Below are 72,089 nucleotides of genomic sequence, written 5' to 3' on the forward strand. Positions count from 1 at the left end.
AAGTAAAAGAAAATAAAATAAAAAACTCCTCTCATTTATGCATATAAAGTACGTGACTGTTGCGACTTGCGATATAATTATAATGCATACACATAGTACAATATAGTGTTCATATAAGATGGCATCTTTTTAAGGCTTGGATGAGGCAGTTTTTTCTATCCACAAAATCTTTTCAAGGCTTGGCTTCTTCTGTAGTACAATATAGTCGTGCGATCTTTCCTGCTAATGGACCAAATCCTTGAATGAGGCAGTTTCACCTTTGTAGCTCAACATCATCTCTGCACTGAGAATAAATAGTTAGTATATTGGATCTTCGAAACAAAATTGTCCAATTTAGCTCAAACTACATTTTTTTAATACAAGTTTTTTTGCCCTTTCTTTTTAATTTTAATAAATAAACATCTCAAAAACTGCTAGTCACTGCCTGATTGCATATTGTTCGACAAAACCGTAAAATAAAAATAAATGAATTCATTATTGATATATATATAATCAAACTTAGAATTTTCCTCTGTTATTACAATGTATTTGTACTAATTTTTATTGAATTCAACAACCGACAAGAAAAGAGAAAGAGATAGCAGTTGCCACTCACAGTGGACTTCTTGTTCATACTTTGGGAGTATGGAGATGATTGTCATCCTTCCATTAAGAGTAAAATGGGCACATTATAAGTATTTGATGGATTTGCCTGTGTTTTGATTATATGTTTTATAGCACAAGTATGAGGATTAGTTGATCTAACTTTACAAAACACTGACCAACATATAAGGCCTGATCCTTATACATGCTGGATGTAGGCTTGTACAATCCTTTGTTTTTAATTTTTATAGTATACAAACCAACATCCAAAGTACTCTTTGTTTAAGTCGAAGCCAAAAATAATACCTAAGCTCTGACAATCCCTTGTTTATCTCATAACTCCTATTTATCAGAAAATTCATTTTAAGCATGCCTATATAAAATGGGGTACTGCATGCCTATATGAAATGCGGTACTTTTACTTTTCTTGACTATCTTCTTTTACGAATAAGTCAAGCACATATTGAAAACATTATATCGAGTTCCTAACCAGTTGGGCTCTAAAAGCAATCATGTGCTTATATAAATCAGGTCACAAATATATAATCTCTTACAGCAATCCTAACTACATAAATGAGTCAGGGACCCTGACCCTATCTCCCTCCCTTCTATCTTTATTCTTTCACTTTCTTTCCACCAAGAGTTTTGAAACTATTTACTGGTCATATGAGTAGGGGTAAGATAACATGTACCCACGTTTCTAGTGTCGTCCATAAGTAGTAGAAAAGAAACAATCAAATCTTTGGTGCACTAATCCAAAAGCTAAAGTGAAAATATTTATCTTACAGAATCTTGTTTCAAGTTAGCCTAAGTTAGACTCATGGTCATTTGTCCAAAATGACTTGCAGAATCTAGTTTCAAATTAGTCCAAGTTAGTCCCATGGTCATAAAGAAAGACATTTTAAAAATTACTTACAGAGTCTTGTTTCAGGTATATTTATGTTCCTTGCAGTCAGTAGCCCTCTTTTGAAGTTTATGTTTGTCATTCTGAAACCAAAGCGATCATAAGAATTCGAGGTAATTATAATGCAGAAAAATAAAACAGTAAACTTAAAGCTATTATTTAAAGGCCGATCTCAGGAGACCATGTAAAGGGATGCCATACATAAACTAATGCAAAAAAAAGCAATTACCAGCTTGTTTTACATAAAACTTCGCCTGAACCAACTTGCAAATTGTTCTCTCATTTTTTTTGATAGAATTTAGTAAATGCAATATAAACAATACCCAACTCGTCACTACAGTCAAAAAAGAATCCAAGTTTGTAGGAATAAACGAGGTGAACATAGAAAGAACCATTGAACGTTTAAAAAGATCTTCAGGTCTTATTATAATAGCTCTATGTTTCTAACATGTCTATATGTCTCAAAAAATACCACATTTGTGAAAATGCAACTAGTAGAAAAGTCTCAAAAAATACCTCATTTGTGAAAATTAAAGTCTCTACTCATACAACCTATTTTTTGATCAATGTCGAATTAGAAAAGGATCCATGTTGTTTTTATATTAAATACAATTAGTAGTTGCAATATTCTCATTTAAAGGTGCAAAGGGATACGTGAAGAGTGCCAAACTTGTCCAATAATTATCATTTTTAATAACCACCTCCCATAGGAAGCCAGTACGAGTATAAGTATAATACATACCAACCAGGTTGATGCTCAGTCAACTCACACGTATTTTCACCTAGTTGCCACCAAGGACCCCTACCAAGGTTTAAGTTTTTAGCTGATTTACTAATTGAAGCTTCATAGTCCGGAGGGATAATTTGAGATAAAATTAAAAGTATATTTCTATCACGGATTTAATCCAGACCCAATTAAAATTAAAGTGAACACGTAAAACACAAAAATAACAGTTAATATAGAACTTTTCCCAGGAATTATTAGTTATTCATGTTAAGCTCACAAATCATCAAAATAAATCCCTTACTTTGAATTTTTAAGGTGATTAAGCCTTACAGTTGTGTCAATACGCTCGCGCGCACACACAAAAAAAAGTGTAACATCAAAGCACAAGCATATATACTATTAAATGAAGCATTTTCTTAAACGTAAGCAGCAATTGAGTGTTCCACTGAGATATAACAATTCAGAGAAAGAACAAAGTGGTGACAAAGCACGTACCTGATATAAGCTCTAATTTATGGTAACAACAGGCGAGAGGAGCTGCAAGGAGGAGTCTGCAATAGAGATACAAAGAGGTGCAATATAACAAAAGTACCTACATGTATTAGCTATGCATCATTAAATTTTAATAACTATCGCACATGGCACCTACCTGGTATCTGTCGTGGATTTAATTGGCTCAACAAACCATGTGCTTCCGTGCTGGTGTATCCTATGATCTATTAGTCTCACCCTATGTTACTCAGACTCTTCATTTTACCTTCGAATACCCGTGTCGGACACTCGACACTTGGACATGGACACACGGAATTGGACAATTATTTTAGGCTAAAAACATGTATATTTTTCAAAATTTTGCCGAGTCCGATACATGGACAAGTATCCATGTCGGACACTTCTAGCCGAGTCTGAGTAACATAGGTCTCACCTGATGGTCTAAGTATACAAACATACAATCTTCAGTCTTCACAGTTTAGCAACAAACATCACTTAAAGAAACGAATTTACTAAAAGATAGACATTGTCCCGAAATTCAATCAAACCAAACAGTAAACAGATTTTTTATAAGTTGAGTAAAGTGGAAGAAGCCGAGAGGAAGAATACTGGCCCCATCAAAGGTAACATGTAATAAGTAATATATGGATTACATACCCACACCCCCATCGAAATGGTAAAATTTGATTAACAATAAATATATCTACTGTGTAGTAACCTGTCATTTTAGAAAATAGAACAGATGTAAAAGAATATGAAAAGATTGAGACTGATTGGATATATGATCCAATAGATAGATAAGTAAATAATATAAGAACTATATTACTACAAAATGGAGCATCATGTTGTTAAGCAGGGACAGTCATTCTATCGAATGGATAAGTTTTTCTGTAACCTACATGATATACCTGAAGCCAACTTGTTTTTGCTAATTTGCTTATGTTTTTGTATCAACGTCGAGAGAAGATTAGCAGTTCTCGAAGAACAGAGGAACATCGCAAGAAAGGAAATTGGGCTACACAATTTTGGAGTGATGGAAAGTAAAATAGTTAGAGGTCTAGAGGAGTAACGGAAGGGATACAGAGATGTTCCATGATTAAAATGTTTTCCCAAGAAGGTGTGTTGCAGTATTATAAATATCGGAAAAAAATAGAATGGATGGAAATGCAAAGACTGTTAAGTTATGTCACTTGCATATAGAATCTTTGAGGCTGCTCTTATTTAGGGAGGGATCCTTGAGCAACAAAAACTTCAGCAAGTTGAGACTATTAATAATTAATAGACTTCTTGGCATACATTATGACTTATGAGTCCAAGAAAAAAAAATTAACAATCATAGACAAGTAATAACCTAATCTACCTAAGATTATGAGAACACAAATTAAATGTAATTTGAGCAAATTTAGTTTTGATACCCGTGCGCTGTCAATTTATCCAAGAACCGATCATCATGCACTGTGCCCTTGTGAATGCGCTCCTGAGTATCCCTGCAAAAGATCGAACACATGGTGAGTACCCCTGCAACATCACACTGTGTCCACTGGAGTTCTTTCTAATTTAGACGCCCACGGATCTTATACGAGAGAGGTGACCACTGCTCATTTGGTTGTACATTTATATAACAATTTAGTAGTTACGTATTATAAATTTTAGAGGTAACCAGGCTTACTTCTTCCTTTTTTCCGGACAGGGGCACCACACCCTTCTTGCTGTGCCCAGGCAGTGTTGCAAAAGCTGCAGAAAATTAAAAAAAACAGTGACAAGTTCAGATAAGAAAGCACCACAACTGGCAATATAAAATCAATGATTAAAAAAAGGTTTCAATCCAATTAATATCAACGTCAATCCGAACAATACAAAAATGTGTCAACCCAATCAGTATATTTCATTACAAATTAGTGAAAGCATTCAGCATCTCATGATCAGATGATCATAAGAAGGTATTGAAAGCAGCACAATCATACCTAACAGAGGTTTGGGGCCTAGAGGAACTGCGAAGAGGAGCTACGGTATGGGAGAGATACAAAGAGACGATAATAATACGACACACGTCTCTCTTCCTAGGAGTATTATTCTGATTCATTGGTGATTGTGCGGTAATTAATATTCAGACTTGTGATGTTACATTTTTTCTATATCGGCATCGCCGTTTAGGTGTGTGCTAAATAGTGTTTGTGTGATGTCTGTGTGCACATCAATATATATCACTCGAGTTAACTGACATCCTCACTGGTAAGTTTCATGCAAAGATAATCATAGGCTCGGGTATTATATCGACCACTTTAAAATTATGCGATTAAATTTCTGTTTCTTCACAACTGCTACTTGGTTTTTATGACGTGTTGGTATTTTGTTGTTCCGCTACTTTTCACTTTTGGTGTAACGCACATATACACATCTATCACCCACTATTTTGTCTTGCACTAAGTCGGTGTCTTCACGAAAACAGTCTCCCTAAACAATTCAAAACAAAACTAAATGTATAGGAAAACACTAATCGTAACTATGCAGATACTCCCAAGTGATGGAAATTGATATGTTATGATGCCTCTTCTTTGTCAGTAGAAACAATAAAATTATTTTAGATATGCCAAATGTAGTTATTTGGTTCCCGTATAGAACTGTTTTTCTATCTTACTCAAATTTTGTGTAAATCTGCTTATAAACAGTGTGAACTTCTGTAATTTTAAGAACTTTACACAACTAGAACTTTGGGATTTCAAAAAATGAGTAGGAATAATTTAAGATGAATCTTTTTCGCCGAACAGAGAAAGTTACATGGAGTACTTAAAACAGCAATATCACATATATTTGAATATAAACAAGCATATCAGAAAGTAAGTAGCAAATGATCAAATTTAATATTCTATATCCTATAAAAAAGTTTGGACTAGTAAGATGCATATTAGCTTACAATGGAGAATGAAAAAACAGAAAGTGTAGTACTCTCTTCCTGAATCAGCAATATCTATAATTGACTTGAGCATGAGCTAAGCATTGCAATTACACTGCAACCAAGTCACTTGAACTAAAAAGTAAACCAAATATATAAAAGAATAATAGAACCCTGTACCTCAAACTGGGTTAAAATAACAACACAAGCTAATTAGCTAATACAAATGCACCCTTATCACCGCAATTAAAAGCATAAAAATCAACGAAGGAGAGAATCATTTGAAAAGGCAATTAGAACATATAGAAATAAGTTCTACAGTAAATTTTGTAAAACAGTTCATAAGAATCACAACTTATCTCAACTGAAGAAATGAACAACATATTACATACATACATCTAGATATAAAAATTGGATTACCTTTAGTATTGCAAAAACCCAGCTCAACTTCAGTTTGGTCCTCGATCCTCAACTTCAGCAAGCTATCCTTCGAGCTGAAACTCAATGGGGCCTTGATTCATGTTGTGGTTATAAGGCTATTGCTACCCTTTCATTGTGACTGTCTTCACCACAATTTTAGGGAGCTCTTAGGTACAGAGAAAAGTTTTAGCGGAAGAGTTGCAGTTAACTAAGGTAAAATAAAAACATCGCAATCAACGACACACAAAAAAATTTAAAGGCCAACAAAAATACCTAGAGAAGATGATGGACCAAAAAAGCACTTCACAGCTAACCACGATACTGAAACGGGCGAGTGCGGTCAATTTTATGGCTTTGTCAACTGCCTGATCCTCAGTAACACCGGAGATCTAGAGGAAGGACATGCCAATAAAGAGGAATCATAAATCGGAATTAAGAGAATAGTTCAAAAAAATGTTTGGCAGATTCTCTGGGTATCGTGCACCACAATAAAGAGTTGTTGAGGACTTGAGGTAATAGTTTTTTGGGTAAAGCATATATCCTAATCACGTACACTATGATCCACAAGACTCAAGCTTTACCAGTAAAACTGATGCGCAAACAATTCAGCAGAACGTTATCAGAAATGCAATACGAATTCAACAGAGTTAGAGAAACTAAAGAGCACAAAAGGAGGAGCAAACAAGGGCCACAACTCAGCCAAAGAAAAAGTAGCAATGGCAGTGAAATCATACACCTGTTGTGCAGTCCACGCATATAGATGGAGATTTTGTACATGTATAATCAGAGACCTGAAAAAGCCAAAGCAATAGAGCTGCGGCCACATACAGTATCATGATTATACATATGACTGAAATATAATACAGAGGAACAAACTTACACAAGATAATACCATTGCTTATATTTCCTTTCTGTTGCCTTCTTTTCCAGAAATGAATGTTTACAAACAAATTTCATTCAGTATAATAGCATAAAAAACATGAGAATCCAAAATATCCTTTTCAAATGCATACAAAATTTCTCAGCTAAAACTAAAAAAAACCATAATTAGCCTTCAGACAACCAATGCTGTTTCTTCTGGTCATGGCCGATGTTTAGTGATAATTCTGGAGAGCAAACTTGTATTGTACTCGAGATTCACCTTACATTGTTACGAGGTCTGCGCTGCCTTTCTTCCCCAAAGTAACTATCTGAGCCTCCTGCCGTAGCCCTGTTATCAATATTATTCCGACCTCGTTTGTCTTTACCAAAGCTCTCTCTCCTGGGGCTGTTAAAATTTCGCAAATCACCACCAGAACCCTTTCTACGATCATTGTAGTCATCCGGATCAAATCCTCTATCACTACCACGAGCCCCACGAGATGGTCTCTCAAACTTTTCCCTGGAAGGACGATTTCTGTCACCCATCATACTGCGAGATTTAAATCCAGATCTTTCAGATCCATCGAATCTAGCATGCCCGTCAGAGTCATCCCTGTTGAATCCTCTATCATTACCACGAGGTCCATGAGATGGTCTCTCAAACTTGTCTCTAGAAGATCGACTTCGGTCACCCATCATACTGCGGGACTTGAATCCAGATCTTCCAGATCCATCAAAACTTCCACGGCCCATTGACATGTTTTTCCTTCTATCAAAACTTTCTCTATTGCCTTTGTCTCTATGAGATTTTACATCTTCCTCATCAGACTCGAATCCAGAGAAATCTTCAGAGCTGTGACTAGCTCTCCTTCCGAAATCCCTTCTTTTAGGTTCCCGTTTATTTCCTTTTGCATTTCTAGATCGATGATTATTCTCATCTTCGGAGCCAGAACTGAGCCCAATGTCTTCATCTGAGTCGAAATTGTTCGTTGCTCTACCTCTAAGTCTTCGTTGCGAGTTAGCAGCATGACTGGATTTCCAGTTCGGGTGAACTGGAATATCTTGGTCTGAATCAAAATCTAATTCATCGCCTTCAGATCCTGAGAAAGCTGCATTTCGATGCATTGGCCTCGGTGCCTTAGCGTTTCTAGGAAAACCGGTTCTCCTTGTAGCACTCAACCTTTCATTAGGGGCCTCAGTCTCATCACTTTCAGAATCAGGCTCAATCTCGGAGAAGTCAACAGTACCAGTTCCCCGTCCTTGGTCCCTAGTCTGGTTATCTAACTCGTAACTCTCCAGATCGTCTTCTTCATCATCAAAATCGTCGAAACCTGTTCCAGGCTGCTTACGGCCGAGATCTGAGTATTCTCTTTCAGGTGCTCTTAGAGGCATGTTGCTTGTCTGAAACCCATCTTCAGATCTTCTACTATTATCTCTTTCATCCCATCTAGCTTCAGGGAAATCTTCATTAAGTTTATGAAAATCTGCATACTCGAAAGAAGCAACATCTGCTCCATCAGACTCGTTGTCATCAAAGTCAAAATTCCAAGAGTCCTTCCGTGCGGAAATCTTCTCGAGCCTTGTCTTAGAACCATGTTGCTTTTCTTGCATTTTGTTCTCCGTATATTCATCAGGTGGCCGCTTGCACTCACAGTGAAAACATACCACATTCCTCCTATAATTCAAGAAATTACACCTGCCAAGGAACGACAATGTTCAAAGTTATGACTATTTATCCGCACAGCAATAAAGTACTGAGCTTGTCAGGAAAATGGAAAAATTAAGACCAGCAGTTCTATCTGGAAAGGAAACGGCATGTTCAAAAACATAGTATAATAGCCAAACGAAAAGATTGATAAAAGAGCAAAACATACTCAGGACATTCCCATTCTCCTGGAAGAAGTTGTCTTTTTGGACGATTGGAATCACATTGCAGGCATATCGAATTCTTTGCAAAATTCATAAAATCGCACCTGAAATTTTAAGCTTTACATCATTAGAAAGTCATGCAAAAGCTCAAATCAATGATAATAATAATTCATGAAAATCTTTCCAAATGACTCCGAACTTCCTCTTAAGAAGTTTACCTAAAAAGTACTTCCATATGTAGTTAAAATTCTTTGGTCAAGAAAGTAAACCATGCCTACTATATATTTTATATATAATAACCAGACATCAATTTTCTTTGCACTCAGAATACTCAAGATAATAATCTCAAACTGATAATTGAGCAGCCAGTCAGAACCTCAATGCAAAATTCATTTGATAAACCACTTTCCCGGCAAAATGTAGGTAAACAAAGTCATACTGGAACATTATATCTCCACTTGGCTGGATACCTACTGGCTTTTACTTTGCTGCTACTAACTAAATTTAAAGTGATGCATGGAACATATGAAAGTACAGATATACTAACTGATACCTACTTTGGACAAAGCCAGTCTCCTTTTTTCATCTCAATATCATCACGTCCAACCCGTCTTCTTGGAGGGGGAGGTGGTTGCTTCACTTTTGGTGGAGGTCTCTTAATGACAGGTGGAGGAAGATTTGGGTCAATGGGAACTGCACTCAATCTTACGACATGATGAAGTAATTTACGAACTACAGTTTTGACAGATTTTATCTTCAGAATGGACTCATTCACAACTGATCCATTCACTGGATCAAAGCCATACGTCAACAGGACACGCATAATATCAATGGTTCTTGCCTCATCCTCCTTGTTTGTTAGCAGATATCCCCTTTCACAAGAACTCCTCAAACTACATGAGCTACAAACCTGACATTCACAGAAAGTCAATTACAATGTTATAGACACAGTTATAGTCATATAGCTTAGTACAAATAATTACAGTGACAATCTCTCAAACAGTCTTTACCTAGGTCCATTAAGGTACGCAACAACCTCTCTAGATAGATATCCAGGACTACAGCAGAAATTATCAAAAAATAAAATTGGCACTTTGGCAGCATAGGGCGAACAAGGAAAAACTATTTGAAAACACAAATAACTTGGTGCACTTTAAGGAAAAAACATGAAGCTATGGCCGAAGGACTGTATAACTTACGTCGCCCTCATCAAGATGGACATGCTTTCTCAACAATTTGGCAGAAAAAACAACCTTCTTGTCTGTGCTAGGACATCCATGACCAACCAACACTTGGATATCCTGTCTCGATAATGACCTGAAATCAATTAACACTTAAAGCACATCTCAAGCAAATTAAGACAATGTAATTCATTTATGCATAATAGAAATTATGTAAGCATACTAAAACTGTCTTGTACTGGATTTGTACCTAGATAAAAGGCACTATAGATACTCCCAGGTACTCCACGTATAATTTTGTTATCACATAACATATCACTTTTCTAGGGACAAAACCAAAAAATGGCATGACACAACTTCATGAACAAACCCGAATATGACTCCCTTATTATTATTGTTTTCCGTTCAAGTTTATAAATTCACTCTTATCAATATTAAGTAGCTTTAGAACAACACAAATTTGACAAGTTTACCAACATGAACTAACCTCAAACCTGAAACCATCACTCCTAATTTGAACCTATTATGAAACATCTATGAGAAAAAACCCTGAACTTGTCAAACTTGCGGTACATATCATCACCAACAATGATATCACATATACAATCCAATAAACAACACTAACAGCTCAAATAAGAAAACCAGAACACAAAATAAACCACACAAACCTAAAAATATCAAACCGATCCTTCCCGAAATTAAGACAAGCAGTCTGCACAGTCTTCCAATCTCTGGTAAAATCAAAACCCTGATCAACAACTTCCTCCATCTTAAACCCCAAATCCTGAATCATCTTATCCTCATCTTTCCTCTTATGATCAAAATAATTCTGCTGCACTAATCTCTCCATCAATTCGATCCACTCGGGCCACGGATGCACCAACTCCACTTCCTTAGTCATCAACCCCCCATTTTTCCTCTCCTCCACCTCACTAACCCCAATTACCCCATTTTCATTATTACCCACATTCCCATCACTATTTTGCTTATTTTTCGACTCACGCCAAGCGCGAATGCGCTGGAGGGTTTGGTCTTTGTGGGAGCGTTCTTTTTCGATGGCATCGATTTGATCGAATACAAAACTCATACGGGCGGAGAGGGAAGTGGGTTTGGGGGGAATGGGTGGGGGTGAATTGGGTATAATTAGGGTTTCAGTGGGAGAAAAAGAAGAGAAATTGGGTGTTTGAGAAGAGATGTAAGGAGAAAGAGTGTATATGTAAAGGTGTTTGTAATTGGAGGGCCTGCGAATTAAGAGTGAGAAAGACATGGTGAGTCAAGAATGAATGAAATGAATTCAAGGGTTTAAGCAAAACCCTATGCGAAGTAACAAAGTAGCTCAACCAAACTAGCAGAGGAGTAAACTATTTTTCTTTACCGTGTGATTACTGTGTCCTGGAGAAAACATCTTTGGAATTCGATTAGGGCTCAGCTTCTTTCATCAATTTTAGATCGGTCGGTATTAATCGGAGAATCGTGTTTAATACGCAGAATTAATTAAAAACATATCGAATATATTTTATACTTGAAATAATATTTAATTTTAATATCCTTATATATATGTTTATCAAATTTTATATTACATATGATAATTTATTTGCAATATACCCCTCAAAAAAATATATAATAATTAATCAAATTTTAAAAATCGGATCAGGTATGTGCCTTGAAATGGATTAATCAATAAAATTGGGGATCTTTAAAACCATGCTTTTGATATATAATTTTCAAATTGAAATTAGTAAGTTCAAAATTTACAAATTTTGTTAAAATCAAATTAATGTGAATAATTGGGCTTATATTTACATATTTGTTATTTGTATCAATTTTAGTTTCTGACTTTGTATTTAGCTTTTTGTTAGATAATTTATAAGATAAATAATTACAATTAGATTTGTATTAAATTGTTTCAGCCATATCTTAGTTTTTGTTATGATTCAGAGAACTTTTGCGATGTAGTTCACATTCTAAAACCAAGAAATTCCATGACCTGTGTAGTCTGTCATACATCTGTGATGCTCACAACCTTTCTTTTTTTTGCCAAATGGCTACAACCCTATTCTGAACTGAAAAGAAATGCAAACAGAACTTAACCAAAAAAGTGCAAAAAAAGCTTCCATTGAGTGACTGTCTGCACTCTGCACTTGAGAAGTGCATGTAAATACTCCCTCTTGCCAAATAAACATTGCCTATAAACCATAAACAAGCATTCCAAACAGCAATTTGATTATCAATAATTGCACAAATATTGGAAAATAAAGATGGTTGTTCCATAATTCTACATATTAATAACATCAGATATATGTTCCTGTGCTTGATCGCTAACTTCAATGCAATGGGAAAATTGAGCAGGATGACGAACTCTATCATGAAGCAGCATGCTTTTCATTAGGTTGCACAAATTGCACTGAGATGATCCAGCCACAATCTCACTCTAGTTTTTCCATCTGTTAAAATCATCAATTAAAGAACACTCTTAATCAGTTTGAAGGAGAAGGGGAAGACAAAAAGTCTTTTTTTATCCTTCTAGAAATAAAGCAATTTCCAAAATGCAGACATTTCTATCTGTGAAACCTTGTCATGAAAGGCATAAGCAGAAATAAAAGTTCGCGCACGGGCACCAGAACAGAAAGTTTGATATTCGGTGTACACAAATACAATGAACAAAGTTTAATATTCGGAACACATGATTAATATGCGAACTTCTTGTCAATATAGAATAAATTTAAGAAAGCTAAAATTTCTTTAGGTAAAATGAGAAAAAAAAATTGATTGTTACTTCTGCACAAAATCTAAAGTTCAATTCTATAAGAGCCCTCCTACAATTATAATAAAATAACAAAATTGTTAAGGTCAAGGCATGTATCCTTATCCCTCCTTGCTAAGAAAGAAGGTTTATCAACTTTCCAACACTAACCAACAACAGAACGAGAAACAGTTCTGAATGAATATACAAGCCTTACTTACAAAAGATAAAATGCCACAATTTTTTCATTACTTGGGAGGAAAGAAACAAAAGAGAAGTTATTCAAAAAAGGAAAGCAGCAAATGGGATAAATAGGGTTCAAAACATTTTAATTCACAACAAAAACCAATCCCTATTCTACTCATTAGTTTTCAGTTTCCACCTTGTTAAAAAATGAAATATGTCCCTGAAGAGATTCATTAATACCCTTCACAATTCCCTACATCTATCGCTTTCTCATATGTTACCTAGACTTGGGTTGGTGTGTCGGAGAGAAGTGCCGATCCAAAGGTCAGACTCTTAATTTTTAAGTTATTAGGATTTGTAAATAGAGATCCAAAATTGGACACGGGTGGGAAATTCGGCATATAACCTTCACATAAGAGCAAGTCCAATACAATATATGGTGCCATTTCTATAATTTGAAACCAAATGTCAAAAATTTCAACTCCAAAAGAGTTCTATACTTGGATGCAAATATGCATATATGCATCCTTGGTTCTAAATTTGAAACCAAGGATGCATTTATGCATCTAGCCACATCATCAAACTACTACAAACGAGATGAATGTTGTTGCGCTTTAAATGAAACTTAGGGGAAGGTGACAAAATTTAGGTAAATTAGGAAATATTTGGTTTCAAAATGCATCTAGCATTGGAGTTGAAGTTTTATTTTAGCATCAAAAGACACTTTTTGGTGCCAAATTATAGCAATAGCTATAGCTATTTTGCATCTTGCATTGGACTTGCTCCAAGTGAAATTATACCTACTTTTCATACATTTTACATTTCTAAATTAGTGTATTTTACCAATAAAAAAACATATCATTGTTGTTGTATAAAATTTATAGCATAAATCAAAAGGATAACATGGAAATAGTAATATATGGGCATCCTTTTTTAGAAACAAGTTGTTGCGAGGCCTTATAAATTATTTTGAAATAGATTGCTTGAAGTTGAAGTTTCTGGTATTCATAAGGTTTGCATATAAAGGATCCGACTCAGATCCCATCTCCATATCCATGTCACGGCCAGTCGACACAGGTAAGAGGGAAAAATTGAAGAGACCACGAAGATTTTCTCTCAACACAACAATAAAAGTAAAACTAGTAGGGCTGGGTAATCAGTTTTGGGTTCTTCCAAGAAACCAAGTCCGTGCACATGATGCAATCCTTTTAATTCTTTGCTCATATTAGAGGAATTGTCTGTCATTTATTCATTTTACTCATGTCTATAGATACACTATAAATCATTCTTGAGGAGAAAATATTAATTGACAACATCAAGAGAAATGAAAGCAAAATAGAAAAAAAGTACCTTCCAGAGACCGTCATTTAGATAATGCATGTTATCCACACCAATTCCTTTATTGATAGCCTTTCTGCATTCACCCCAAAGGAAAAGTAACTTCATTATGTATGAGAAATAATCATCACTATCTAAGAATAGACAATTGTACAATGTACATTCACACAATTATCTCCTACATATAAAATTTATTTCGAATGGCAGCTAACAAAGTTGCTATTTTTACTGAAAGACGTGCAACACTTTAGAATATATAGCCTTCCTAGTACTGATGTAAATAGGAAAAAAGGAGAGCCTATATATGTTTTTTTAATTGTTTTTACCTAATAACGCACTGTCATCTTATAGTAATGTTTAGTAGCCAAGTAGCTAGTAGCTACAACATTCAGGGTGACCAATTGCATGTGTACAGAAATTTGGACATAAATGCAGATACTTATCTTTTGTTGTATTACTACATAGAAACGCAATGCAATGTAAGGAATAACAATATAATGTAAATGTCACGTATGATATAATCATACAGAGAGCAGATATGATAGATGGATGTAGAATAAAGGGACCAGTTCCAGTTTCCAGCCAAGATGTTCATCACACACTAGAGTACAAACTACTTAAAAATTATTTTCTACAAAATAAAATTAGTTTTAAAAGGTCAGAAAATAAGAAAAAGTTACATCCAACTAAAGCAACTTACATGTCTTTTGCTGACATTTTAGTAAATCCAATAGCAAGAGCGTGTTGCTTTCCTTCAGCCATCAGGGCCTGAGAGTTTACATTACATCAGAATATTATGTGCATCTGAGTGGATCATGTTTCTTATTATTAAGTATCATTTAAAACTAAAAAAAATTACTGACTGTAACTTACTATGATACACAACTGAAATATCTAAATATAAGAATCATTGTGAGGGGGGCATAATTAATATTTATCATAATTTGTACCACAGGTCTTTCTGCAGCAACTTCTTCATCCAAATAACCCCCAGGAGATGTAAGCCCTGGACACATTATGTTAGCACCTGAAAGAACAAATTTGATTGCCCCCCTGTCTACTTGTAACTTCTTCATTATGTCTGGGTCTGCACAAAGTGAAGTATCTTTTGTGAATGTGAAAAGAACAGTCTAAAAAAATACCAAAATAATAATTATCTTGAAAACTTGTCATCGTTCTGGGTGATATTATAAACTGAATAAAATTAGAATTAAAAACTACAAAATCAAGAATTGGTGTGCCACAGAAATGACGATCAGGTGTTAAAAGTAAAGAGGAAGGTGTTGAGGGTGACACCTAGGAACTATACCTATTGACCCTAAGCTTTAAGTATAAGAAAATTAATCCATGCCGAATGTGGAAAAGCTAAACAAACACTGGATTTAAAAAGACAGTTCCATAGGTTCAAAGGAGTTTCATAGTTGAAGTTGTGTCATTTGATGTGGTTGCAGTAATTTCGAGTTGCCTAAATTGGTCAACAGCAACCAATTCTTCTATTGACAGCAAGTGAGATAGATGGAAAATAAAAGGAAATAAAAAGATGGAGAACGGGACCACAAAGCTAGATGAGCGAGGGAAGTTTCAAGGAAGTACAAATCAATTTTTAAAGACTATCTTTTTTTAAGGGAATTGGTTAGGTCAAAGTCAAGTCTCGAATAACCTAGATCACATATTACAGAGAAAGGACCATGTTTTCCAGACGTAAACTTTTATTAGCATTTCTAAGGAAAAAAACCACATAGAACCAGCACATTGTTGGGATATTTTGTATATGGTAGGTTAAAGTAATTTACACTGATGAAGAAGTCGCAGTGTCGGCATGTAAGGTCCATCACGCATGTTGAAAAACAATGGCACATTATTGACCACGACTAGATTCAGATGATTCTGGCTATACACAGGAATTCAAAAATGAAAATAAATGGGGAAAAAAAGATATCAGAAACAATTGGCAAACACTTTAACATAAAACCAGAAAAAACGAAAAAAAAACCACAAATGTCATACATGCTCTGTGCATATATATAGATAGTACGTGTAATTGTATATTTAGCAAAATTATATATCAAGAGAAAATACCATGGGTTTTTAGATATAAAAACTAATTGGCAGTGGAGTGATTTGGGTTGTCTGTCATTCACTGAAACATGAATAAGGGAAAAAAAATAGACGAAAATTTCCCTTCTGGTGAAGGCAAATCCTTCTGCCAGACAGATGAATGTAAATTTAAATAACCAACCAACCATTTCTTTCTCCTCTGCATCCCCCCCCCCTTCAAAATATAAAACATATAAAATCTCTTTGGCAAAGCCACCATCAGGTGCAGTGTCCTCCACCAGAGGGGAGACGTGCTTTGCTCAAAGTTTCATATACTGATCTAAATCATAATCATTTGAAGATTTCCCCAGCGCTTCCCCTCCCCCCACCACAGATACTACACAATGATTACCTGTATACATAAATAATAAAATAAAAAATTGTAGTAATAGAAGTACATGCTCATCTTTTTTTAATGTTCAGTAATAATTTCATAAACCCAAAAAGAAGTCAAGAACAAATACAGATGATGAGAGATGATCTCTGGCTTATATTTGTGTCAGCTTAATAACATGAAAGCATCAATAGACACCTTTTTGTTTTTTTTTAATTTCAGTTCTGTACCTCATTAGTTCATTACCCTGATATCATACTTTAATATCTTTCGTTTTCCCTGTTTATGTAACATTAAAGTTTGTAGATATACAATTAAAAAATTATGAAAATTTAGTAATTTAATGAGAAAATATTTTACAATTAAAAAGAGGCTGTCCACTTGAGACTCCATTGCTTGTATGTGCGCATACACCCCTGATGTTGCCATTCTCTCACCAGTTCCCCCCAATCAGAATATTTAGCATGCCTAATCCTAGAATAGGTAAATAGGTTTGGTTTCTTAAAACTCAATCATTCATAAAAGAACAACACAAGATGTTTACCCCTAAGCAGTACTGCAATGGACGTATGTAACACTTATATAAATATGTTTATTTTATGAGTGAAAAATATGCACATCTGAGACAATAGACAATGAACCACACATTTACATATTTAGACAGAAGCATAAAAAATGTAGCTGAAATTGCAGGTACTACCATTTCACAACAATGAGAGGGGACTTCTTAGGAAGTAAATCATCCATGACAGGTTCAAGCCCTGGATACTGTTACAGAATTTAGAATTAGTACTTGCACTAGCAATTCAGAAAAGAATCATTGACGCAATCTGACTATCTCCCTTCTTTACTAACAAAATTGAGATACATTTGGACTTTCAAGTTTCAATTTCGGACTAATAACTATGAAAAAAATGAAACTAAACATTATGTCCACTGTCATATCATACAATGCATAACTACAAACCTTAACATATTTCATCTCCATTTCAAAATTTACGATTTCTGTCAACTCATTCCAAATGGACATATAATACAATATAATCAAATTAAAAGAATTGGTATAATCAACCTCATCCGTAATACTTTGCCGGATTCTTCGCTGCACGGATGCCTTAACTTGATTTTGTCCAGATACCTCCTCAGATGAGAACCTGAAAAACAAAGTCATATTAAATCACACCCACAAATCACAGTGCAAAAAATTAGTATTTTGTAAACCCCGTCAATTCAAAAAGATTTCCAAGACACCCATTTAATTTTAAACATGTAAACAGACAAACATTAACAGCTAAATATATCAAGAATCATAAACTAATCCCAAATAATAAAAAAAGAGAATAAATTACCGTAAATAAACTAATGACAGTAAGCAAAGCAAGAATTTAGACACATTATATACAGATACATACAAATATATAAAAAGAGAATCAGAAACTTACTTTTTAAACATCGTTTGAGAATGAAAGAGGAGCTAGAGTGAGTCTTCTGACACTAGCCTAGACCAAAATCCTTTTGTTTTTCTTAATTGGACCGGATGGGTAAATTGAGTTAAAGCCCAGTTAACTAGAGACCAATGTTGTTTGGGCTAGGTTTGGTCTGTTTTGGGTTTTAAAAAGATTCGGGCGTATGTTTCCTACTTTCCTTTCGTCTATACTTTTAGTTTGGAATTTCTTTGAGAGTAAAATGCAAGATGTGTAGCTGAAGTTTACAAATTGTGTATCTTGTGTACCTCTAATTTGAAAATAACAAAATGTGTATCTAAAATTATCAGAAAGATGTAATTTGTGTACAATCGTTACCTTTTTTTAACACCGTTAGTGAAAACTTATTTTTTATTACAATATATGTACCGAGGATTTGAAATGATACAAATTGTGTACCTGAATTTTGAGAATAACAAAATGTGTACCCAAAGAAACTCGTGTAAAATGTTTCGTGTTGTATTTTTATGCAAAATTGAATATTTATATAAACTAAATTAAATAAACAAAAATATAATATAATATTTTTAGATTAATATTATTTATATATATATTACATTTATATAAAACAGCATAATATCAGGTATTATTTTAAAAATATCAAGTATAAATTTAAAAATAAATATGCATATATTTTTAATAAATATTCTTATATTTAGGAGAGCATGGGCATGTTTAGCAAAAAAAATCGAAAACTGCAATTGCAACTAAATTATTGGTTCAATTTCAATTTGAAAGAACTCGATTCAGTTTTTACTGAATCGGTTTTTATTTTAAAATCGAAAAAAATAAAAATAATTAAAATGTACAAGTTAAGTAAATTAAATTTAATAAAAAAATATTTTATTCTACAAATTATTGGGCATAATAAAATCAATACACTACTGCAATTTATACAAGTTCCCGAAATAGATGAATTTTTTTAAAAAAAATATGACTTAAAAGTGAGTCCGGTGATCATAGCTTATTTTATTACAGTTGTAAGCTACTTCTTTTAAACAATTTAAAAAAATATCGTTCTAAAATTTATTTAAGTTATAAATTATATTTTTATATATATTAATAGTTAGGTCGGTTCGGTTTTGACTGGTTTTTTACGGTTTCGGACGGGTTTTGATTTTAATTCGATTTTTTCCTCACCCCTACATATATTCATTACAAATATTAATATTTAATTAAAAATTTATATATATCGTAAGGCGTGTACTTATGTAGTTTCGTGTTCATCTACTTTCGTGTTGTGTAATCAAAATATAAATACAAATACTAATTTTTTGTGTTTTTCCGTGTCACGTATTTCGTGTTGTGTAATAAATTACGGATTTAATTTTATATATAATAGACAAAAGAGGAATTTTATCCGAATTTTGATAGTCATGGTACTTAATAATAAAGTTTGTTGTATATTAAAACAAATAGATGAAAAAATACATAATTTGAGACGACTTTTTTGTCCAGTTTCTAGATAATTTTAGTTTTACCATACCTTTTAAATCATCGCTGAATTAAATATTATTCAAGATATAGTGGAAATAAAATAATACTAAACCCATTAAATTTGTTTTTATTTTGTATTTCAATTTTAAATTGATTATTTTTTATATCATTTCAAATTAATAAACAATTTTAAAAGAATGCATTTCGAAGTTACAAATTTTTCACTTCTACTTCAAGGTACACAATTTGCCCCATTTCGAATCTTTAGGTACACATTTTGCATTTTAAAAATGGCTTCCACTAACAGTGTTAAATGAAGTTAACGGTTGTACACAAAATGCACGCCTTTTATTAACTTGAGTTACACAATTTGCTATTTCCCAAATTAGAGGTACACAAGTTACACAATTTGATAACTCCAGGTACACATCTTGCATTTTAATCTTTTTTTTAAACTATCTCGGCCCAGTTAATGGATCAGTCTATACTTTCGTGTGTGGAGAATTAACTGTATAACTTAAAAGTTGCTTATAAAGTCATTAAAATTAAAGAATTAAATAAAATTTATCAGTGTTCATGAAAATAATAATGTTAAATTTATTCAAATAATATTGTAGGATAAAAAATAAATTGTTGGTACTTGCTAATTTATGGCGTTGAACTAGTTTAAAAACACATTTTCAAATTAAAATAAAAAAGCATAAGAGCATCTCCAATGGTGTTGGCTAAAGTGGTTGGCTAAAATGACATAAAATAGTGATTATTTAAAATTTGCTGAACCTGTTAGCTGATTTAATCCGATGGAGTAGGCTATAATAAGTGTCTATATTTTAAAAATAGTATGTTTTTTATTATTTCAAGTTATTATAAATAGAATGCATTATTTAGATATGGTAAATAGATAATTTGTAATTTGAAGAAGTTATTATAAATAGAATGCATTATTTAGATATGGTAAATAGATATTGTGTAATTTAACTATATCTCTGTACATGTTCGACAAATATAATCAATATAGGGAGTGATAACTCTGATCTATACTCCGGGCTTTCCTCTACTTCTACCCGGACTCAAACTCCATTTTATACATGAAAGTGCGAGTGTGTGGTTAAGCTGTAGGTTGGGCTCCTGCAAAACAGAACTGGAGGGGGTGGCGTCCCTGCGGCACCTCCGATGTGAGAATGAGATTGGGTTTTGGAGAAGAAGGGTAATATAGAAATTATACAAATAAGAGTGGTGTGTGTATAAGTGTATATGTGTGTAAAAATCAGTAACTCCCAAAATACCATTAGGGTTTGGGGGTTTGTACCTTAAATCTGGACCATAGACATGTTCTAGATTGGGAAGCACGTGGACGTCTAAGACGGGACAACGTGGCTCTAGATTCGGGTCGTTGGAAGGTTCCAGATCCTGGAAATCTGGACGGTGGGGATGTTGCCACGTGTCCGGATGTCCTTCCTCTATTTGTCATTTGGGCCCTAGGCTCCTTTTACTGGGTCTAAACTAATATGGGCTATCATTTGCCTCCCACTCCCTTATGAGGGTTTCCCTGATGGGGGAGTAAATTTATTTTTCTTGAACTACTTAAATTTTTAAGGGGTTTTCTTTGATATTTTGCCCCTAACTCAGGGGGCTTATGAATATGAGGTGACGGGGTTGACTTGGTTAGTCTTTTTGATTCGTGTCCAAGGTCGGGTACCTTGAATTACTTAGAAGGAAAATTTTGGTTTTTCTTTGATTTATTGTCCCCTAACTCCCTTATGAATATGAGATGCCGGGGTTAACTTGGTTAGTCTTTTTAATTTGTGTTGAAGGTGGGATTCCTTGAACTATTTAAGAGAAAAATTTGGGGGTTTTCTTTGATTTGTTGCCCCCTAACTCCGGGGTCTTATGAATATGAGATTCCGGGGTTGACTTAGTTAGTCTTTTTGATTCATGTCCAAGGTGGGGTACCTTGAATTACTTAGAAGAAATTTTTTTGGTTTTTTCTTTGATTTGTTGCCCCTAACTCGGGGTCTTATGAATATGAAATTCTTGGGTTGACTTGGTTAGTCTTTTTGATTTGTGTCTGTTAGGGCGAAAATACGCGTTAATAACACACGCAAGTATACGCATTCGCAAGTAATATACAATACTTTCTAGTTCGTTCCCATAGAGACTCAGACTAATTAGGTTCAATTACACTCACTCACCAATGTATAATTACTTCTCAATGTTAAAACAATAACACTTAGATTTGATTAACTAATTATTAACTACAATTAACTACGAGAATTAAGCACTTAATTAACACTTGAATTAACAATATTAAAACACTCATGAGATCACAACTTCATTACTACTTTCTTCAATATTTATTGTTATTACCCTTAGCATGCAACAGTGATGATATTAATCGAACCACACGAAACTGATAAAAGCCAACTTTCATTGTACTAATACCATTCTACCAATTATCTACTATTAAGATAGAAGTTAAATAGGCATCAATTATGTTGAGTCCCTATATGTCTACAGAAATTGACAACATAACGATTTAAGCACAAGTTATTCCTTTTAATTACACGGGGCAAGTAAAACGGTTAGAGTTACCCACTAATCATGCATACTCGTACATGAACCTATGCTAGCATGGCAAGTTCTAAATCTCAAGATCCACCGTCGCTTCATAAGAGATTAACACCCTATCTTATATGTTCGCGACGCACATAAGACGAATAAGCACAACCAATACTAGATATCATACAATCATCACACACTAAGGTATTAAACAACTAACTAAAGAATTCCATAGTAAATCTGTTACGACCCCATGATCACGATTAGCCCATGATAACACTCATCGCCATCATGGGTTCATATGAAATCATGATAATAACACACGAGAATAATAACTAAAACTACTTATATTAAACCAGAGTACGTCACAAGAGTAAATAGGTTCAAAGTAAAAAAACTAGCATCCAACGTTACAACGAAACAAAGAATCACAAGAAAATATGCTTCCTCTTCGTTGCGGTGTGCTAAAACGGTCTTCTTCCTTATCTCCTCGCTCTTCGATTAATACTACGATCCAACCTTTGTGAAACGTCTCTGAAAACTACTTATATAGGAGTCCCATAATACCCAGCTAACTCAGAAGTTGGAAGTTAAACAGAATCAGGAGTCCAAAATAATTATTTTAATATTCCGTCCCTGAGCGGCCGCTCAGCATTCCTGAGCGGGCGTTCAGCTTCTTGAGCGGTCGCTCAGCAGAGCTGAGCGGGCGCTCAGACCCCTTCTGGAAAATGCTCTGTTTATCTCCCGTTTCTTCACTGCAATCTGCTCCCATCTTCCCGCTTGCAATGCCAAACACATGCCAAGGCTTATTCTTGATGAAATCTCTCCAGAAATGTAATTAATACCCTGAAATGCACAAACACTAGAAAAACACATCAAATACACAAAATACTTGATTTCAAGACACCAATTCAAGCCATTATAAGACATTCTAAGTGGTATAAAATGCCACTTATCACACTCCCAATTTTAAATCGATGATTGTCCTCAAGCGTCACAGACTTAAAAAAAACAAAAAAAACATGCATGAATGCAAGCTATATGCAATGCAGCGATCCCCCTTACTACGTCCGAACCAACCAACTTACGACATCTCAACAAATGCAATTAGGCGAATAAAGATCAATCAAATCATGCAACTAACATACAGCCAGAAACGTGGTGTGTGCGGATGCTTAACAGATATGCTTCGAAACTAGATCAATTATCATAACTCGACTATCCTCAAGGTAATCACATGATTATACAAAGAATAAAATTCTAGGCACAAAATGACTTATAACACTTCAAGATTACTGGAGCTTGTTACAGAATCATGTTTTTTATTTATCACACAAACAAATGCTTATTTGACCGTGCAATGACTGAGGTCCACAAAAGACTTATACAATGGCATTCATGTAGCGAGCGTTAGGTTAGCGGATCCCAGACTATAAAAGCCTTAGGTCACTAGGCACAAAGTCCCCTAAGAACTTAATAACTCGAATACCAAATAGCCCACTCGTGATCAATTATGCATTAACTCTCTATTTTTTCTTTTCTTTTCTTTTTTTCTATTTTTTTCTTTTTTTTTCCTATATTTTTTCACAATTTCTGAGCAAGTGCGTTTCGCTCCATCTTGCTCAACCTTAGACTACTCGCATAAAAATACGAGTCGGCTACTAGCCATTTGACGCCTAGCCACAATTAGCAATGAATTCCACTTTTTACTCCAATTTTTCTTTTCATGCCCTTTATCACTAAGAACCTATTATAAATTCTAAACATAATCAATAGATTAACCTCGAAAACCATCAAACCATAACAACAATCTAGTCCCTAAGCATTCTCTAAGACTTAGTGAAATTACAAGTGTTTCTAGCATGCATGTCAACCTACAAGACTCAACATCACTTTAACGCTATCACTACACTCGCATCAACATCACAAATCAATTGGCAAAGCAACGCAAAAGGGATCATGGTATATGCATGAGCTACATGATAAATAAAGCTATAAAATAAAAAAAAACAAAAAAAAAACTTTATGGCAAAAATATGAACTAAACTATCATGAATATGCAACTATATGACACACACACAAAATATTCCTTAACTACCACCCCCAAACTTAAAATCTTCACTGTCCCCAGTGAAGGTAGTAGAAAGGAACACAGGGTATACCTACTCGGAGAGATCATCATCATCATCATCATCCTCAGAGGGTGGTGTATCAGGAGACGGATATGCAGAGACCTCACCAAAAACTGGCCACTGGATGTCAGCTCCAAGGCCTCTAAAAGCAGTCCCAAGCGCAAGGGTGAGCTCCTGAGCAAACCTGCTCTGCGTCTCATACATAACATCCATCCTCCTTGACAGCCTCCTATACTGGGCATCAGCCATCCCAGCATCCTCCTGAGCTCTAGAAGAACCAGCCTCATCACGCCTTGGCCTCGCCATGGTAGCACCACGTGCCGGACGCCCTCCTGGAAGACGATAACCCAGCCCATGCTCCTCGGGCTCTCCACCAGTCCACTCCTGCATCGCATGCAGAGTCCCGGAGTCAATAGGAGCGGCCGACAGCTGCAACTGCTCGTGAGACGGCCACTGAACTCCCACTGCTCGGCAAAGCTTTGTAACCGTGGATGCATAAGGGATGTTCATGTGCTTAGCTCCCCTTAAAAACTTCAGAATTCCTTGGTAGATGAACTCACCAAGGTCCACATAGTACTCTTCATTCAAAATACCCCATAACAACTATGCACGCTCAACTGTAACCTCATGTGCATGTGAAGTAGGCAGAATATTAGCGCAAATAAAAACATTCCATGCACGGGCATACCTATTCATCGCAATTGCTGGAAAATGGTGATACTCGTTAGTCCCAGTCTTGAAGGTCCAAACTGTGCCCGGCCTACAGAGAGTAGCACAAATCAAATCCAAGTCAAAATCCTCAGCAGTCTTCTCGTTCCAATTCTCCTCCGTGGGCTTCCTCTGTCGCTGCCCAATCACACGGCGAATCGCCGCAGGGTGATAATCTACCGTCATCCCCCGCACAACAGAATACCCATTCTTTTCAGCCTTCGCGTTCGCATAGAACTCGCGAACAACGCTCATCGGAACTGCCTCTGGTGACTCACAAAAAGCAATCCAACCCTTCTCAGCAATCATTGACAACAACTCACCGTCCCTCCCCGATGGTAAGAATCCCCTCTCCTTCAAAATCGGCTTACCCAGACGCCTAATATACTCTTCCTCAGCAGCCCTATCAAAAAAACGAGGCCTCGCAGCAGTACCCCTCGAAGAATCAGCAGTAGGGACAGTACTGCTGCTATCAATAGTCCTGGATCTCTTTGGTGCCATCGAAACTGAGAAAAAGTGCTTAAGATTTGTGTTTTTGAATATGGGAGAGAGTTTAAGGTTTGAAAGTGTATGGGGAGTATATGGAATAGTTGTATGTATATATAGGGTAGAGATTAGGGTAAAATTTTATTAGGAGTGGGTTTGAGGGTTAAAAACGTGGGTAATGGGAAGATAATTCGTGGGTAATGGGGCTGTGTTTTATTTTTGGATTTTTCATATTTTTTTGGATTTTTATAAGACTAAAAAAATTTTCTTCCAGTCGGGCCCTGAGTGGTTGCTCAGCAAAGCTGAGCGGGCGCTTAGGGGTCTTCTGGAAAAAAATTTTCCTTGCCCTGTTTTTCTGATTTTTTTGTGGCTTTGGATAGGTTACTAACTTCTAAGGGTTCCTGTAACAACAAATCATGGGTTGCCTCCCAAGAAGCGCTTCTTTTTCGTCATTAGCTTGACGTATCGTACCTTAATCAAGTTGACAATAGAACGGCACTAACCACTTCCCGGTTTGTCATGTCCCCATAGTAATGCTTCAAACGCTGACCATTAACCTTGAATGCTTGGTCCGGATCATTCTCAAAAATCTCCACCGCTCCATGTGGAAACACAGTTTTGACAATAAAAGGTCCAGACCACCTTGATTTCAACTTTCCAGGAAAAAGTCGGAGACGAGAGTTGAATAAAAGAACTTGCTGCCCCGGCACAAATGACTTAGGATATAACTTCCTGTCGTGCCACCTTTTCTCTTTTTTCTTGTACATTATGTTGTTCTCGTACGCTTGGAGTCGAAATTCATCAAGTTCATTTAGCTGAAGCATTCGCTTCTTTCCAGCTGCATCTAGATCCAGGTTCAACTTCTTCAACGCCCAATAGGCCTTATGCTCAAGCTCCGCAGGTAAATGACATCCATTACCATACACAAGTTAAAACGGGGACATCCCAAGTGGAGTCTTATATATTATTCTGTAAGCCCAAACAACTTCATCGAGCTTTAAAGACCAATCCTTCCTTGACGGACAAACAACCTTCTCTAAAATGCGCTTGATTTCTCTATTAGACACTTCCACTTGACCATTCGTTTGCGGATGATAGGCAGTAGCAACATGATGATTCACATTATAGCGCTGCATCATAGAAGTGAACTTACGGTTGCAGAAATGCGACCCTTCATCACTTATGATTACTCGTGGCGTTCCAAACCTTGTAAAGATCTGCTTATGAAGAAAATTCAACACTACTGTTGCATCATTCGTCAGCAGAGGTTTGACGTCTACCCATTTTGAGACATAATCGACTGCCAGCAAGATGTATTGATTATTGCAGGACGAGACAAATGGCCCCATGAAATCGATTCCCCAAACATCAAAGACCTCGACTTCAAGCATCACATTTAATGGCATCTCATCCTTTCTCATAAGATTTCCTACTCTTTGGCAACGATCACACCTTATAACGAACTGATGAGCATCCTTAAACAGAGTAGGCCAGAAAAAACCTGCTTGCAGAATACGAGCTATCGTCTTCTCACCACCATAATATCCACCATAATCTGTGGAGTGGCAGTCTCGTAATATCCCCTCCGTCTCACAGAATGAGATACATCTCCTGATGATTTGGTCAGCTCCCTGTCTAAACAAATATGGTTCATCCCACATATACCACTTCACCTCATCTAAAAACTTCTTCTTTTGAGCTGTTTTTAAATTAGGAGGCATTATATTGCTGACAAGATAATTCACAATATCTGCGAACCATGGCTCTTTCTCCTGAGCTGTGAACAACTGCTCATCCGGAAAAGATTCGTTGATCAATGTCTTATCATATGAAGTAGACTCGGGATTCTCCAATCTAGCGAGATGGTCAGCTACTTGATTCTCAATACCTTTTCGATCCTTGATCTCTAACTCAAATTCCTGTAGCAATAGCACCCGATGAATGAGTCTAGGCTTCGAATCCTTCTTGGAAACCAAATAGTGAATAGCTGCATGATCAGTGAACACTGTCACCTTTGTCCCAAGCAAATAAGATCGAAATTTTTTGAAACCAAAGATTATAGCCAAGAGCTCCTTCTCAGTAGTGGTTTCATTTGAGCTCCATTTAAGGTCTTGCTAGCATAGTAGACCACATAAAAGAGATTATTCTTGCGCTGCCCAAGAACTGCGCCCACCGCATAATCACTCGCATCACGCATCATCTCAAAAGGCTATGTCCAATCAGGTGCGGTAATAACTGGTGCAGTTATCAAACTCTTCTTGAGAGTCTCGAATGTCGTCAAGCATTCATCATCAAATTTGAAAGGCACATCCTTCTCAAGCAAGTTGCACAACGGCTTAGATATCTTCGAAAAGTCCTTGATGAAACGCCGATAAAAACCTGCATGACCAAGAAAACTACGGATTCCTTTCACAGAAATAGGTGGTGGAAGATTTTCAATGACTCCCACCTTGGCTTTGTCCACCTCAAGACCTTTGCTAGAGACCTTATGCCCAAGAATAATGCCTTCACGCACCATAAAGTGACATTTTTCCCAATTGAGCACCAAATTAGTTTCCACACACCTTTTGAGCACCGCTCGAAGATTATTCAAACATTCATCATACGAATGTCCAAAGAAGGAGAAGTCGTCCATGAACACCTCGACATTATTTCCAATCATATAAGAGAATATAGCCATCATACATCTCTGAAAAGTGGTCGGTGCGCCATATAAGCCAAACGAAACTCTGCAAAAAGTAAACGTGCCAAATGGACAAGTGAAGGTAGTCTTTTCTTGATCCTCTGGTGCAATACATATCTAATTATACCCCGAATAACCATCCAGAAGACAATAATACTCGTGACCGGCCAACCTGTCAAGCATCTGAACAATAAATGGAAGAGGGAAGTGATCCTTCCTCGTGGCCTTGTTCAACTTTCTGTAGTCCATGCATACCCTCCATCATGTGACTGTTCGAGTGGGGATGAGCTCGTTCTTCTCATTTGCTACCACAGTTATACCTCCTTTCTTAGGTACACATTGCACGGGGCTCACCCAAGAACTGTCAGATATAGGATAAATGATTCCTGCATCCAGCCACTTCAGAATTTCTTTCTTCACCACTTCTTTCATGATAGGATTAAGTCTGCGTTGTTGCTCAACAGTCGGCTTACTACCCTCCTCTAGCAGAATCTTATGCATGCAGTATGAAGGGCTGATCCCCTTGATGTCTGCTATAGTCCATCCAATAGCCGATTTGAATTCTCTCAAGATCCTCAAGAGCTTGTCCTCCTCACTACCTGAAAGGTCAGATGCAATAATAATAGGTAAAGTAGATGCATCACCTAAAAAAGCATACCTCAAGTGTTCAGGCAATGGTTTAAGCTCCAAGATAGATGCTTCCTCAATAGATGGTTTGAGCTTTCGTTCAGCATTTTTGAGGTCAGAAGTACCAAGAGATTCAAATGGCATATCTAGCGTTTGCCTCCAAGGAGAAGCATTTAGATATTGTAGTTGCTCATTGCCATCCTCATCATCACTATCAAAATCCCCTACTAAGGCTTTCTCTAATGCATCATACATTAGCATATGATCAAGTTCTAAAATAACCGCAGAATCAATCAAATCATCTTTTAAGCACTCCTCATCTTCTGTAGGGAATTGCATCGCTTTGAATACATTGAATGTCACATCCTGATCCTGCACCCTCATAGTAAGTTCACCCTTCTGCACATCTATCAAGGTACGGCCTGTAGCCAAGAAAGGTCTCCCCAAGATTATGGGAATCTTCTTATCTTCCTCGAAATCCAGAATAACAAAGTCTGCAGGAAAGAAGAGCTTATCCACCTTTACTAGCACATCCTCCACTATGCCTCGTGGGTATGTAATAGAACGATCAGCCAATTGTAGAGACATGTAGGTGGGCTTTGGATCAGGCAAATTTAACTTTTTGAAGATCGACAACGACATCAGATTGATGCTTGCTCCCAAATCACAGAGGCACTTGTCAAAAGACAACTTGCCAATGGTGCAAGGAATGGTGAAGTTACCTGGATCTTTAAGCTTTGGAGGTAACTTTTGTTGTAACACAGCACTGTATTCTTCCGTTAAAGCAATGGTCTCAAGGTCATCCAGTTTCACCTTCCTTGAAAGAATACTCTTCATAAATTTCGCATAACTAGGAATTTGCTCCAGAGCCTCAGCGAAAGGTATATTAATGTGAAGTTTCTTGAACACCTCCAGAAACTTACCGAACTGCTTATCCAGCTTTTGTTGTTGCAATCTCTTAGGGAAAGGTGGTGGAGGATAGAGCTGTTTCTCCCCTGTATTACCCTCAGGAAGAGTGTGTTCAACAGTAGTCTTCCTTGGTTCCGCTGCTTCCCCCTTTTGCTTAGCTTCTTCATCACCAACTTCAACTTCTCCTTCTTTTGCTTTTTCAGCATCATCAACTTTTTCAGACCTTAAGGTAATAACCTTGACTTGCGCTTTAGCTTCCTTCCTGCCTGGCACCTCAGTATCACTGGGAAGTGTGCCAGGTTGACAATTGAGCACTGCATTGGCTATTTGACCGATTTAATTTTCCAAGAACTTGATAGAAACCGCCTGACTTTTGCACAACATCTTAAGTTCCTCAAAATCAGCACTAGAGGGTGGAGCTGCATCTACTTGTTGAGCATATGATTTCCTTTGAGCATAACGTTCTGGTTGCTGGAATCCAGGTGGATTGAACTGTTTACTTACGCCCTGCTGATATGGTTGCTGAATAGCATTCTGATTATTACTCCAGCTGAAATTTGGATGATTTTTGTTGTTAGGATGATAAGTAGCTGGCACAGGCTGCTGCGATCGCTGATAATTGTTCACATATTGAACAGATTCATTAACAAGAGAACACTGATTCGTAGCATGAGAACCTGCACAAAGCTCACAGACCATAGCTATCTGATTGACTCCATAGATGGCTAGAGAATCGACCTTCATAGACAGCGCTTGGAGCTGCGCTGTAATAGCTATAGCTGCATCAACTTCCAGAATGCCTACTACCTTCACATGCATCATCCTTTGAGTTGGGTTTTGATGCTCATTTGCAGCCATTGTCTCAATAATATTATAAGCCTCAATATAGCTTTTGGCCCACAAGGCACCTCCAGCTGCTGCATCGAGCATGGGTCGAGATTGGGCCCCCAAACCATTATAGAAACCAGTGATCACCATCCAATCAGGCATTCCATGATGTGGACACTTTCTCAACATTTCCTTGTAGCGCTTCCAAGCTTCACACATAGATTTTGAAGGTTGCTGCGCAAACTGAGTAAGAGCACTCCTCATAGCCGCAGTCTTCGCCATTGGATAAAACTTCACCAGAAACTTTTGCGCAACATCTTGCCAAGTAGTGATAGACCCAGCTGGTTCAGAATGTAACCAGTCCTTAGCTTTATCCCTCAGTGAGAATGGGAAAAGCCTCAGCTTGATAGCCTCATCAGTCACACCATTATATTTGAAAGTACTACAGATTTCGACAAAATTCCTTATGTGCATGTTGGGGTCTTCAGTCGCAGCACCTTCGAAAGAAACAGAATTCTGCACCATCTGAATAGTGCCCGGCTTGATTTCAAAGTTATTGGCTCAATAGCCGGGTGCATGATGCTAGACTGAATATCATCAATTTTAGGCCGAGAAAATTCCATAAGAGCTGGATCTGCCGGAACTATACCATCACCCATGATTACTGGCTCTTTCTGCTCACTTCCTGAATTCGAATCTTCAATATTAAAACACTCATGAGATCACAACTTCATTACTACTTCCTTCAATATTTATTGTTATTACCCTTAGCATGCAACAGTGATGATATTAATCGAACAACACGAAACTGATAAAAGCCAATTTTCATTGTACTAATACCATTCTACCAAATATCTACAATTAAGATAGAAGTTGAATATGCATCAATTATGTTGAGTCCCTATATGTCTACAGAAATTGACAACATAACGATTTAAGCACAAGTTATTCCTTTTGATTACACGGGGCAAGTAAAACGGTTAGAGTTACCCACTAATCATGCATACTCGTACATGAACCTATGCTAGCATGGCAAGTTCTAAATCTCAAGATCCACCATCGCTTCACAAGAGATTAACACCCTATCTTATATGTTCGCGATGCACATAAGACGAATAAGCACAACCAATACTAGATATCATACAATCATCACACACTAAGGTATTAAACAACTAACTAAAGAATTCCATAGTAAATCCGTTACGACCCCATGATAACGATTAGCCCATGATATCACTCATCGTCATCATGGGTTCATATGAAATCATGATAATAACACACGAGAATAATAACTAAAACTACTTATATTAAACCAGAGTACGTCACAAGAGTAAATAGGTTCAAAGTAAAGAAAACTAGCATCCAATGTTACAACGAAACAAAGAATCACAATAAAATATGCTTCCTCTTCGTTACGGTGTGCTAAAACGGTATTCTTCCTTATCTCCTCCCTCTTCGATTAATACTACGATCCAACCTTTGTGAAACGTCTCTGAAAACTACTTATATAGGAGTCCCATAATACCCAGCTAACTCAGAAGTTGGAAGTTAAACAGGACCAAAATAATTATTTTAATATTCCATCCCTGAGCGGCCACTCAGCATTCCTGAGCGGGCGCTCAGCTTCTTGAGCGGTCGCTCAGCAGAGCTGAGCGGGCGCTCAGACCCCTTCTGGAAAATGCTCTGTTTTTCTCCCGTTTCTTCGCTGCAATCTACTCCTATCTTCCTGCTTGCAATGCCAAACACATGCCAAGGCTTATTCTTGATGAAATCTCTCCAGAAATGCAATTAATACCCTGAAATGCACAAACACTAGAAAAACACATCAAATACACAAAATACTTGATTTCAAGACACCAATTCAAGCCATTATAAGACGTTCTAAGTGGTATAAAATGCCACTTATCAGTGTCCAAGGTGGGGTTCCTTGAACTACTTTGAAGAAATTTTTTTAGTTTTTTCTTTAATTTGTTGCCCCTAACTCCGGGGTCTTATGAATATGGAATGTTGGAGTTGACTTGGTTAGTCTTTTTGATTTGTGTCCAATGTGAGGTTCCTTGAACTATTTAGGAGAAAAATTTAGGGTTTTTCTTTGATTTGTGGCCCCTAACTCCGGGGGCTAATAAATATGAGGTGTCGGGGTTGACTTGGTTAGTCTTTTTGATTCGTGTCCAAGTTGGGGTACCTTGAATTACTTAGATGGAAAATTTTGGTTTTTTCTTTGATTTGTTGCCCCTAACTCCGGGGTCTTACGAATATGAGATGTTGGGATTGACTTGGTTAGTCTTTTTGATTTGGTGGGGTAAGTATTTCTTTGTACTTTTTTTTCTTGTGTGAACATCTTTCTCGTTATAACAACTGTTTCCTTGCAGGCTAACTCCTAGGTTGTTGTTTTGCTGGCGATTGTCCGGACGTTGAAGGCGAAGGCGGATGTTGGGGATACCTCGAAGACAGAGGCGGAGAACTTGGCACGAGAGTTAAAAGATTTGAAGGAGGCCAGTGCTAAGGAGAATGCGGCTCACAAGAAAATCGTCGATGAACTTTGGGCCAAGTAGGACCGGGTTGATGTTGCGGTCAGGGAGATGAGAGAGGAGAACAGAAAGCTGAAGGAGACTCTTGCTTCAAGGATGACTCCGGAGGAGGTTTTGGCTGTTTCCGGGGAACAATGTGAAGAAGCTTGGAGTTGAATAAATCTCTTTTGGGAAAAATATTCTAAGTCAAGAAATCTAAAAGTCACAGATTAAGTCTTATAGAGAAGTCATTCGAGAACTACTGAATGACTTATCGAGAAGTCAAGAAAAACTTATAGAGGAGTCTCAGAGATATCAACAAGCCAAATTGAAGACATGAAGATTGGAGATATCGACAAGTCATTTCTTCACTAGAGAACTTTGAGATATCGATAAGTCAAAATATCACTAGAGATCTCCGAGATATCGACAAATCATTTCTTCACTAGAGAACTCTGAGAGATCGATAAGTCAAAATATCACTAGAGATCTCTGAGATATCGATAAGTCAAAATATCAATAGAGATCTCTGAGATATCGACAAGTCATTTCTTCACTAGAGAACTCAGAGACTTCGATAAATTAAAACAACTATAGAGTAATAAGAGATCTTGATAAGCCATTATACTTATCAAGATGTCGAGTTATCTATATAACAAAATGGAGATCTCGATGTAAAACTCAAAGTACAGAATGCATATAAGTTAAATATCCAAGATTATCAATCAATAAACAAATCAATCACTGATTTGAAAAGTCTACAAAAAGCAGCTTGAAGAGTACAAGATCAAGGGCCAAGATTAACTGATAAAGTAAAGTCACAGACTTGCACGATTTGCAAAGATATGCTAAGGTAGAAATAGAAAGTTTTAGTTAACTTAAAGTAGGGTTTAGTACATGCTATTGCATGTTGTGTAAAACCTGTGTTTACTATTCTATAAAGAGAACACTGGATGCTTAATGTTCCGTGGTAACAAAATATATCTATAAATTCTTATAACTCTCAAAAGAGAAGTTGAGTTCTTAATCAATAAAGAACCCATAAATTTGTAGCAAGATATACTTGATTTTAATATAAAATTAAGTGAGTTTTGAAAGATAGTGTGTTCATGTGCATGTTTTATTATTTCTGTTAAAACATATGATCTCTATAGTTAGATTACTTTGTTCACCATCCATAACAGTTTGAAAAGCTTAAAAATAATCCAAAACACATTCACCCCCTGTGTTGTATTCATTACCTAACAAGTGGTATCAGAGCAAAATCTAAAAGCAAATAGATTAAAGATCTTGGAAGAATGAATACATAGAAGCTAAGCAGTATCAAAATTCCTACCTTTGACAGATCTAACTACACACTATGGAAAAAGAAAATGATGTTGTTCATCAGGATGGCCAATCTATTATACATTTAGATCCTCAAGAATGGGCCTTTCACCCCCATGGTAAGAGTTGAGGAATCTACAGATGGAGACATGGTCATTAGAGCACATTATGCTCCTAAAGATCCTTCAGAATATACTGAACCTAAAAAAGAAAAAGTCTCTCTGGACAATGGCTTGCAGTTGATCTTAATATAGTCACTTGACAATGTAATGTACAATAACATTGTCAACTGTGACACAACCAAATAGATCTGGGAGAAAATATAAATCTTGTGTAAAGGAACAGAGGAAGTTAGGTCAAACCGAAGGAGGATTCTGGTTTCTCAGTATGAGGGGTTTATGGCAAAACCAAAAGAAGAAATCACTGAAGTTTTTGAAAGGTTCAATAAATTGATAAATGACTTGCAGCTACATGATAAATACTATGAAGCTGAGGAGGTTAACCTAAAGTTCTTGCTAGCTCTTCCTGACCATCTTGAACAGAAAATATCAGCTATTAGAGAAGGAAGAGATTTAAGCAGAATGACTTTGGAAGTTCTATATGGAATCTTGAAAACTTATGAACTTGAAATGCTGCAAAGAAAGTCATTGAAAGCAGAATGACTTTGGAAGTTCTATATGGTTCAAGTGCTTTGATTGTGAATGATAGAGAAGAAAGTGAAGATGAGCAAGATGATCAAGTTCCTGTTGTTCAAGCTATGGAACAAAAGAACAAAGGACCTCAGAAGCAAGTTGTGTTAGAGCTGGAGGAAGATGAATATTACACCCTGAATGAGCTAGATGAATTGGATCAATATATGGCTTACTTGGATATGAAATTTTCTAACATAAGAGTCAAGAAGCCAAGATTTTTCAAAAGCAAAGGACAATCTTCAAATATCAACAATTGGAAACCAAAAGCTCAGTATAACTCAGCTAACAAAGATGGCTACAAAACATGATATATGGACATATCAAAGATAAGGTGCTTCAATTGTGATGAGTTGGGTCACTTTGCTACTGAATGCAGAAAGCCTAAAAAGGTGAAGAAGGATAAAGCTTACTTGGAACTGGAAGCAAAGTATGAAGCTCTCTTGAAGAAGCAGTCTGGAAAAACTTATATTACATAAGGAAAGAGTTGGGATGATACTGATGTTGATGATGAGGATGAAGAAGTTGGAAACTATGCACTTATGGTTTTTTGAGCATGAAGAAGCATCCACTTCAAAATACCAACTCTAACCACTATTGATTTAAATGCTAGTCAATATAAGGAGACTATGGAAAAGATGAGTGTGGAGATGTTTCATATACACACTAGCTTAGTAGCAGCTACTGAGGAAGTCAGTAGGCTAACAAAAACTAATGAGAAACTTGAGAGTGAGAAGCAAAAGATGGATATACTGCTTGTAGAGCTTGAGTCAGTCAAGCAAGAAAATGAATATCTGAAAAATAAGCTGAAGTGTGCAAGTGAGATTGAAGCTGTATTAAGAGAAAAGATTGAGAATAATGAGGTGAAACTGAAATCATTTAGGAATGCATCTGAGTTGGTTGGTCAGTACCATGAGAAGAACAAGCCATGTGCTAACATAGCTATTGGTCTTGCTTATGATGCTTTAAATAGCAACAAGAAAGTTGTAGGTGATAAAGGAAAAGCAACAAAAAATGAAAATATCCCAGCTATACTGAGAAAGGTTGGTTCACCTATGTTCACAGCATATGAAGTAGATTTCAGTGAAGGAAAGTTGATCATAAAGCAAGAAATTGCTGATGAAAACTATGAGAAGAAAAATACAGAAACAAATCCAACTTCCAAAGCTGAAAAGAAGCCCATGGTCAACCAAGATTCCAAGAAACCTGTCAAGAAAATAAAAATTGAAGATGTAAGAAAGAAGAAGAAGAAGAAGAATAGAAATGGAAAGATTGGGATAAACAAGAGAAATAATTTTGCTTATGTTGCAGATGCTCCAAGAAAACAATGTCAAAAATGTGGCTCTGTTAATCATCTAACTCACCTTTGCAAAAAGATTGTTAGTAAGCCAGGAGTGGGAGCATGCAAGTATAATGAAGCAAAAACTGAAGATCCCTACTCATTCTGTAATAAGTTTGATTGCATACCTTGCAACATGAAAGTAATGACAAGTTACCACAAGCTGAGAGTTGATCTTAAGGAAATCAATATTGAATCCTCAGCTAAAAAGGACAATGCACATCATTCAATGAACTCTATTCTTTCTGAATCATCAAACTCTACCTCTATCAAATATGTTAACAAGAAGAAAGTACCCAACACTGTTTGGGTTGCTAAACACACTTAAACTCATTGTGTGCAGGACAAAAAGAAGAAAGTCATATGGATCATAGACAGTGGATGCTCAAGATATATGATATGTGATATGGCCCTGCTATCACAGTTTGAGGAGAAGGCTGGCCCATTAGTGACTTTTGGAGACAACAACAAAGGCTTTACAATGGGATCTGGCAAATTGATTTCTGAAAATATTGTCATTGAAGATGTAGCACTGGTAGCTGATCTTGAAGTGAATCTTCTCAATGTCAGCCAATTTGCAGACAAGGGTTTCAAGGTTATATTTAACAAAGAAGAATGCACTTTTATCAGCAAAAAAACTGGTGAAGTTGTTCTGAAAGGAGCAAGGAAAGAAAGCTTATTTGTTGCAGACTTGGACTCAACAAATGAGAATGGAATTTTTTGCTTCTACATCAAGGCATCTGTAGAGCAAATCAAGCTATGGCATAAGAAGCTGTCTCACTTGAATTTCAAGGCAATCAATACTCTAGTAAAAAAGGAGTTAGTGAGAGACATTCCTAATCTGGAGTTTGCTCAAGATGAAGTATGTGATGCTTGTCAAAAAGGGAAAATAAAAAGATCAAGTCACAAGAGTAAAACTGTGGATTCTATAAGTGCATCTTTGCAACTTATTTTACTTAGATTTATTTGGACCAGTCAATGTCCAGTCAATTTCAAGATAAAGATATGCACTTGTGATGGTGGATGACTACTCAAGATATATATGGGTAGAATTTATGTACTCTAAAGATGAAACTCCACACATCATAATTGAGCACATCAAGAAGATTAAAAAATAGGTGGAAGACCAGAATTGTGTGAAAAGATTGAAAAGTGACAATGGAACAGAATTCAGGAATGCAATCTTAACTGAATTCTGCAAAGACAAAGGCATTGTTCAAGAATTCTCAGCGGCTAGAACACCTCATCAAAATGGGATAGTTGAGAGAAAGAATAGAACACTAGTAGAGGCTGCTAGAACAATGTCGCAAGATGCAAAGTTGCCAACTATTTTTTGGGAAGAAGCTGTGAACACTGCATGCTATACTCAAAACAAATATCTCATTAACAAGAATTTTGGAAAATCACCCTATTCAGTCTTGTCTAAAAGGAAGCCTAATGTGAAACATCTTCATGTATTTGGAAGCAAGTTCTATGTGTTGAAGGACAACTCTGAATATGTAGAAAAATTTGATTTTAAAGTTTTTGAGGCAATTTTTATGGGATATTCATTGGAGATAACTTCATACAAAGTCTATGTGATTGAACAAAAGAAAATCATGGAAAGCATAGATGTTACTTTTGATGATGACAGGTGCCCAGGCTTGGAATGCCTTGATGAAAATGAAGCTGAAGGCCTAAAGGTTGAAATTCTCAACATTGATAGTGATCCTGATGATGAAGTAGAAGTCAACACAAATCAAAGGATAGATGAAGAGTCAACTGAACAAGTGAATTATGAGAATGGAAGCTCATATTATGAACCTGAATTTGATAACACAAACTCAGGGGAGAAAGAGAGGAAGATTCTGCAAGTCTTGCCAATGGTGAATAACATACAGAAAACTCAAGTTAACAAACTCACACCAGAAAGTGGGATAGAAGTCACACTAGAGAAGCAATTATTGGTGATCCAACTGCTGGAGTGAGGACTAGAAGTGTAACTACTAATAAATGTCTTCATGCATGTTTTCTGTCACAAGTTGAGCCAAAAAAAACTGAGGAAGCCCTTCTTTATCCTAATTGGATATATGCTACGCAAGAAGAGTTAAATCAGTTTGAAAGAAACAAAATTCCTGTACCAAAGAACAGAAGTATAATTGGAACAAAGTGGGTGTTTAGGAATAAAATGGATGAAAATGGAATTGTCACCAGAAATAAAGCAAAGTTGGTTGCAAAAGGCTACTCACAGGAGGTAGGAATTGATTATGATGAAACCTTTGCTCCAGTTGTAAGGCTTGAAGCAATAAGGATCTTTCTTGAATTTGCTGCACATTCAAATTTCAAGGTATATCAAATGGATGTGAAGAGTGCATTCCTTAATGGTGAGTTGGAAGAAGAGGTTTATGTGCAACAACTACCTGGCTTTGAAGATCCAGAATTTCCAAATTTTGTACACAAGCTACTCAAGGCTCTCTATGGACTTAAACAAGCACCTAAAGCTTGGTATGACACACTGTCAGAATTTTTGATTAAGCATGGATTCACTAGAGATACTATTGACAAGACTCTTTTCTGCAAGAAGCATGGTGATGATATGATCCTAGTTCAAATATATGTGGATGATATTATCTTTGGTTCTACTAATGAAAAACGTTTCCAAAGATTCTCTAAACTTATGCAGAGTGAATATGAAATGAGTATGATGGGGGAATTAAGTTACTTTCTTGGACTTCAAGTCAGTCAAAGAAGTGATGGAATCTTCATCAGCCAAACTAAGTATGTCAAAAATTTATTAAATTTTTTTGGTATGGTTGCTTGTTCACCTGCATCTACACCGATGTCTACAGCTACAAAGCTGGATGAAGATAAAAAGGGCAAGAGTGTAGATATCTCAAGCTATTAAGGAATGATTGGATCTTTGTTGTACTTAACTGCAAGTAGACCAGACATCATGTTTGCAATATTTCTGTGTGTAAGAATTCAAGCCAATCCAAAAGAATCACATACGATGGCTGTGAAGAGGATTTTCAGATACTTGAAGGAGACTCCAAACTTGGGAATATGGTATCCTAATGGAACTGGTTTTGAAGCTATTGGATACACAGATGCAGATTTTGCTGGATACAGAGTTAACAGGAAGAGCACTAGTGGAAGCTGTCAGTTTCTTGGACAAAGACTAGTATCCCGGTATAGTAAGAAACAACAATTTGTGTCAACTTCCACAGGTGAGGCTGAATACATAACTGTTGGAAGTTGTTGTGCTCAAGTGCCTTGGATTAGAAATTAGCTAATGGATTATGGCATAGTGTTGCACAAAATCCCAATTATGTATGATAATACTAGTGCTATATCTATTGTGACTAATCCAGTTAATCATTCTAGAACAAAGCACATTGATGTAAGGTACCATTTTATTAGAGAATATGCTGCAAATGGTACCATTAAGTTCATTTTTGTTCCAACAGCTGACATTTTTACTAAACCTTTGGATGAAGCAACTTTCACTAGACTTGTAGGTGAAATTGGAATGTTAAATTCTTCATCCCAAGGCAAGAATCAGCTAATGTTTTGTAGCAGATTAATTTCTAGTAAATCAAAATTAATTTGATTCAATTGGAAATTAACTGGAATATGAATTATAAATATTTCATAAATCTCTGCATATTTATTTTTCAAAATTTGAATTTAACTTGGAATTTTTCAATTCTAAGAAAACTGTCTAAATGTTGATTTGTATTTTCAATATGCAAAATTAGCACAAGGCGGAATCAAAGTGATCAGAAGTATATAGAGAACTGAGTTCTCGATAAGTCAATTTTCTGACTTCTCGAGGGACTTCTCGATAAGCTTCATTATGACTTATCGATAAGTCATTGTAGAGTTCTCTATAAGTGTTGACTTATGGAGTTCCCTACAAGTACAATTTTAGACTTATAAATAACTCAGAACTGAGATAATTTAATTTAATAAATTATTTTAGTAAAATACTTTTGAAAAAAATCATTCTGATTTTATTTTGATTTATTCAAATAAAAATTAGAAACAAATCAGTCCATTTTGGACAAACTGGGTATTTATTTGACATCTCGACAAGTCAGTTTTAGTTCCCTAAAAGAGTAAATTAAAATGACTTCTCGATATGTAATTCTCTTTTCAAATTGACTTCTCGATAAGAAAATTTCAAATGTTTATTTTTTAGTTCTCGATAAGTCATTTGCTTTTACTATAGATACCAAGATATCTCGACATACAAATACTTACGCCTTCGAGAACTCTAAGTGGCCTAGTATTTTGAAATCAAAATCGATTTCTCTTTCATTTCGAACTCTTTCTCTTCAATTTTTCTTACCCACTAAACTTCATACTCTTCTCAATGGCACCAAACATTATTGTACCCTTTATCCCAAAAGAAACCAACTTTCTTGTATTTCTGGATGCAAATCAAGCTCCTAATGCTTTCAAAAGCTTTGTAAAATTTCTGTCTGAAACATACTTTGTGGGAACTCTTAATGCTAATATTGTACTCTACTTGGATGTGTTAGGAGATTTCTGGAATACATCAGTGACAAGAACAGTGGTGCATGAGAATCAGGCGCCATCAATAGTGATAAATTGTACAATCAAGGGCCAATAGGTGGAGATCTCCGAGAATGATGTTAATATGGCTTTGGGCATACCTACTGACAAGCTAGTGGAGGTTCCAACTCAGGATGAGCTTTATGAATTCATGGACTTTATTAATTATTCTGAAAAGATTAATCTGGAAAGCATGAATAAAAAGAACCTGAGAAGGGAATGGTCCTTTCTTTTTGATTCAGTAATAAGGGCTTTCACTTGCAGAAAGCCAGGGTTTGACAATATTTCTAGTGTTGTCCAGAAGTTGGTCTACTCAATGGCTCACAAAAAATAAATAAATGTAGGACACTACATTTTGGAGGAATTGAGCACCAGGCTAACAATGCCATTAGCATCAAGAGATAAGAAAAATTTTCTTCCTAGATTCATTATGTCTGCTTTAAACTATAAAGTCAATGACATACATATGATAGATTGGGTAGATAGATCATTAATAGGCAATTGTAAGCAAGTGTCCAAAATTCTATTTGAATCACTATCTATAAAGAATAAGGTTCATGTGGGTCTTAAATTAACTACATTCATGTTGGAGAAATTTAGGACTTATCCCTATCTTATGCCTGATATGAGGTCTAGTACAAGTCATTATATTTCAGTAATGGTCCCTGAACCTGTGGAAGTACAAAAACAGGAACACCAACAAGGACCTTCCAATGCTGAGACCCCTTCTTCTATACCATTAGCTGCCAGGAATCCAACCACTTCATCCTCTCAAAAGGGTGAATTGAATAAAAAGAAGAGAAAACATGCACCTTTACCAATTATAAATGAGAGTGGTGAGGAACAAAGAGAACCTGAGTCACCCTTGGTCAAAAGAAAACTAAAGAAGGCTAAAAACTTAGAGCTGACCACTCAAGCCACCTCTGCATCCTCCCAAAAGATGTAGTTGTAACACATGGACTTAAATAGACTCTAGGGGCATCCTCTCAACAGGGTGTCTCTATTGAAAAGAGCATTATCTTAAATGCACCTTGTACTGAGTCTGCAAAACCATCATTTGAACAAATTTAGGTGTATGGAAGGAGAAATAAGGATGACACACACAAGGAGAGCACATCCCTTGAAGCTCCCTTATGCAAGGGGAGTTGGCAACACTCACTTCTGAACAACAAATTCTTATCTCTAAAATTTCTTCTTCTTATGAACTCTGAGATATCGATAAGTCAAAATATCACTAGAGATCTCTGAGATATCGATAAGTCATTTCTTCACTAGAGAACTCTGAGATATCGATAAGTCAAAATATCACTAGAAATCTCTTAGATATCGATAAGTCAAAATATCACTAGATATCTCTGAGATATCGACAAGTCATTTCTTCACTAGAGAACTCAGAGACTTCGATAAGTCAAAACAACTATAGAGTAATAATAGATCTCGATAAGCCATTATACTTATTGAGATGTCGAGTACTCTATATAACAAACTGGAGATCTCGATGTAAAACTCAAAGTACAGAATGCAGATAAGTTAAATATCCAAGATTATCATTTAACAAACAAATCAGTCACTGATTTGAAAAGTCTACAAAAAGCAGCTTGAAGAGTAGAAGATCAAGGGAAAGATTAACTAATAAAGTAAAGTCACAGACTTGCATAATTTGCAAAGATATGCTAAGCCAAAAATAAAAGGTTTTAGTTAACTTAAAGTAGGGTTTAGTACATGCTATTACATGTTGTGTAAAACTTGTGTTTACTATTCTATAAAATAAACACTGGATGCTTAGTTTTCGGTGGTAACAAAATAGATCTAGAAAATCTTGTAACTCTCAAGAGAGAAGCTGAGTTCTTTATCAACAAAGAACCCAGAAATTTTTAGCAATACATACTTGATTTTAATATAAAATTAAGTGAGTTTTGAAAGATAGTGTGTTTATGTGCATGTTTTATTATTCCTGTTAAAACGTATTATCTCTACAGTTAGATTACTTTGTTCACCATCCATAACATTTTGAAAAGCTTAAAAATAATCCAAAACACATTCACCCTCCTGTTTTGTATTTATTACCTAACATGTTGTTGTGTATGACCACAAAACCTTTGGGAGTTCATCTGGCCATGTCTTTTTTGATTCTTCCAATATTTTTTCGAGACCCCGAAGTATGGTCCTGTTGGTCACTTTTACTTGTCAATTTTCTTGAGGTGTGCACATATGACCTTTTGTGCTTGATTCCGAGTTCATTGAGATATGCCTCGAAGTCCGATCCTATGAACTGGGGTCCATTATTCGAGACCAAAACCACAGGGATCCTGAACCTCATGATGATAGAGTCAATGAATTTTATGCAATCTTGTTGATTGATCGTTCACATAGCTTTTACTTCCACCCATTTGGTCTTATAGTCGTTTGCCACCAGGATGTAGCGTAGGTCTCCCTTGGACCGTGGAAAGGGGCCCATGATATCTATGCCCCAAACGAAAACGGGGACCGGGGAGAGTACTGATACTGGGAGATTCGGGATTTACTTTGGCACATTGCTGAACTTCTGACACTGGCTGCATTTTTTAACATATGCAAATGCATCTGCGTGGATTGTTGGCCAATAGTATTCTTGTCTGATGATTTTGTAGGCCAAAGCTTTTGTTGCTAAATGATCCCCACAAATGCCCTCATACACCTCTCGCAGAAAGTAATCTGCTTTATCTGGGTCTATACACTTTAGTGTTGGGACTGAAAAAATTCGCCTATATAGCTTATTATCTTCAAGAAAGAAATGAGCAGCTTTGTGTTTCAAGTACCTGGCCCTGTTTTTGTCTTTGGGGAGAGTTCCATCACTCAATTAGGCTATGAAAGGAGTCATCTAGTTATCTGGGCTACTAATGCACAAGATCTCGGCTCGTTATATGCTTGGTCTTCGGAGTTCTTCGAAATACACCGAACTGCTTAGATCTGCTGCATTTTGTATGAGCTTGGAAAGCTCATCTGCCTTGGAATTTTCTTCTCTGTTGATTTATAGGATTGTTGCATCCGGGATGGTTTCCAGGATACCCCTTACCATGGCTTGGTACTGCGCCAATTTTTGGTCTTTGGCGACGTACTCCCCGTTTGTTTATTTTACCACAATCCGGGAATCACTGTGGATAATCAGGTTTGTTACTCTGAGAGATTTTTCTAGTCTGAGCCCGGAGAGTAGCGCTTCATACTCAACCTGGTTATTTGTTGCTTTGAAGGAGAAGGTTATTGTTTATTGTATGGTAAATCCTTCTGGACAGGTAAAGATGAGCCCCGCCCCGGAGCGCTCAGCTGTTACCGATCTATCGACGTATAATATCCATACATTCTTGTCAGAAGTTTTATTCTCTACATCGGTTTGGTTTGTTGAGATTGTTGGGGCTTCAGTGAAGGTACATTCGATGAAGAACTCACCTAGTGCCCGGGCCTTTATTACAGTCCGGGATACGAACTTGATGTTAAACTGGCTCAGCTCAATTGCCCAGTTTACCAGCCTACCAGATGCATCAGGTTTATGGATGACTTTGCGGAGTGGTTGATCCGTGGCTACTTTAATTTCTCGATCTTGGAAGTATTGCCTTAGTTTCCTACTGGAGTAGACGAGGGTTAAGGAAATTTTTTCCAAGTTTGGGTACCGAGTTTCAGCATCCTTGAGAACTTGGCTGACATAATAGAAATAGTTCTAGACTCCTTCTTCTTCCTGAATAAGAGCAAAATAGATAGCTCTCAGGTCGGCTGCTATATAGAGAGATAGGGTTATCCGGGCTTGGCTTTTGATAGAACTGGGGGGTTCATCAAATGATGTTTAACTTCCACAAATGCTGAGTCGCACTCCGGAGTCCATTCTATTAACTTCTTGTTTCAGGCTCCTTTTAGCAACTCAAAGAAAGGAAGACATCTCTCCATAAGTTTTGGAATAAACCTATGAAGTGCTGCTAGGCACCCTGCCAACTTTTTAACGTCTTTCTGGGTCCGAGTCACTTTCATCTCTATTATTACATTTATTTTTTCTAGGTTTGTCTCGATCCATCTTTCGCTAACTAGGAAATTGAGGAATTTTTCAGAGGGGACCCCGAACGCACACTTCTCCGGATTGAGCTTCATGTTATATTTTCTTAAGTTGTTAAAACATTCTTTGTGATCTTTGATATGTTCCGGGACCGTGATTGACTAAGAGATCATGTCATCGACATATGACTTCATATTCCTTCCCAGTTGGCTTTTGAAGATGGTGTTCATCATATTTTGATAGGTGGCTCTAACATTGATGAGTCTGAATGGCATCATGATGAAAGCATATACAGCCTAGTGAGTAATGAAAGTTGTTTTTGCGATGTCGACCAGATTCATGTTGACCTGGTTGTACCCAAAAAAAGCGTCCATGAAGCTCAGCATAACATGGCCTGCAGTTGCATTAATCAGCTGATCGATGTTTGGAAGGGGGTAGGAATCCTTAGGACATGTCGAGTTCAGACTCGTGTAATCAACACACATCCTCCACTTTCCATTCGGCTCTTTGACCAACACGACATTTGCAAGCCAATCCGGATACTTAATTTTGCAACTGATGTCTACCTTGAGTAGTTTTTCCACCTTATCATCTATTGCTTGTTATCATTCCGGGGCAAAATTTCTTCTTTTCTTTTTGATTGGCCTTTGTTTAGGATCTACATCCAAGCTATGCATTGCTACTGATTCGTCGATCCCGGGCATGTCTTCCGGTGCCCAAGAAAACACATCTGCATATTCTTTTAGTAATTTTACGAGCTCCTTCTGAAAGGTCGTGTCCAGTACTTTTCCAATTCTTACCTTTCGGATGGGGTTCTCGGGATCAAGCTCTATTTCCACAATCTGTGCAGCCGATTCAACCTTTGTTTTTTCTTTTGTTTCAATAAATTTTTGGATCTGGGCATCTGCATTGGTTATGCTATATCCCGAATCTTCTATTACATTTACATCCAATTTTGGTATTTTGCCGAGGTGCTCTGGATGCTTTTTTCAGCTTTATCCCTTGGGTAGGGACATTGCTTCTTTCCTATTTTTAGGTTCTGTTTCAGCCATCACTAAAGTATGCCCGTAACATCTACCTGCCATGTCTCTATCTCCTTTGATTTCTCCAACGCCTCATGGGGCGGGAAACTTAAGCTTCAAATGGATTGCGGATGAGATTGCTCAAAGCTTCGTAATTGTGGGCCTCCTAAGGATCATGTTGTAAGATGATCCCGCGCTTATTACATAAAACTTCATGACATGAGAAACTTGCCGGGGTGTAGTTCCAAAGGTCACAGGGAGGTAGATCACGCCCTGGATTGATATAATCGAATTTTCGAATCCATAAAGAGGGTCTTCAAGGAAGGGGTTCATGCGTAGATGACCGAGCTTCATTCTATTGAGTGTGTGTTCGAAAACTATGTTTGCAGAAGAACCATTATCAACCAAGATTCTTTTTACCTCATTTTCTGCAACATCGAGAGTGACCACCAGTGCTTGGTTCTGATCCGGATCCAGTCCTTCACAATCCGCATAGGAGAAGTAAATTGACTCATCTTCGCATGGCTGGATCATCATAACATTATTGTCCATGTCTGGGCTCCGGGGTGGCGAAGTTGTGCCGCCAAAGACTACATTTACCACATGCTTACCATTTCTCGGGGGTTTTTATCTTTGTCATTCAACTTTTATTGTACATACTAGTTCATGTTTCCTTTCTTGATCTGGTCTTCGATGAAATTTTGAAGGAGAAACAATTTTCAGTTGTATGACCGTGATCTTCATGGTATCCACAGTGTTTGTCCCTTGCCCTGTTCTCCGGAGGAGCTAGGAGGGGCTTTGGAGGGTAGTAGAAGGGTTTCCCTTAAGATTTTTTCCCGGAGCCTGTTGAAGGGTGTCCATTCGGGCTCCGACTTTGGCTCTCTTTTAGCCCTCGACTTTTAAACATTCCTCTAGGGTCCTGAATAGCTATCCCAGGGTGGGGTTTCCTGGGAGTGTTGGATGTAGTTAAACTGTCTGTCAACCTTGAATCTTTTGTCTTTTTTTGTATGACAAGCGTCGTTCCGGGGACTCATCATCATATTGGATTCTTCTATTCATCTTCATTGATTTAGGGAAGTCTCTTTTATGAATTTGGAGGCCAAGGCATAGGCAGATACGAGGCTCTGGGCTCTTTATGGATAAAGTCTTTGACATAAACTTCACAAGACACCAGATGTAAATTTCTCCAAAAAATGTTCATAGCCTCCTTCTCCTTTAGGTTGGAGAGTTGATTAACCGCTTCCTGGAACCTCTTGATGAATTCGGGGAGGGACTTTTTGCTTCTCTGTTGGATTGTTTTCAAATGGCACATTTGCAATTCATTCATTCTATTAGCTCAGAATCTCTTTAGGAATATTTCTCAAAAGTCCTTCCCCGAATCTATGCTCCGGGATGGGATCTGGCTGAACCATTTATGCGCTCCTCTCTTCAGAGTTGATGCAAATAAGAGACATCTTGTGAGATCACTATAATCGTAAATGTTGGAAATTTATTTGAAATGGTTCAGATGCTCCTCAGGGTCGGCTAGCCCGTCGAAAGAATCAAAGTTGAAATGTTTCAGTACGAATTCCCTGGGAGTGGACTCCAGCTTTCTGGTAAAAGGGGTGGCAGTTGCACCTATTTCCATGTCACCCTCAACCTTTCTTTTAAGATCACAGAGGGCCCGGGCCATCTGTTCTTGCTTTGATTCCTTTTCGGGTTCGAAGTCCGAAGAGACATATGAATTATGTGAGCCTTTTTCTTCAACTTTGCTTCTTCTTCTCAGATTCTCTTTTCAATGATTTCATTGGCTTTAGCCTCTTCCTCCTTCCGCATCCGGTCCCGGAGGGTGGCTCTTCTAATTTCATCTCGGGAATCATCGGTTGGCCTTTTCACATTCTTGGAGATCCGATCCAAGACAGATCCACGGATTTCCCCGGAGTATTCTTCTTCCTGGTCCCTAGGACGGGTTTTGGGCTCAAGGTGATTATTTTCTTTCCATAAGTCCATTACAACTTGTATTTATTTCGGGGTCATGTTTCCCCAGGGATTTGTCGATGTTTCCGCATATTTATGAGCTGCCTTTTTAATAGTTACTCTCTGGTCTTCTGGTTAGAGAGGTTGAGATGGGGTTCAGGTATGGGGGGCCCTTTCTCCACATCCTCCAAATCTCCGTCCCTGGGCGGGGCAATTGGAGGCAGAATCAATCTAGAAATGGCAGCCTTACTCTTTCTCATAGTCATAACTTTTCAACAATACGTAAAAATCACAGGAAAATAGAGTGTGGGCTCGTGCAATAATAAGTAAGTTTAGATCTTAAGTATGTATTATTCACAGCTATAATTTAATATGTGCTCACGTATTATGGCAAATATGGCTAAACAAGATTTACTAATGATATCTTAAAAGCGTAAGCGTCGTATGATATAGATATGAAAAAATGAACAGAAACCTTATGAGGACGAAAGATCCTGGACTCTTGGGCGAGTAGAGAGATTGAAAACACCACCACCACCGTGCGGAGGTTCGACCCCCTCTATCTAGCGCCAATGATAACTCTAATCTATACCCCGAGCTCTCCTCTACTTCTACCCGGACTCAAACTCCATTTATACAGAAAAAAGTGTGAATGCGTGGTTAAGTTGTAGGTTGGGCTCTTGCAAAATAGAACTGGAGGAGGGTGGCGTCCCCGCGGCACCTCCGGTGTGAGAATGATATGGGGTTTTGAAGAAGAAGGGTAAAAAAAATTATACAGATAAGAGTGATGTGTATAAGTGTATATGTATGTAAAAATTAGTAACCCCTAAAATACCTTTTGGTCAGGCTTTTATAGGCTTTCCATTAGGGTTTGGGGTTTTGTACCTTGAATTTGGACAGTAGACATGTTATGGATTGGGGAGCACATGGACGTCTGTGATGGGACAACGTGGCTCTAGATCCGGACTGTTGGAAAATTCTAGATCTGGGAAACCTGGATGGTGGGGATATTGTCACGTGTCTGGATGTCCTTCTATTTGTCATTTGGGCCTTGAGCTCCTTTTACCGGGCCTAACTAATATGTGCTATCAGGGAGGTTGGCTAAAATTTTAGCCATTGGAGTGGATTAATTTTTACATAATCTCTATATTATTTATGATATCTTTAACACATTTGTAGCTAAGGATTTTTACCCATTGGAGATGTTTTAAGTCACCGTAAGCTTTTAACCGAGCAAAACAACCTCCTCTTCTTTTATGACATGAAACATTTTCATCTCTAAAAATACAAGAATGATTAAAGAGAGCCAAACAACCTCCCGTCACGGTGTGCTTGCCATTGTTCAAATAACATCAACAATTGTTTATTGAAAAATATATGATAAAAATGATTAAAAGTGTTTTTATTCTAAAAACTGATGTCACAGAAAACTTGTCCCTCAGATTTTTGAAAAATCCTATTAGCTTTTACTCAAAGCAATTTCTGATTTTACCATCAACTTTCATAAAAATATTATCAAACATTACATTACTTTTCACACCAACACTTTTTCTAACAGCAATTTATAACAACAATTCCTAACTAATCTCAGTCATTTTTATGAAACGTATATGTAGTATCGTAACATATATTATTATTATTGTTATTATTATTAATATTATCATTAAATATTTCTGGTATTATATTAGTTTCATTGTTAGAATTATTTTTTTATTATTATCTAGTTATTAGTTATATAACCTCATTTTGTATTGTAATCGAAAACAAGTTAATTAGGATATATTTGGAAAATCTAATTTTTAACTTGTCAAATAAAATTATATCCTTATACATAATAAGCGTTAGAAATTTTTCATCCAAAATTTTGGTAATGTACCGTCAAAACAGTCTTAAACGTTGATCTGATATAGATAATTAAAATTATATCTTATTAGGATAATTATATTCTTGACACAATCATAAATAAAAAATGATTACATTCCTCTACTACTATTAAAACTCTAATTACAATATGTCGACACATCCTAATACAATCCTAGATATAATATGATTAGAGATTTAACCAATCATAAGATACAATCTGCATGTCAATCAATGGATCCGGTTTAGATCGGATCGACCTAAATCCATTTCTATATCCAATTATATTTTCGGATTCAAATAGGATCGGCCCCAGATTTTTTATAGGTCGATCTATATCCAGATCGGATATCTGCTCTATTTATGTAGAGTATTTACTATTTTTTAACAGAATTTATTATAAAAGCTATTATAAATTGATAACTTACTGAAATCTAAACATACCATTGAATTGTAGAGTATTTGATTCTAATAATGGAAAAATTTGATGTGTTGAAGTGGAACTGTTAGGTGAATCGAGATTGTGGTGATATGAAAAGTTAAAAGAATTAGGGTGTAATGGGCATGTTTGGCTGCACAAAATAAGTTACTTATTCGCTTATAAGTCCGTAAATACTTATCGACGAGGGTTTGTCGACCAAACTTATAAGTGGTAAATGTTAGCAACGATGTATTTTTTCTCAACTTATTTTGATTTTTCGCTTTTTATATTAACTTTTGTTTAAAAATTTATGTTTATACATGTCTTTCCAAATTAAATTTTACGAATGAAGATAATTATATTTAAAATTTATTTATTTTAGTTCATTTAACTAAAAAAAATCTGATATTTAACCAAATACTTATTTAACTTATAAGTATATATGGATCTACTTATCACATCTAAGTTATTTTATTCATTTTAAGTTATAAGTTACTTATTTTAAAATTTCTCAAACGGACACAGTATTGAATTGGACTGGACTCTCGAGACTTGACCGAATGAAATTTATACAATGGGTCCATTTTTGAAAGATATAGACAATGGGCCTTGACCGAAGATAAGACTCCTAAATTAGAAATAGTAAAAATATTTTTATTATATAATATATATGTATATATATAAATTTATATATAAACTATATCGGTTATTAACGGATTAGATCAATCTAAATCCATATTCACTTCATTTATATATAATCGAATTTTTCTTATTGGATCGAATCTCGAATTAAATTTTTAATAGGTATATTCATTAAAATGATCTCGGAGCAGATCGTATCGGATCGGGTTTTTGCTCCATTGACCGGTCTAGATATAATAATACATGTGGAAAATTTTCAAAATTTTAAAAAATAAAAAGATAAATTTTGAAAAAAACTATAAGCTAGTATAACTAACATCAGTATCTTTGAAATCTTGTATAAAAGAAACAATTCAGATGACACACATGAACAAATTATTGAAGCTGATAGAGAAGTAGCTAGCAATTTGGAAAGTGATGTATAACCAGAACAACCCGAGATAACCGCGTAGAATTTATGGTGCTCTTAAAATGCACTGTAGGAGTGTCAACTTTGCAATGATGTATAAATCAATCTAAAAAAGGACGATTCATGTGTGTAATGTGTCCTTTGGTCCTACCATTTACCTTGTACCTATGGTTGGAGTGGATCTATTGAAGTCTGGAAGCTAACCTAAGTCTGTATGACCATAAAGTTTATACTTGATTTTACATTAAACTTAATCAATTCAAATTCTGCACCAGTGTTTCAAATTTTCTCAACTTAGGCGAACAGATTATATCAGTTAAAGAACGTTGTTGTCTGAGATTTAACGTTCTCGTTCGAAGCACTTCGGAGATCGGAGAGATACAACTGTAAACCAGTACTAAAAGAGTGTTAGGATATATGTTGAGGCGGCAAACCCCTAAAATGGCGACATGACCCTGATTTGATCTCAAAATTTAAGCCTGATTTGTAAATCTGTTCGCTATGGCGCGAACAGATTTTAATAAAGTACGTTCTAGTCTGAGATTTAACATTCTCATTCGAAACACTATGGAGATCGGAGACAACTGTAATCCAGTAACTTGAATGGTCCAGAAAGAAACCGAGTAAAGGTACATGCATAGTCATTAACACAGAATTGAACTACTACATTCAAGTACAAAAAGCTGGTGAAGTTAAACCAAAGTTGCACAAGCTATTAAACAGCTCCAATTCAACAATGACTCATCATAACAATCTTTATTCTTTGTGAATGCTACACAACATATATATCAAACATTATGTGAATCCTCCACATGATTCAACAATCACAAAAAAATTGAAAACTAGTTAAATGGCCAACAAAGAAATAAATTTAAGTGAAGTACATTTCTAAATGTGTTACTAAAATAGATGACTCCATGCCTTTTTTACAAGAATTTGAGTAAACTATATTAAAACAAAGGAAAATAATATGCACTCTATATTTTCTTTACCCTTTATTCTGGAATTTTGAAGGTGCTAATATCTTCATTCTGAATCCAACCATACTTTTCCATGAAGGGATTTGTTAGGGTTTTTGGAGGATATGAATCAATTTTGCACTCTTTCCAACAATTCCCATCATCTAAATCCCTTAAAACCTCCCATAAACAACTATTACACTTAAACCCTGCACCAAAACTTAACATTAAAACCCTGTCACCTTTCTTAAACCTCTTTTTTGCTTCCATATACCCTAAAACATACCAAAGACTACTAGCAGAAGTATTACCAAACCTGTGCAATGTCATCCTTGCTGGCTCGAGATCATAATCACTAAGCCCTAGGCTCTGGCCTATTCCATCGATCACTGCCTTTCCTCCCGTGTGAATGCAGAAATGATCAACTCCTGATTTGAAGTTGATCATTGGTCTTGCTCCTCCTCCTTTTGAAGAACCTTTGTTTAGTTTATGTACAAATGAAAGTATGGCGAATCGAAGAAGCTCTCTTACTGGCAGGATTTTTGGAGATATCTCCTTTAGGTTATCAATCAAAGCCCTAGTTGCTGCCTTTGGAAGGTTCTTTCCAAGATGAAACCCTACACGGCCGAGCTCATCCTCCGTTTGTATACATGCACCATAAGCTTCATCTTTTGCACCATGATGTGTTCGAACTAAGCATTTTAACTTACAGATGGCCTTATGTTTTAAGGCCACCTTGTTTGTCAAAAGCATTGAACAACCTCCTGACCTAAACAAACAATTAGCAAGAATCATGGATCTATTGTTTCCCGTGTACCAATTTGGGGTCAAAGATTCAGATGTTACAACAAGAGCATTCACATTCTTTCGAGATTTGAAGATGCTTTGAACAATATTAATCGATATTAAGCTAGCACTACATCCCATTCCGGTGAGATTGTAGGTCTTAATATCATCCCTCATCTTGTAATGATTTATAATCCTAGAAGACAAAGATGGGCTAATAGACAACATCGACACATTCAGAACTAGTACATCAATATCTTTAGGAGAAATGCCTGTTTTTATGAGAACCTTATCAACGCTATCATAGAAAAATTCTTCCATCTCCAAGATCGCATCGTCGTACGTAGGATTGTCTTCTCTTCCATGTATAACCATCCACGGCGCATACGTTTCTTCGCCAATGCCTGAGCTGACAATGGCTTTCAAGAGGAACTTGTACTCATTGAGCCCTAAGTTCTTGGTTCTCTTGATTACCTCTCCACAGAACTCAGTATTTAGCTTCCTCTCGTCGCATGGTTTGTAGCATTGATAGTCCAAAACATAGCAGCATTGGTACCTTCTTTGATCAATGAACTTGTATAGTAAAAAGAAGAAACAAAAGAGAAGAAGAAAGTACGAGAAGTAGAGAAGATTGTCCATCAAAATGAGAGTAGGAGAAAAGAGGATTAATGTTTCAAGTCTTCTGTCTACAACAGTTTATGAGAATTGCAACAGATTAAAGCAATTTATAAAAGGGGTGTTACAAGAAGTTCATGAGACTTCAATAATTTCGTTTCTTCCCCCACCCATCTAAAAGTTTGATTGTTGCGTGTGAAATTCTTAGACCAAAAACTTTATCAAATTAATATTTGGATTTAACCTACTTGTTTGTCACATCTTTGGCATGTGCATGTCTAAAATAAACTATAATCATAAATTGATTACTTGATGTTTTATGCAATTAATACTACTATTTTGTTTGTACAACCTTAAATTTGAATGGCCAAAATTTTCGGTGAAAAGTGGGACATTAATTATTATATATTACACTGGAGTACAGCGCGACAAAATTATTTTTGTTAGGGTTGCACTGGTTCTGCTGGCCTAGCCACATTTTCTTCACATTTATGAGTTGCAGGATGTGGTAGATGACTCCATAAATCCATCCACCGATGTATACAACTGTTCAATACTATAGTTGGCCTTTAAGAACACTGTAATGGACTGGTGGTCGTCATGCAAAATGGTCACTTATAAAACTTAATTGTTGTCAAACTAATTAATTAGGATAATATTTTATATAATTGACAAACTAATAAATAATATGCAACTGCAAGAAACTGATTCAAACAATTTATTTTCAAAGTCCGATACCGCTTGATACCAAGACAATGATTTATTTGAAACTAACTCTATACTTGCTTCAATGCACGGCCATATTCTAAATTGTGCTAATTGAAACTGTTTTCGCCGTAATTGTTGACGATATATTTATTTTGTTACCTAATAGATGAATTATTTATTTGTTTATACATATGAACATTAGTGACTGAGATATGTTTGCTATGTTGCATTCGCAGGAAGTAATAAATTATGTAATATACATTTTTTAACACTTTATATTTAAATGGTATTTGTAATATTTAAATGCTTAGAAAGTAAAATAAATACAAGTGATTATGTGCCTGATGTATATCAATCATTCTATATGAAATAATTATTAATTTATTTTTAATTATTTAATTTATTTATGTGTTAGAAATGTGATTGATAAGTTATACTATATAGGCAATTGACGTGTACTATAAGTTTACTCACTCAATGACATATGATATTCTACGTCCCAATAACTTTCTATTTTGTGACGTTTCAACAGATTGTTAACATTTCCTAAAATAGCATATTATCTCTTTTCTTGATTTTTCTTCAACATAATTCACTGTTTTAATCTATATGTCTAACAACGATGTTAACAACATATTGGATGGTGGGAGTATATGATATATGTCATAGAATTATTAACAATGAAGTATAAATCATACATATTAGTATAAATAATTTATTTTATTTTTATTTCATTAAATTTAATATAATATTTTGCCCATTTCATTATATTGGAGGACGATGTTAAATTGATGACAAATAAGAATATACGAGTATGTATGTGTGTGTTTATCCTTGTATTAATTTAGATGTATTTATATATTTATTGTATATATAAATAAGTATGTATGCACATATTAATTATACAATAATTGATAATTTTTAATAAATGAATGTCAAGATGAATTAAATATTATATAGATATTAATGTAGCTAGGGGTATAATTGTCATATGAATTAACTTGCTCAACGAACCCCCCTAACGATGTTAACAACATATGGGATGGTGGGAGTATATGATACATATCACGTAATTATTAATAGTGAAGTATAAATTGTACATATGTGTATTAATATTTTATTTTATTTTTTATTTCATGTAATATAATATTTGGCCATTTCATTGTGTTGGAGGACGATGTTAAATTGATGATGACAAATAAGAATATATAAATATGTATATATGTATGTATCCGTGTATATGTGTATGTATGTATGTGTGTATTTATGTGTATGTATGTATGTATGTATGTATGTATGCATATATCTGTGTATTTATGTATGTATGTATGTATGCATGTATATCTTTATGTATAGATGGAGACGATGTTAAATTGGTGACAAATAAGAATATATGAGTATGTATCTATTTGTGTATGTGTATGAATGTATGTGTGTGTATATATGTGTGTATGCATATTTGTATGTATCTATTTATGTATGTATGTAAGTATGTATATATATTTATGTATTAATTTATATATATGTATATATTAATTATATGCATGTATGCATGTATGTATGTATTAATGTATGTATATACATATTATTTATACAACAATTATTAATTTTTAATAAATGAACGATGAGGTTAAATAAGTATTAATTAAATTGCTCATCAAATCCCCTTTTGTTGTATTATATATATATAATAGATGAGACACATAGAATTCATTTAAAATGTAATTTCTTTATTAATATACATTTTCACCTGTCCTAATCGAAGTGGCAAGGACGGGTTTATTCCTGGTAAGAAGGATGAGAAAGTCGTTTCTCAGTTTGTGGGTAAAAATGGGAAGACGATTGAAGGTTTAAATTAGAAAATTGATCTTGAATGTTCAATTCGTGATGGGCGGATTGTTAATGATTGCTTTGATAAAGGTGGGTTTAAAGAGTCCGCGGTTTTAAATCCGCTGTATTAGAGTGAAGGTGATAGCTCGAACATAAATGGTGAGGATGTAGGTGGTTTGGGTAGTGATGCTGAAGGAGGCGTTTGTATGTATATCCAGGAGGGATGTGTTTCTGGATTGACTGGGATTGTGAAGGAAGTTGTTGGGAAAGTGCAGAACATGGATGTTAATGGTGCACCTGTAGTGTTTGAGGAAATGCGTGATCCAGAAAAGGTGGATAATTCGAATGTGTGTTTGGATGGTGATAGTTTGGGAGTTAAGGAAGATTTCAGGTCTGGTTTGGGTAGTGATTTTAAGCAGAAGGGGAACATTTCTCTAGAGACAAGGGTCAGGATGTCGACACAGAGATGGGAGGTGTTTCTAATAATTCAGTTGCTGGTTTTATTTTTGTATTGACAAGTAGGTTTTAAGATGGTTGTATTTGTATTAACTAGTTGAGCATATAGGTTTTTACATCCGGAGCTACAAGCCCCAGGGGTAATAAATCATGGAAGAACCTGAATTACCATGCGCCTATGACGAATCAGATTAATGGAGTTCTGAGGAGACAGGGTTCTGAGCTTGAGGTTAAGAGTGCTAACATGTTATATTCGATCAGCAAGGACAAATCTATGCGGGTTTGGAATTGCCATACTGGTCAGGTGTGTGTTGTTTTAATGTAAATTTGAAAAAACATGTAAGCTTGGTATATTTAATGGTGTAGATGCACGATTTATAAATAAGTATTTATCTGTATGGGAATGCAGTGTGGTGAAGTTGTCAACTTTGGTGATGAATGTGGATGTTTGATGTGTGAAGGTCCATGTATCTTTGTTGGATTTCCAAATGCTATAAAGGTAACTTTTGTTTCATGCTTTAAAATATACTTTAAAAGATGCACATACTAGCTCTATTTAAACCTACATGTATTTGTATTAAGATGGTTGATGTTATTCTTCCCTTAAATAGTTTACTAAACTTCCAGTGTTCCACACACATGCTCAACAGAACTCAACGAGTATATACTTTAATTGATTCTTACGGACTTCTTTATTGCAGGTTAATTTTTTTTCTTAAATGATTAACTAAGCTTGTATTTCCTATTTATTGTGAAAGATGTGAATCAGTATAGCGTGTTTTATTGAAACATTTGATAATATTGTTCACTCCCTGTGTTATGGTTTGATTCATTTCAGTAGTGATTAGTGCTCTTGAGAAGGAAGATAATGATGAGACTTGCAAACAAGAGTTGATCGAAGTTTTAAAAAGGCTTGGAAAAGTTTTAGGAGAGACAGATATCCGTTTATTTTGTTGATCAGGTAGAGAAAATTGGAGCTGACATGACATGAAGACTAGCCCGCATGGAAGGGGCTGACTTGAGTACTAGGAATATGGTTGATTTTAAACATTAGTTGTACTTATCACTGGAATAGCTTGTTTAGAATGATAGACTTATTTGAGATAAGTTATACACATTGAGAATTTGTTGATCTTGAATTCAATTGGGTAATAATATATATGTATTGGTTGAGTTTAGATAATCAAGTTTTTTCAGTATTGTGGTTAATGCATTGTGTAATATTCGATGTTAATATAGGGATATCAGCACTTGTAAAAAGGGCAATAACACCAATTTTAGAATATACAACAGATGTCTATTTTTGAAATTAACATTGGTTATATTAAAGAAAATGATGTTAAAATAGGTTTTTAACAACGGTTACATATATATAACCGATGTCTTATCTGACATATGACATCAGAAGTTTTATAGAACCGTTGTGAAAGTCTGTCTTAGACATCGGGTAAAAACTGATGTCTATGAAAAAATACATTTAACATCAGTCACGAAGACATCAGTCATTTTTTACATAACCGATGTCTAAGGTATTTTTTCGAGTAGTGACCATTAGACAACAATAGTTTAACTACTGATGCATGTTGGCTAGATCAAATTTTAAAGTACACAAAGACAAGAAGTTTGATATTATGTTTTAAGATTTTTGGTCATGTGACCTGTATGACAATTTTTAAAAATAAAATGCCTTTAATACTTTAAAATTGCACTAAAGACACCACTCAGATAGAACACTACTATTAATACGAGTAATAGTGAACATAATAAAATTAATAAATTAGATATTACGAAATTCAAAATTTATTAATCCTATCATTCAGAAAATTTAATATTAAATTAACAAACAACGTCACTTGCACTACAAGAAACAGAGTTCTTTCCGACCGGTTTATTCCGACCGACCTAAAAAAGATAAAAAAGTCTAAACTAAAAAATCGGTCGGAATTGATCGTCTTATTCCGATCGAAGGATGAAAATGGTCGATATATGTATTTTATCGACCGATTATTCCGACCATAATTAACATTGCTTGACTTCTTGCTGACCTGTTATCCAGGTAAGACTATTCTGACCACTCACACCAATCGAAACACGGTCGGTAAAGTTAAAAGTCAAAATTTCTTACACCGGCCAACTATATCGACCGACGTCGGTCATAATATAATAAACATGACTGATATTCGGTCGTAATAGCCGATCGGGGTTAGAGTGCTAAATTTAGGTGCAAGGGCACACGTTTGTGGGCCCTCACTCCCACGGGCACTGACATTTCAGGTCGTGGGCCACGACACGTCAGATGGATCCCAATACGTGACATGCACAAATGACAGTATTTTGGGTACGTCAACATAAAATTTGACCAAAAAAGTAAATACTGATCAGGGATAATCCGACCATTTCAGTCTTGATCATTATTAGAAAATATCGACCGAATTTTTTTTATCGTTGGTAACCCGCAGCCGCTAACCTTCGGGTGCGAACTAAGTAAACCCTATGGGCTCACGCAACCCTACGGGCTTACGTAATAGCCTGCAATGCCATGTTTCTTGTATTGTTGTTCAACTTTCAAATTAATCATTCATTCAGGATTTTAATAATTCACAAATAATTGTTCAAATTTAACAAATGAACCAGTCATATGGACTGAAACATTACTTCGTTATGCATTAATGACTTTTTTTAAATATTTCTAAAATTTAAATTGAAAATTATTAAATTCTAAAAAAATAAAATTGTGAAATTACTCTTAAATTAAGGTTTAGGGCCTAGGTCTAAAATTTTAAATCTCGTTGATATTCATAAAATTCAAAAGTGAAATTGTTTAATCATAAAAATTAAAAATTGTGAAATTAGGATACAAGTATTAACTGAATTTTGAAATTATTTTTGTGAATATTTAGGATTTATATTAAAAATTTATCGTAAATGTAAAAATATGTCGTTGATAAAGTAATGTTATGATAATGATATCATGTAATAGTTTATAAAATAAAAAATGCTTTTGGTAGTGAAATCATCTCTAGTAAATTAATGTACCATTATACCTATATAATATTATTTTGTATATCAATTGGAAAATTTTGAACAAGTAAAGCATAAAGAATATTATATATATTAATATATATATATATACACAAACACACACACACTAGCCTAAAACCCGTGCGATGCACAGTTGTTTAAAATAATTATTATTATATTATCTTTAACTATAGAAGCTATGAACGTCAGGTGTTATTTTTTTAATTTTATAAATTTTCGGTATTCTGATGTTATCTAAAATTGAAAGGGAGTTTAGAATTAGTTGCATTGTACATAATGTTGTATTGCACGTGGTGTGCATAATGTGATTTGCATATTCATATTTCTGAATCTCAATCAGTTTTAATCTTTTAATAATAAAAAATTATGAAGTAAGGCCAATTAAGTAATTTCAGCAATTATGTTTTAGAAAAAGAGTTGTTTTAGTTGGAAAAAATACAAAAGAAAACTTATTTTACTTAAAAGGTAATTACTTATATACTAATTAACTAAGGGTAATTAAATAAAATATTGAAACTTTTTAAGTAAGGGTAATTATGTAATTAAACGAAGGACCGTACCAACCACACTTTTAATATTTTGTCTATTATATAGATCTATATATACAATAATAACCGGAACACGGTATAATTTATTGTTTGGTTAACCCCTTATTTTGGTTATCCATTTCCATCACGACCGTCGGTCCTTCTTCATCAAATAATAAGAGCCGTTAGATTAAAATACTAAAAATTACACTTCACAAGTTTTTAGGTTCGAATTCCGTCAATAGAAAATATTTATATTATTATTTATAAAGGTACATATAAGTTTTCAAGTTCGAATCTCACCAACAACAAACATTTACATTTTTATTTATGAATAAGATCTCATCAATCATATACAATTTATTCTATTTGAACTTGAAATATACACATTAAAATTATTATTATATAATCATTATTTAGTATTTAATTATTTATATAGAATTTTAATAAATTTATATAAAATAAAATGAAAATTTATTAAATATTAACCAAGACCCGTACATCGCACGGTCCGTAAGCTAATATATATATATATATATATATTATATATCAATTAAGGCAAATTTGAACAAGTAAAGTATAATATCATAAAATCATCATGGGTATTTTATTAGATCTTTAAGAAAATGGGTCAAATCACCGGCGATGAAGAAGACGGACAAGCTCCGGAGAACGCGTCTCCGGAGCCTAGGGCGCACCCTATGAGGCTCACCCTTTATGGGAGTCGCTTATGATGACTATTGACAGCGAAGAGTTATAACGACGATTGGTGAATTTTATATGAAGGTTTACGACGACCATCACAATGGGAGATTACCACCACCATAGTGAAGGAAGTTGTTGGTGAGACTGAAGGGTTTTTAGCACATAAATGCAGTGAAAACGTAAATTTAATCTTAAAAAAAACCGAAACCCTCCGCAGGATCCATGCGAAAAATAATATTTAATTCGTAGTTCAGTGTGTTTACCTTAAGAAGCTTTACGTTAATGGAAAAATGGAGGTCTTTAATAGCGATCCAAGAACGATGAACGGAGATCCTTAGCAGCTGCTCCTCAAGTGTGAAGCACTGCACCGGTTTCGACCAAGAAAACGATGTAATGAAGGAGGAGGAGATGGAGAGAATTAGGGTTTTGTAAATCTTTTTGGTTGAGGCAAAAATAGAGTTTATAATAGTATATTTATAGGCAAAATTTTCAGCTGAAAATTTTCCCATAAAATATTATTATTATTAACCCTTTATTATTCTCACTAATAATTAAAACGCCTTTTAATTATTAATCCTTTTTCTAAACTCTTTAGAAATAATTCTCTCACTTGATTTAATTACCAAAAATTAAATTCTTAATTAATGATATTAAGAACCTTTTCTTAATTAATTTATAATCAATTAAATCTCATTTAATCAATTATTAAATTTGCCAATTAATTATTTATTTCATAAATAAATAATTATCGGCCATTATTAATTAATTCCTCCACCATTAAATCATTCTCTTTTATGGTGTGACCCTGTAGGTTCAATATTAAGCCGGTAGTAGAAATAAATTATAATAAAACTATTTTATCATTATTTATATAAATTCTCTAATTCATTAAATATGTTTAATTAATTAATCATATTTATTCTACATCGTGTCGCGACTATCCGGATAATACGAATTCACTGCTTAGAATACCAAGAACCTATTCAGTGAGTAGTTACCGTACAATCAATTCCTTCTACCCTGCAATGTCACGATTAAATACAAGGCATGGAACTTGTGTCAAACCTATCTTATTTAATCACTTGCTTTCCCATTCACTATGCTTAGTTCTATTTAATGTAAATTAGAAACTCCTTTCTAATTTCATTCACTCTGGCCAGAGATTCCTGCACTAGCATAAGTGGATCAGCATTGAACATTCTCTTCCTTCACTGGAAGGGGTAGATCCTTTATTGATCATACACTATCTTCGTGTACAAATTTCTATACCCAGTAGAGCCCTTATAATTGTCCCTTGAGACTAAGAACTAAACCAAAGCATAGTTCATTGTACACAAGATGACTATGATGACCTCAAGTCTAAGGATACTTGTACAACTATCACTATGTGAACAACTGTTGACACGTGAGTGAACTCCATCAGTTGTTCAGCTATGTGAGTCATGTTCAGTGAACTTATTCTATAATAAGCAACTATATACTAGCTATAGTGTCACCACACAAATGTCTATGAGAACAGACATCCTTCATAATGAAGCAAGCATAGTATGTACCGATCTTTGCGGATTATTAATTACCAGTTAGTAATCCTACGACCAGGAACTATTTAAGTTTAGAGTTATCATCTTTGAGGTCTCATTATTATGATCTCATCACAATCCATAAATAGCTTTACTCTAAACTGTGGTATATCTTATTTAAACATTTAAATAGATAGAGCCCGTAATAAAAACAAAACAAGTCTTTTATTAATAACAATGAAATCAAAACAGATTACATTAAAGTTATTCCTAAATCCTCATACATGATTGAACTTAGGACATATCTCTTTCAATATCCCACTTGTACTAAAGCCAATCACTCTGGTATCTAATACCCATCTTGTCTTTAGGACGATCAAAGTGACTCTGAGAAAGTGGCTTTGTGAGTGGGTCTGCTACGTTGTTATGTGTGTCAACTCGCTCGACATTGACATCTCTTCTTTCAATAATCTCCCTAATCAGATGAAAGCGCCGCATGACATGTTTGGAATTTCTATGAGACCTAGGTTCCTTGGCTTGTGCTATTGCTGCGTTGTTATCACAATACAACATAATAGGCTCTTCAATGCTAGGAACAACTCCCAACTCAGAAACAAATTTCCTCATCCAAACGGCTTCTTTTGCAGCCTCACTTGCAGCTATATATTCTGCTTCCGTTGTGGAGTCAGCCGTTGTAGACTGTTTGGAACTCTTCCAACTAATCGCACCACCATTCAGAGTAAACACGTACCTTGACATGGATTTGCTATCACTTTCTGATTGAAAACTAGAGTCAGTATAACCCTCTATTTTCAACTCAAATTCACCACCAAAAATAAGAAAAATGTCCTGAGTCCTTCGCAAGTACTTAAGGATGTTTTTCACTGCTTTCCAGTGGTCTTCACCTGCATTGGACTGATATCTGCTCGTCACACTAATTGAATAAGCAATATCAGGCCTTGTACACAACATCGCATGCATGATAGATCCTATTGCTGAAGCATAAGGAATCTTACTCAAACGCTCTCTTTCCTCAGGTGTCTTAGGAGACATTTTTTCGGAAAGGGACACTCCATGGCTCATCGGTATGAGACCTCTTTTAGAGTTTTCCATGCTAAACCTTTTAAGCACTTTCTGGATGTATGTACCCTGGGTAAGTCCTATTATTCTTCTAGATCTATCTCTATAGATCTTCATACCGAGAATGTAGGATGTTTCTCCCAAGTCCTTCATGGTGAAGTTCTTTGATAGCCATACTTTGACTGATTGTAGCATCGGTATATCATTTCCTATAAAAAGTATATCATCCACATACAATACAAGAAATGTTACCGCACTCCCACTAACCTTCTTGTAGACACATGGTTCATCTATGTTTTTTGATAAAACCAAACTATTTGATTGTCTCATCAAAACGGATGTTCCATCTACGAGAAGCTTGCCTTAAACCATATATGGTTCGCAGCAGCTTACACACTATGTGACGCCCTCAATCTCGGGGTTAGGAAATGAGGACTCACACACCTCTAATCTAATAATTAAATATGCATAAACCCCGATTAACTACTAACAGGATCAACAGGATAAAGTATGAGACAAGATTACAACTACCAACCATAAAATATAACTTACAAACCCAATATATTATTAAATAAACAATATCGATTTCGGCTGGGAACCGACAGATAACCTATTGTATCCTTATACACCACTTCCTAGGCGCGAGCTCACTCATAAACACCACTACCTGCTCTGGCAACCGGAAGCCCTCAACACGGTAGGGACCACCAGGTACGCTCTTACGAGCAGTGCGCCTAAGCCTGGCCATCTTTTTGCTTAACTGCCATGGTTAGATTAAGACATAATAAATGAGTATAAAACTCAGCAAGTAACTATATAGCAGTTCTACAATATCAAATCACAATATACTTGAACAAACTAGGGCATTCTACTTCAATTAATCTAGGTGGCAGATTTCCATATTTTTTTTTGAAACAAGGAAAGGTATCTGAAGAATAGAAGGGGCTTTCAAGGAACAAGGCTCGAAGCAGGACAAAAGCCGACATTCATCACAAATCATTATAGGATCAAAATAGATCTTTCGATAGAGGAAAACATCAGTATTTCAAGATAAAATCAACCATATGATCAACAATTTCAAGAATCAGGGTTCTCGAGCTTTAAGCTCCACAATAACATAATCAACTCTTTTCAAAGCAATATAAACCATTTTCATTTCCAAAAATCAATTTACTGAATAAAAGTTTCAGTTCCCTTTTTAAATGATCAATTAGAACCCTTGATTGGATCACTTTATCTTTCCATTTCATTATATACGGGTGATCAACCCGTATCGACCTCCATTCCGGTCTTTAAGGTACCAATCGGCATAATTTCAGCCTTAAATTGGACTAGTCCCACTAGCCTCTTACCATGACTGGACTAGTCCCACTAGCCTCTTACGTCTCAATCCAATCCATCAGGAATTCATTTGGAAAACCTCGAGTTGGAAAAACAAATAGGTTTTCTAAAATCCATTTTTTTATCATTACCAAGCATTTGAAATCATTCGGACTCTTTCAAGTCGAAACTCATTCTTAAATCAGATTTTAAAGAAACAAGGTTCAGGGAGTGAATCAAAGATACGCAAGGAACAATTCACAAGAATTCTGTGTCAAGGATAACAAGGCACCAAATTAGAAGGATAAACATTGATTTAGGGATCAATAGGGTGATCAAGAGAAACAGAATATCATTAAACAGGGTTAACCAAGATAATCAATAGGTTCAATATGATTCATGGCATTATGGGTAACTTGAACACAAAGACAGATTATCAAAGGGTGAAATCAATAGGATTATCAATAACAAGTTATTAAGAACAAGGGTTCTTCAAATCAATATCAGGGTTTTTTAAAGCAAAGGTTTCACATTTTAACAGTTCAATACTCTACATGGTATGAACAACATTCTCTTTATAATCGCTTACACAAGTAATCAGAGTTACTTGCTTGAATTTGCTTTCCTGAGGGTTGAACTACTGCCACCTACTAAATCCTTTCCTTTCCTAGCCTGAATGCCCTCACACTCCGAATCTACAATAAAACCAAAATCTTAATCAGATTCTCAACTCTCGTTCCCGGAACGATCACTCTATACGATAACTCGATTATATCTTTGACTCGAGTATACGAATATAGCTTATACATATAAGCACATAGCATATAGCACATATCATATTCCTTTCTCGTAGCTTTTATATCCTTATATACTTAACAATCAAAGCGTACTCGCTTGACCTTGGCTATTTCTCAAATCAAACTAACACGACTCTTTTACGAGTACAAGACCTATTCATAACCAAACATTTACGTTCATAACCATCACTTATATCAATCATCTTAGTTTCCTTTTCTTTTGTTCCTTAATTCGAACCACACATACAAAACGCGTCCACATATATTCAATTTCAACCTCATATAAACAAACACAACTAATGCAATTCACAAGGATCATTTAGCACTTAAACTTCATCCCTTTTTAACCAAAAATCCGAATCCTACTTTCATTAAGGGTCGAAATCAACACTTTTGTTTAATTATTAAAGTTCAAACACAACATTACTTAATCTTTGTCATGCAATCAAAATCTCACTTAGCAATTTAATCCATTTAATTTCACCTTTTTATTCCTAAGAATCCATTCGAGTTTTTCCATAAATCAACATTCAAGAATGGATTTTAACATGCAAGGAAATACATCACATTTCCCACTTATCTTAGTTTTTAACTAGATCATTCTATCAAATCATGCATCAACTAACTCATTCAACCAACATGCATTGACTTAATCAATAATTAATCCCCTTTTTATCTTATTTTCATTCGGCAAAATATAGTTTTCAACTCAAAGACTAATCACTAGCATGCACTTATTGATCTCCTTTAAAACTATCATGCAATCACTTTTAAACCATACAAACTTAGTGTTTACCAAGATTATCTCACAAAATTCAATTTCCTTTCTTGTTAACACAAAAATTCGAACTTAGACTTAGCATGCAACAACAATTTCATTCATTTTTAATCTAATAACAATCCATCATCATTTTAAGCAAGTTAACTCTAATCAAACAACTTTAAAGATTAAAACCATTCGGCCTTTTTCAAAAACAAACATGCAACTTGATATTCTTAATCCTTGAATCACAAATCAACCTATATTTCAACATCAAATCAATAACTCATGCATTTCAATACAATCAACTTGATTTCCTTAAAATAGTAAGGGCCATTGGGCCTTTTAATCAAAACATCACATGCAAACATAAATAAGTGATCTTAAGGTTCTAGAGCTCAGTTTTTAACATCATAGCTCACCACCGGTTCACCGGAGTTCATCACCGGTGGCGGTGGCATCACGGTGGTGCCCTCATTCGAGGGTGTCCAACCACGAAACCCCCGATTTCTTAACAAAAGAAATGCAACAACACTACATGCAATCTGATTTCAGCATAGTAATCATAGAACACGAACTAATCAAGCAAGCCCTCGGTTCTTGACTCAAAACCGAACCCGAAAACACACACACACTTCGGCATGCAAGCCTAATCACACACATGCACATACTTCTACCTATACATAAGTGTTTAGCAAGAAGAATTAGGGATGATTGATGAGTTTGATCAAGGAAAAAGGAGGTATACCGAGAGAGATTGAAGAGAGAGCCGAGAGAGAGTTGTTCGAGTGAGAGAAGAAGAGAAAAGAGAGAAGAGAAAAATGAGGTCACGGGAGCAAGAAGAAATAAAATGGGGGAGGAAGGAGTAATTTATACTCCACCAAAACAAGGGCAATTTAGTAATTCATTAATTCCTTTTTGACTTGCACTTTCTTTCTCTTTTTACTCAAATGCAACGAAATTCAAAATAAAAATATTTCTCTCTCGGTAAGTCGAAGATTATTGAAAATGATAATTTTACCACGTAGGTCTCGAAATTAGCTTTTTATCCATTACTCATAATAAGAATTTGAGCGAACGATTGATTTTAAATGAATTTCGCAATATTGCTTTAATAAATACATTTTCCACATAAAATCAATTTAAAAATGCAAAGATCAACAATCAAATTCACTTATTATTTTTAAAAAGTCTCTAGGATCTTTACGAAGATAACTAAACAAATCCCATGTTTTTATCCTTCTCAGATGATTTTATAAAATGCGCGAAGGTTAATTAAACCTTTACTTAAATCACATAATTCCTTTAAAATTCACAAAATTGACACAGAACACATAGTCATACATACAGTCAAGCAATCACACATATACAGTCACAAAATGACTTAGGTCAGATTATAGAATCAATCCTTCTTTAATCTTTATCCTCTTTTACGCGTACCGGGTCACGTTCAGCCTGACGGCCCGACGCTCAGCGTTTCAATTACGCTTCTCATTATCTTTGCCAATCAACACGTCTCTTAGGACGAAATACTTTATTCATTCACTTCACATACAATTCTCATTTTATATTATTTAATTTTCATACTAGGACGGGTTCCGTTCTACCTGACGGCCCGACACCACAGCTCGACTTCTAAGCTGACTCTTTAAATTGGAACGTTTTTATCCACGCTCCTTAACTCTAGTATCCAGATAAGACAAATAATCATCACTTAGTAACATAATTATAATCTCATCACATAACACATACTTTATTTTCTTAATTACGACGCAAAATTCTCGGTCGTTACAATCTACCCTCCTTAAAGGGATTCTGTCCCCAGAATCTAATCTAAGCAAACAAATGGGGATACTTTTCTTTAATTTCGCTTTCTAATTCCCAAGTCGATTCTTCGACTAACGGATTTCTCCACAACACTCTAACTAGAGGTACAACTTTATTTTTAAGCGTCTTTTCTTTTCGATCCAAAATTCGCACTGGTTGTTCTATATAGGATAAATCTGGTTGGATTTCCACTGGTTCCAACTCGATCACATGGCTCGTATCAGCATTATACTTCTTCAGGAGAGATACATGAAACACATTGTGCAGATGTTGCATTTGCGGCGGCAGCGCCAATTCATACGCCACTTTCCCAACTTGTCACAATACTTCAAATGGTCCAATGTACCTTGGACTCAGTTTTCCTTTCTTTCCAAATCGAGTTAAACCTTTCCAAGGAGATATCTTCAACAAGACTTTGTCTCCAGTTTCAAATTGGTCATCTTTTCGTTCTTGATTCGCGTACTTTGCCTGTCGGTCTTGTGCTGCAATTAATCTCTTTCGTATCATTTCAACCTTTTCCTTCATTTGTTGAACTAGCTCTGGGCCAATTAACTTGCGCTCACCAACTTCGTCCCAATAAGTAGGGGATCTACACTTTCTTCCATACAATGCTTCATAAGGCGGCATGCCAATACTCGCGTGATAACTGTTGCTGTAGGAAAACTCAATTAAGGGCAAATAATCATCCCAATTTCCTTTAAAATCTATTGCGCAGGTTCGCAACATGTCTTCAATCATCTGAATTATCCTTTCACTTTGTCCGTCTGTCTGCGGATGATATGCCGTACTTATTTTCAATTTCGTTCCCAAATGATCATGAAATTGTCGCCAAAATCTCGAATTAAACCTTGGATCTCTATCATACACGATAGGTACAGGAACTCCATGACGCATCACGATCTCATCCAGATACAATTTGACCAACTTCTCTAATGAAAACCTTTTGTTTATCGGCAAGAAATGTGCTGACTTTGTCAACCGATCGATTACCACCCAAATCGTATCGTGATTTGACTTGGTTTTAGGTAATCCTACCATGAAATCCATCGCGATATGTTTCCATTTCCATTCAGGTATGTTCAGTGGCTGAAGCAATCCACTTGGCCTTTGATGTTCCGCTTTAACTCTTTGGCACGTGTAACATTTACTTATCCATTCCGCAATTTCCTTTTTCATGTTTGGCCACCAATAATTTTCTTTCAAATCCTGGTACATCTTCGTACTCCCAGGGTGAATTGGAAATCTCGAGTTATGCGCTTCTTGCAAAATATCGTGCTTTAGTTCCACGACATTAGGTATCCAAATACGTGAGTTAGCACGGTATATCCCTTTTCCATCCCTTTGAGCTTTAATTTCCTCTCCCGTCAACTTATTCTTTTCGCGATTCATCACTTGCTCTTGACAGCATCGAATCTTTTCCAAAATTTCAGGTTGAAACAACATTGCATAAATAGCTTTACCTCCATATCCTGGAGTCTCCACCTCTATTTCCATCTTTTCAAAGTCTTTGATTAATTTTTCCGATGACGTTAACATATTCAATCTTCTCTTTCGACTTAAAGCATCAGCTACCACATTTGCCTTTCCAGGATGATAGTTTATCGCACAATCATAATCTTTGATCAATTCCAACCATCGTCTTTGTCGCATATTCAGTTCTTTCTGAGTAAAGATATACTTTAAGCTCTTATGGTCCGTATAAATCTCGCACTTTTCCCCGTATAAATAATGGCTCCAAATCTTAAGGGCAAATACAATTGCTGCCAATTCCAAATCGTCCGTTGGATACTTCTGCTCGTGCGGCTTGAGTTGCCTTGACGCATATGCTATTACCTTCCTGTGTTGCATTAACACGCATCCAAGTCCTTTATATGAAGCATCACTGAATATTACAAATTCCCCTTTATTATCAGGTAATACCAACACTGGGGCGGTTACCAGTCTCTTCTTTAATTCTTGGAAACTTTCCTCACACTTTTCTGTCCAAACAAACTTCTCGTTTTTTCTCGTCAACTTTGTCAATGGAACGAAATTCTTTGAGAAATCTTACACAAACCTTCTATAGTATCCGGCTAATCCCAGAAAACTTCTGACTTCCGTCGGAGTCTTGGGTCTTTCCCAATTCATTACAGCTTCTATCTTGGCTAGGTCCACTTTAATTCCTTCTTTATTAACTACATGACCAAGAAATTGCACTTCCTTTAGCCAAAATTCATACTTTGAAAACTTTGCATACAGCTTCTCTTTTCGCAGAATTTCCAAGGAAATCCTCAAATGCTCCTTATGATCTTCTTCCGTCTTGGAGTAAATCAGTATATCGTCAATAAACACAATCACGAACTTGTCCAAATACTGCTTGAACACTCTGTTCATAAGATCCATAAATGCAGCTGGCGCATTCGTCAAGCCAAATGCCATCACCAAAAACTCGTAGTGTCCGTATCTTGTTCGGAACGCTGTCTTGGGTATATCTTCCGCTTTGATCTTTAACTGATGATACCCAGATCTTAAATCAATTTTTGAGAAACACGAAGCTCCTTTCAATTGGTCGAACAAATCATCGATCCACGGTAGAGGGTACTTATTATTGATCATCAACTTATTCAGCTCACGGTAATCGATAAACAATCACATACTTCCATCCTTTTTCTTTACAAACAACACCGGTACGCCCCACGGGGATACACTCGGTCGGATTACTCCTTTGTTCAACAATTCTTGCAACGAAACTGCCAATTCCTTCATTTCGACCGGCGCCATGCGATAGGGAGCTTTCGACACTAGTTCCGTACCAGGAGCCAAGTCAATCTTAAACTCGATCTCTCTGTCTGGAGGTAGTCCAGGCAATTCATCAGGAAACACGTCTGGAAAATCTCTTACTACCGGAATATCGTCGATCTTTACAGATTGTTTTTCCACGTCCACGACATGAGCCAAATAAACTTCGCATCCTTGACGTATTAATCTTCTTGCCTCAATAGCCGTTAGAAATTTCTTCTCTTGCCTCTTTCCTTTAAATCTCACTTCCTTACCATCCTTGGTTCTTAACTTCACATTCTTACTTTTACACTCTATTTGCGCCTCATGGTTTGACAACCAATCCATTCCTAGTATAACCTCAAATTCTCCTAACTTAAAAGGAATTAAGTCAGCAGAAAAATGCCGACCTTCTATAGACACATCACAATCAGGACAAATCTTATTAACAACAACTTTCTCTTGATTTGCTACCTCTATAATCAAATTAGGCTCTAGAGGGTACGCAACACATTTTACTTTATCAAGAATACTTTCACAGATAAAAGATCTAGTTGCTCCAGAATCCATCAAAACTTTTACTTCTACTGAGTTTATAACAAGCATACCTGCTACCACGTCCACCTCTTGCACCGCATCTTTCATTGTCATGTTAAAGGTTCTAGCTCTGGGTTGAGCTAATGGTGCTGGGAGAGACGGCGGTCCAGCAATTCTGAGAACATTAGCCTTCTGCACAGGATCCTTGCAGTTCATAGCCATATGGCCCACTTTGCCACACTTGAAACAAGCCAAATCAGGTTTCCTTACTCCATTTGAACATTCTGAAGAATAATGCCCCATCTGGTTGCACTTAAAACATGTTATGTCCAGCTTATTACACCTCCCCGGGTGTCTCTTTCCACAGTTCCCGCATTCTTGCATCTGGGGTCTGCTATCCTTTCCCGGTTGTCCAGCTTTCTGGAAACGGTTCTTCTGAGCTCCATTCCCGGGTCTAAACTTTTGGAACTTTTGGTTCTGACCTCTACCATTCTTCCCAAACTTACCTCTGAACTTTGAGCTTCCTTGCTCTTGCTCAGAGCTTTCAAACTTCCTCTTTCTCCCTTCATTTTCTCTTCTGGTGGCTTCCCGCTCACCTTCCACTATCATTACTTTCTGAACCAATGTAGCA

At 35.8% G+C, this 72,089-nt stretch overlaps 4 protein-coding genes and 1 non-coding gene across 6 annotated transcripts; 1 reads left to right on the forward strand and 4 right to left on the reverse strand.

Moving 5' to 3' along the window:
* Positions 1-6,880: 6,880 nt before the first annotated feature.
* Positions 6,881-11,376, reverse strand: LOC141671664 (uncharacterized). Of its 2 annotated transcripts, XM_074477955.1 has the most exons (6): positions 11,305-11,376; positions 10,598-11,170; positions 9,948-10,065; positions 9,306-9,658; positions 8,754-8,852; positions 6,881-8,575 (listed from the first exon to the last, which is right to left on the reverse strand). In XM_074477955.1, the coding sequence occupies exons 2-6, from the start codon at positions 11,014-11,016 to the stop codon at positions 7,156-7,158; spliced, it is 2,409 nt and encodes an 802-aa protein (XP_074334056.1). In that variant the 5' UTR covers positions 11,017-11,170; positions 11,305-11,376; the 3' UTR covers positions 6,881-7,155. The 2 variants fall into 2 exon arrangements, with proteins under 2 accessions (XP_074334056.1, XP_074334055.1); XM_074477954.1 differs by lacking the exon at positions 11,305-11,376 and having other exon boundaries at positions 10,598-11,295.
* Positions 11,377-12,097: 721 nt separating this feature from the next.
* LOC141672715 (uncharacterized) lies at positions 12,098-18,187 on the reverse strand. The gene is made up of 8 exons (XM_074479364.1): positions 18,070-18,187; positions 17,700-17,781; positions 17,328-17,395; positions 15,990-16,087; positions 15,147-15,283; positions 14,897-14,964; positions 14,209-14,272; positions 12,098-12,373 (listed from the first exon to the last, which is right to left on the reverse strand). The coding sequence occupies exons 1-8, from the start codon at positions 18,078-18,080 to the stop codon at positions 12,356-12,358; spliced, it is 546 nt and encodes a 181-aa protein (XP_074335465.1). The 5' UTR covers positions 18,081-18,187; the 3' UTR covers positions 12,098-12,355.
* Positions 18,188-30,640: 12,453 nt separating this feature from the next.
* Positions 30,641-30,747, forward strand: LOC141675735 (small nucleolar RNA R71). Its single transcript, XR_012556371.1, has one exon. It is a non-coding gene; the product is annotated as a small nucleolar RNA R71 (small nucleolar RNA).
* A 14,780-nt stretch (positions 30,748-45,527) lies between these two features.
* LOC141674297 (uncharacterized) lies at positions 45,528-46,496 on the reverse strand. Its single transcript, XM_074481022.1, has 2 exons — positions 46,177-46,496; positions 45,528-45,840 (listed from the first exon to the last, which is right to left on the reverse strand). Exons 1-2 carry the CDS (start codon positions 46,494-46,496, stop codon positions 45,528-45,530), a joined length of 633 nt encoding a protein of 210 aa, XP_074337123.1.
* A 5,465-nt stretch (positions 46,497-51,961) lies between these two features.
* LOC141670590 (3-ketoacyl-CoA synthase 12-like) lies at positions 51,962-53,799 on the reverse strand. Its single transcript, XM_074476523.1, has one exon. It carries the CDS (start codon positions 53,614-53,616, stop codon positions 52,228-52,230), a length of 1,389 nt encoding a protein of 462 aa, XP_074332624.1. The 5' UTR covers positions 53,617-53,799; the 3' UTR covers positions 51,962-52,227.
* Between the last annotated feature and the right edge of the window lie 18,290 nt (positions 53,800-72,089).

This window comes from Apium graveolens, chromosome 7, assembly GCF_009905375.1.
Source record: "Apium graveolens cultivar Ventura chromosome 7, ASM990537v1, whole genome shotgun sequence".
In the NCBI taxonomy this organism is placed as follows: domain Eukaryota; kingdom Viridiplantae; phylum Streptophyta; class Magnoliopsida; order Apiales; family Apiaceae; genus Apium; species Apium graveolens.

Excerpts from the sequence above, each read along its gene's own strand:
- LOC141671664 (XM_074477954.1), bottom strand. The coding sequence starts at position 11,196 with ATGTCTTTCTCACTCTTAATTCGCAGGCCCTCCAATTACAAACACCTT. Across the intron at positions 10,066-10,597 it reads GATCGGTTTGATATTTTTAG|GTCATTATCGAGACAGGATA; the intron begins GTTTGTGTGGTT and ends AATTGATTTCAG. Across the intron at positions 9,659-9,947 it reads TCCATCTTGATGAGGGCGAC|GTTTGTAGCTCATGTAGTTT; the intron begins GTAAGTTATACA and ends TGTGAATGTCAG.
- LOC141672715 (XM_074479364.1), bottom strand. Across the intron at positions 15,284-15,989 it reads ACTGCGACTTCTTCATCAGT|ACCCAGACATAATGAAGAAG; the intron begins GTAAATTACTTT and ends CACTTTGTGCAG. Across the intron at positions 14,273-14,896 it reads AAAATGTCAGCAAAAGACAT|AAAGGCTATCAATAAAGGAA; the intron begins GTAAGTTGCTTT and ends GGGTGAATGCAG.
- LOC141674297 (XM_074481022.1), bottom strand. The coding sequence starts at position 46,496 with ATGGACAATAATGTTATGATGATCCAGCCATGCGAAGATGAGTCAATT. Across the intron at positions 45,841-46,176 it reads ACCTTTGGAACTACACCCCG|CATAACCAATGCAGATGCCC; the intron begins GCAAGTTTCTCA and ends TTCGGGATATAG.
- LOC141670590 (XM_074476523.1), bottom strand. The coding sequence starts at position 53,616 with ATGGACAATCTTCTCTACTTCTCGTACTTTCTTCTTCTCTTTTGTTTC.